The 72,089-nt window shown below is 45.3% G+C and overlaps 1 protein-coding gene across 1 annotated transcript; it reads left to right on the top strand.

Annotated features, from left to right (window-relative positions):
* Positions 1-39,145: 39,145 nt before the first annotated feature.
* Maf (MAF bZIP transcription factor) lies at positions 39,146-63,720 on the top strand. Its single transcript, XM_032888028.1, is given in 5 exon segments — positions 39,146-40,721; positions 40,724-40,778; positions 40,781-41,213; positions 53,923-53,983; positions 62,250-63,720. Coding segments are annotated over 4 exon segments (1,137 nt in total). The 5' UTR covers positions 39,146-40,106; the 3' UTR covers positions 53,957-53,983; positions 62,250-63,720.
* Positions 63,721-72,089: the final 8,369 nt, after the last annotated feature.

The following is a 72,089-nucleotide window of genomic DNA, read 5'->3' as shown; positions in this document are numbered from 1 at the left end:
CCATAGTAATAAAAACAGCATGGCACTGGCTCCTTTGCTCAGTTACATTCTAGTCCTCCAACTGTCTTTGCCTAAACTATTGAAATACCTAGTTAACTAAGGTTTCTGCTCCCACATTGATTATCTACTGCCAATTTCTTGAAGTATCCATCTAGATATGTTTCCCCTGCCTAAATGCTTTCATGCCTTCCCTGGATTCCAAATTCTAGCTGACTTCTAAAACCTTTCAGAGGGAGCCTTCATCCTAACTGTGCAGAGGCTTTCTGTGCCCACCATTGGTTTCATTTATGCTTTATTGGTGCTGCAACAGTGAAAGTCACTTTGACCTATTACTCCGCCATCATTCTCACCCTGCATCACTGTGTAGCTTCCTTTACCCGGAATGCCTTCTTCATAGTGAAACTTTCTAGAAACTTCTACTCTCCTTGGTCCATGTCCCCATCCCTGTTAGGCATGAGCCAACAGTCACAGATATATGTTGGTGTGGGCATGGGGCATTTGTCAGTGCCCCATGCCCACACCGACAGATATACTCTTTGTTCTGTGGCGTATGATCAGAAGGTCCCCTTGGCGCTACACTGAGCCCATCTACTGAGGAGTGGGCTCATGCTGGGTTGACCATCACAGAGTTTCATTGCAAAGCATCAGCTGTAGTATGTGATTTAGAGCCTCCTTATCTAAAGTCACAAAGTAGTGTTTTTCACCAAAGTGCTTGTGGGAACTGGAAGATGAGGTCCTGGACCCCTGGTGTCCTCATATGATGTCTTTTTACATTGGTTTCTTTAGCTGGTAGATTTTGTATCAGCTCACAATGGCTTTGCATCTGGTCTATGCTTCATCAGAAGAAGCAATTCACAACCAGCTGTGGCATTTAGCTCTCCTTCATGGCTGGGACAAGTCTGAGACAATATTAATTTCTTGTTGTACCCAGGCTTGCTACCTGGTACAAGGCAGTCTGTCAATAAATGGTTGTTAGTGGGTTGAATGGAATGAATCAGAGACTAGGTAAGGCATTCATTCTCAGGTTTGTCTCTTAATAATTAAACCACCTTGGTCCACAATTTAAAACTCTGTGTCTCTTTTCTCCAAATTCAGAATCAAGATAATAAGCATGCCCTATTCCTGGGCTCATAAGACATTGTTTACCAACAATGGGTGGGTGGATGGATGGATGGATGCATGGATGCATGGATGCATGGATTCATGGATGCATGGATAGATGGCTGGGTGAGTGGATGGATGGATAGATGGATGGAATAATGAGTAGGTGGGAAGATAAATATTCATGTTGGTGAATTATCAGACTAAGTTGTTTGCTGAAATAATTTTACAACATAACTAAGAGAAATGTACATTGCTACCCCAAACCATCATCCATTCACACACTATATAAAATGGTCTGAGCTCAAAGCTATCCCTCAGGCCAAAACCACAGTCACTTCCAGCCCCAGGCCTGCTCTCAAGACTCCCCTAGGCCACCACATACTCTTCCTCAGAAAGAAAAAGGAAAGAAAAAGAAAGGAGTCAGAAAAGGGGGAAGGAGATTGGAGGGCTGAAAACAGTACAAACACATACAAAATTGACTTAAAGCCCAGTCTGGCACAGGACTTTTGCAAAAGCTGTCATTTCACTTTAACCCATTCCTCTCCTCCGCCTCCCCAGAAGTAGCCTGCAGGCCTGAGGTTTTGCTGTGCTGAAGGTGGCACAGACAAGATCTCCAACTCCCTCCCCATCACTCAGCTTTGAAGGTAATCTGTTATCTCGGTAGCTCAAAGGCAGGTAGCTTGAGAAGCATTCTGCAGAAAGAGCTCATTCCAAGTTTCCTTCCTCTTCCCCACCAGCATCACTCACCTGTGGCTAAAAGGCTCAACCTGCCCCCTGACAACCCTGTTCCTCTTTTTCAGGAGGTTCTCTGTGAACCCCTGAGACTTCAGCCCCTCCCGGGCACCTCATATCAGCTGAGTAATCTCCCCCCACCCCGCCCCGCATTCTGACACACAGCTGCGAGAGATGAGGCCTGCAGTGTTGATAGATGAAACTTTGGATAAGATTGCATGGTTTTGAATATCTTGATGACATATTTGTATGAAAAGTCTTTTAGAGGAGGGCCTAATATAAATGCACGGAAACGCTTCTAATGATGAGCATTTGTCTGCAGACTTGTTGGAGAAATTAGCATTCATGCATCTCGGATGTCATTTGCATTTGTATGTAGGGACCAACTTTTGAATAATCATTTCTTCCAGCCCAGAAGAGTTAACCATTTATTCTGAACACTATGCTGCATGCTTTCCTTCCCAAGCAATCTGGCAGGCTCTGTGATGTCCAGAAATGAGCAACAACATTCCCCCTTTACTGCCTCAGCTCTGCTTGGGCCTCCTCAATGGTCCTCAGAAGAAGCCAGCTGCTGTGACAACCACTCACTGGTGCTCCTCGTCCTGGGCCTCATCTATCTCGTGAGAGAATCTCTTTTGGTCCTGTCAACTTCAGTTCTTTCTGCAAGCACCAGCCCACTCAGGATGAAGTCTGAGACGTCTCTGGTTAAAAATATAGCCAGAATTCTCTGCATAAAGGCACGAAGTTCACCAAAATAACACTCATGGGGAGCACTGGCATGTAGGGGCAGTATAGACCTTTGTCCTGCCAAAGTCTCCAAAAGGTCCTAAATTTTCTAAAGGTTGAATTCTAGTGCACCTACCCTAGACCAAGCTCAAGTTACATAGAAAAAGAATAAAGTCCTGATACAGAACCACAGTCCTGATACAGTTAAGCTCTAGCACAACTGAGTCCTGTAAAATTCAGGGCATAAGTTTTCCTCTCCAAGCAGCCATGCTTCGTCTATAATTTGAGAAAGAGGTAATTTCTCCAAACGAAGAGTAACCCCAGTGTTATCCCCAGATGGACCAGCATCTTCTACCACATCCCCCAAACTTACTGAAACTCCTTGGAAATGTGTCTGTGGGCAGTGAAGGCTGATGGTCTGCCTGCTCTCAGGGTCTGAGACTTCTGGGGGTTTGTGGTGAAAGGAGGGCAGTTGGGTAGTTCTGAAATTTTTTCACTTCTGGTCACCAAGACCTACACATCTCATCTGAGATGGTTCTACATCCAATGTTAGGCCAAACTTGATTGCTCTGATCTGGCCAAAAGGTTTAAGGCCAAGAGAGGACCACAGCTTGGCTCTGCTCTGGGACCAAACAACATGAATGATTACAGACATGTGACTAATACCCAAGGGATGAATTGGGGTGCCGAGGTTGAGTTGTGATAGTATCATGCTGCTCCTAGAAAGGGAAAGAGAAGCATAGACAGTCTGTGTATAAAAATGTAAACACCAACAGCAATAAGGGAAAAACAAATGCCAACAGGACAAGGGTTGAACCCTGACTCTCAGCTGAGTGCCACGTGGTTCCATTTAACATCAGTGAACAGTGACTCACTACCATAAGCTCCCATCCTCACATGAACTTACGTGTGGAGAGAAAAGAGAACCTTTACTAGCATCCTGGGTAGCTCAGTTAAGTCATTACTTCCTAGAAGGCCCTTCGGCACACACCCACGTTTAGAGAAGGGGGATTGTGTGCTCGTGTACGAATCTAAACGGATTCAACCTTTTAGTATCCTTAAGTCCTGGAGGACCAGAGATGAGGGTGGCCTGATTTGTAATGAAAAAATGGAAACTGAAGACGGGGAGAGAAGTACAATGGAAACATGAGAAGTAAAAGAAGTCCAGGCTAGTTGGGCTTTTCCCAGGATGCTGGCTTTGACCTGTGCTTCCATTTGCTGTCGACAGGGATACCCTCTGGAGGGGACGCAGATGCTCTGCTCATATCTTCAGTCCGTATCTCTCTGGTTGTGATGCAACTTGGCACTGGTCCAGGGGCATCGTGTACTTTTTCCTGCCACCGGACCTCTGGTTTTACACTGCAACCCCAGCTATACATGTGTAGCTGAGTTCAGAGCTTGGAATTCAGGGCACGGTCAGACACAAAGCAGTGACCCAGCTAGCGTGTGTGGGATGGATGGATGTGCCACTATAGAATGCTTGTTTCCCAGAGTCTACTCACAGTCAACTGGTTATATCTATGCTCTCTGTCTCTCCTTTCTCTCTGTCTCTCTCTGTCCTGTCTTTCTTTTTCTCTCCTTTCTCTCTCACTGTCTCTGTCTCTCTCTCTCTCTGTGTGTCTCTCTGTGTGTCTCTCTGTGTGTCTGTCTGTCTGTCTGTCTCTCTCTCTCTGTCTTTCTGTCTCTCTCTCTGTCTCTCTCTGTCTCTGTCTCTGTCTTTCTCTGTCTGTCTCTCTCTCTCTCTCTCTGTGTCTCTGTCTCTGTCTCTCTGTCTCTCTCTGTCTCTCTCTGTCTCTCTCTCTCTCTCTCTCTCTCTCTCTCTCTCACTGACAAGCAATAAGGGAGGGAATACTATGACCCAATTTCCCAGAAACCCTTTGATTCGCTTCCATCTTTCTGTGAGCAGCAAGCCCTTCAAGCTCTCTGCCGCCATGTTAATATCTCCAATGATGCTATCTGGTGCCTCCGTCTCCTGCCAGAGACAACGCCTGCTCCCAGAGAGTTCCAGAACTGTCCCACCCTCTTTATGTCTGTTAAGGCAGGTTGGGAAAGGCAAAATCTGATCCTCCTTAAAGTTTTGAAAGTTTTTTTTTTCCCCCTAATCAGTCCACCTTGAGAAAGAAAATGTATAAGTCTTTTGCCAAGCCTAGAAGTCACTGTTAGGATTTCTGGTGAGACGCTGCAGAGCAGAGCCTGGAGCACCACAGGAGCGGGACCCATGCCTGATAACCTGGTTATGAAGTAGTAAAGAAGATGGTGTCTAGTCCTTAGGATAGGGTAGGTCTGGGTGCAGAATCTTCTGGAACCAATCTACTGCTATTGTGATCTGGTGCTGCTTTGGTCTCTTAGTTTGGTGGAATTGGTTTGTTGATCAGGGCAAACAAGTCATTAAATGAACATGCCCAAGTAGGTACACAGAATATATGCATGTATAATTTATGCCTGGTTATAATTTCCCTCCCCCTTGACACTCACCATTTGTTTTAAGCATTACCAGCCCTTTGAAAACTCAGCATACTGTGATTTCAGGCCTGGGTTTTAAGTGAAGAAAAAGTGTGTGAGTATGCTTCCTCATTGAACCCACCTGCAAGATCTATGTCCTTACAGTTTGGATCATGTGACTTACCGGTGTGAAGAAGACATGGATAAAGTTGGCTGTGTGGCAGTCGCTCAGATCAACATCTCTGAAGGGCCCTAAAAAGAGACACATCAGAGAGTCAGTCTAATCTTCTCTTCTGATGTTACGGATTAAAGCTGATTAGGAAGACTGTAGGAGAGCAGTTAGCTGCTATGCACAAGGTCAGAGCTCCCCCATGCAAAAGGAAATAGGTCCTGTGGGTGAGCCCGGCTTACAAGAGCTATTGAAAGGCTTCTGGAACAATCTCTTTTGGAGGTGATTGCTAACCATGTCAAAGACTGGAGGCAAGTCAACAACTTTAGTTCATTTTGATTTTGTGTTGTTGTGTGTGTGTGTGTATGACACGTGTGTGTGTGTGTGTGTGTGTGTGTGTGTGTGTGTGTGTGTGTGTGTGTGTGTGTGTTGTGGGGGGCATGTTCTTGCATTTTGAAAGCTAGAGGTCAATATTGGGTATTCTACTCAATTATCTCTTGAGGCAGGGTACCATACTCATTTTGGAGCTTTCTGTTCCCCTAGGCCAGTTGGTCAGCAAATCTAGGGACTCACTGGTCTCTGCCTCCCAGTTCTGGGATTATGGGAATCCTTCAAAGAACTAGACTTGTTTGTGGGCTTTTTTTTTTTTCATTTAACATGGTGCTTCTCAAACCCAGGCCCTGGACGTAAGCATCCAGAGCTTATTGACTAAGCCTGCTCACCAGCCTTTGTCTGGTATCTTTTTCTTCTTCTCTCCTTAGACTCATCCTACTCCCTTCTCTCCCTTTGACACTGCACTCTTGGAGGCAGAGCTAGGCAGACATGTTACTGTGGTTTGACTACATCCCCAGGAATTTTTTTTAGAGGTTATGAGGTCATAGAATTATGCCCCCAGGGGTGGAATAATACTTTTCCTTTGTGGCTGCTTGAGATCTCACCCAGTAAGTTCCACCTATCTTGGCATAGGATGAGTGACCACAAGAGAAGCTTGTCCTGCAGCAAATTTGTCCTTGCGTCCCATCCCTTCCACACCCTTCCACACCTTCCTGACATTTCAGCACAACAGCAGCACATCGCTAGGCCCTCATCCCATCCTGATCCAACTGCTGAATTGAGTAGGCCTGCCTTTAGATCCCAGTTACCTATGTAAAAAAAATATTTAAAACATGAATAGATCCTGTGCTGTATGCATGCAATCCTATTGCTGGGAGAGTGGAAAGACGATGCCTGGGGCTTATTAGACTTGCAGAATGACTGAGTTCCAGGCAAAAACAAAAACAAAACAAAAAAACAAACAAACAAACAAACAAAAAAACCATGGTTGAAAGATAGAGAGCAGTAGAGGAAGATAATATCAATCTCTGGCCTCCACATATACCTGCACATATGAACACACACACACACACACACACACACACACACACACACACACACACAAAAGCAAGGAAGGAAAGAAAGGAAGAATGAAAAACAAGGACCGAAGGAAATAGGCTTAGGGCGCTACAGAGGGGAGACCAGAGCAGTTTCCATTTATCAAGAGACTAATATGTGCCAAAGATGTCCTGAGCTGCAGATCCTCTGGGTTCCTGCTGAGCTCCAAATTCACCTTTTGATTGACAAAAATTGTGCATGTTGGTCTACCGTGTTTGATATAGACCTGAAGGCTCCTGAATAACACATAGAAAAGCATGACACCACCCCTCACCACTATTCCCCAGCTCCATTTTGGAATTTCTTCTCTACTCAACATGGAATCTAGCGTGGGGAAGCCACTTCCTCTGGTTCCACTTATCTCACGGTAGCATCTGAAGGTTCCAGCCGATCAGGGCCAGGTGTGATGCACAGTTGGGCTGACTTCGTGACAGCTTCAAAGAGTCTGGGATCCAATCCACGTAGGGCTCAGAAGGTGTCAGTTGGTCTGGGGTTGTTGAAAACTATACCTTTTCCACTCTCCTAATTTGCATGCTGGGTATCTACTGAAAGTTGCTATGGTGATCCATTTCAGCCAGAGTTTCCGCTGAATCATCCTTTACATTGAGACCAAAGCCCAAGTATGGTTAGAGGACTCAAAGTCTCAAAGCTCCAGCGTTCACTCGTGACTCAATCATGGCCATGTGTGGGCTCAGCTGGGAGGAAGCGGAAATCTGTATGGCAGGAGTTACTCTCAGCTGGGGAAACTTCACTCAGCAAGATGCGCTGATATGACCTCGGGAGAATCTGAAGACCCAAGAAGGAAGTGGACAAGCTCCTTCCGGGAAGTGTTCTGATTACCAGGTCTTCCCAGTTGTCAAGTCCCAAAGGGAGTGTCACAGTTCAGAGATCCAAAGAAGAGTCTGTGACAAGACAGATTACTCCTTATCTCAACAAGGACACCAAGGGAACTGGAAAGATTCCTAAGTCACAGGGAAGAAGCCAATAGAAGGGGTACTGTCTGCAGAGGACAAAGGCAGGGCTCTACTTAGAAGACGACCTGAGCACAAGGCAGTGTGACATTGCAGTGCTGGCTGGAGGTTGTGACGCCTCTTAACCTTAGCACTGACTTCCTTAGGCCAAGCATTGGAAAATCCTGTGAGAGGAAGAGGGAGAATCCATGCTGTGCCATAGCCTCAGAGACTCTAGACTTCTGTCTCTCCACTCAACAAACTAATGGCTGCTCATCCTGGCTGTGAATCATATGTTAGAGCTGAAGGCCAAGTTGTTCATTTATGCCACTGAAGATTTAAAACAAGTTGTTAAAAGAGTCTTTTAAAGCCAACTTAATATTGGGGACCTGCATATATCCTCATTTGGCATGCTTCAGTGAAGGCATACACTTCCCTTTGTAAACATAACCACCTATGTACACCGAGTAGCCTAGTTGGGGTTTTGTTGGCCTTTGTTGGAGATCTTTAAGGGATGTCACTGGGTTTGGTGTCGAAGATGAGTCACTTGAAACAAAAATGGGAGTCTCCAAAGGGAATAAAGCCAGTGCTGATTGTGAAGGTATTACTAAAAGAGAGATGTTGCTTTCCAAATTGATAATGATCTTTAAAAGCTGCATAACGATATCCCCAAGAGTATAGAGAGATGCTAATCTTCTAGAAAATTCTTTGTTCAGAGAAACATTAAACTATTTGCAACTTTTAACCTAGAAATAGTTTTTGTTTTTTTTTTTTTGTCATGCTAAACCCTACAGGCTCATTCTGGACTCTGTGTGTACTAAACATTGGACCAATGCACTGTGATCCCTAGTTTTGATATAGTCCATAGGGAAACAATCAAATCTCCAGCAATTATATTCAGTAATACACACACACACACACACACACACACACACACACAACACACACACACACACACCAAACACAACACACACAAAACACACACACAAAACACACACACACACACACACACACAACACAACACATACACACAATACACACACCAAAACTACAAGCAATTTTATTTGAAAATCTGAAGGGAAATTTACTGTTTTCAAATAAGCAAAATAAATGAATTACTTCAAAACCACACAGTTAAATTCTATATAACCAATGAAAATATGCTGCCAGAATATTTGATGGCCCAAGGAATATTTACATATTCAGAAGAAAAAAACAGGAAGTATAAAGGGCTATTAGGCCTGATATCAATCACTGTGGTATTATATGGTATTAATTATATTTTGTATAATTGTCTATGTGTTTGTAAGTTCACTATAATAAATACCTTGAAGAAAACACAACTATGTTAATAAGGCAGTATCTTTATTCTTTAGCTGTTGAAAATGTTTGAGGATGAAAGACTACCATAGACTTCTTCTAGCTCTTAAACTGAATAAAAGTCTTTGGCTTCTGTTCATTTGATTGGTGTTTGTTTGTTTGTTTGTTTGTTTGTTTGTGTTGTTAGTGTTGCTTTTAATAATCGAGAGTACCACTGAGTTCTTAGGGAGCTTGATAGACTCAGAATGGACTCGGTAGTCCATAGGTAAACACCTGCCAGGATCTGAAACAGCTCAGCTATCAACCTGAGAACCCTCAGGCTTTAGATTCAAGTGTCATTCAATAGTCTGATGGGTGATGGGTCAGCCAGGCTTCACAAAGCCATCTTCAGATGGGAACAAATACTCTAGAGCATGCACATCAGCAGCTACGAATGTGTAGACAAGCAGGTAACCCAGCCAAGAAACCCATGCATTCACAAATCAAAACACAACCCTCTATGAGTATGACTTGGCCCAATCTTAAAAGTAGGCATCATCCTAGGAAGCCACCCTGTTATCTGCCTCCCTTCCCCACTGGAAAGATAAGCTGGATTCTAACTACAGAGCTGTGCTGGTCTCCAGAGGATCTAGCTGCAAACATTAAATCAGGAGGCATCTGCATGAGGGCACATGGCCAGGGCTGAGCAGGGCTGGAGCTCCTCTGAACTCAGTATTCACTCAGGGTCCGCGGCTGCTTCCAGTCATACTGAGGTTCTAGAGGAGAGAGGTCTCTGCTTTCTCTCCTAGGGCTCTCATTCACAATCCCAAAGGGTCCAAAACATTAGATGTAAGAGCCCCCCCCCAGGAGCTTGCTAAAGCACATTACACTGAAGCATATGGCCTAGTTAACACACACACACACACACACACACACACACACACACACACACACACACACCACCACCACCACCACCACCATTACCATCAGGTAACACAGACTGGGTGCTGGGGAAACTGCTCAGTTGGTAATGTGCTTGACCTGTAAGCAGGCGTTTGAGTCCTAGAACCCAACATAAATGAACTGTGACTGCAACGTGCATTTTTAATCCTAACACTGGGGAAGTGGGGGACAGGAGGAACCCTGAGCTCACTGGTCAGCCAACCTAGAGTGAGCTCCCGGCCAATGAGAAATCCCCCTTCAAAGAAGAAAAAAAGTGGGGTGAGCCTGAGGAATGTTAAGTGACAGTAGAGGTTGTCTTCTGACATTCACACAAACATAGGTACACTTCTTCCACACATGCACCTGCACACAAGAATGGTACACACACACACACACACACACACACACACACACACACACACACACACACACACACACACACACACACACACACACAGAGGAAGACTCAGGCAGGAGTGTCTACGTGTGCCTCCGTAGAAGCTGTGTGGGCTTGAATAGGAATCTTATCGTCTCCGAGTTTCAGTTTCCATACCTACAACCAAAAGAGAAAAACAAATGTCCCGTGCAGCGCTTTGCTGTGGGGATGAAATGAGTGTCCGCAGCAATAACGAAAACTTTCTATTGCTGACATGGCAGCTTAAATGACACCCACCTGTTACCCTGTTGCTCTGCCATTCTAGAGATTAGAAACCAAGGAGGGCTCAGTAGAGTTCCCCAGGTAGGGACTTCAAAGGTCAAGATTAAGGTGTCGGCTGGGCTGAGCTCTAAAGTGAAGACCCTGGGGAAATCTTTCAAGCTCATTCAGACTGGTGACAGAGTTAATTTTATGGTCTTTGTACAAAGGACCTTGCCAGCTCTTTTCCTTCTGATAAGCACCTATGTCTCCTACGGTGTGTTGGGAGTGTCATATGTGCATATATATGGTGTGTGAGTGTGGCATATGTGTGCGGCATACGTCCATTTGTAACAGCGGGATGCCTGCACTAAGGCACTGGCCTGGGTGCCTTACCACTCTCCACCTTATTCCCTTAAAGCAGTGTCTCTCCCTGAACCTGGAGCTAGCCTGGAAGATAGTAAGCCCCAGGGATTCTCCTCTCTCTGGCCTCTAAACTGCTGGAGTTAGAGATACACGTGTCTACAAGGAACTTTTCTTGTCGCCAATAATTTTCTTTATTTATTTTACATCCTGATCACACACCCCCTCTCCTCCCAGCCCAACCCTTACAATTCCTTCCCATTGCCCCCTCCCCCTCTCCTAAGAGAAGGGGGGCTCCCCTCCTTGAGTACCACCCCACTTTGAGACAGTGCTGAGGATTCAAGCCGGAGTCCTTATAATTACACAGCAATTGTTCTTGTCCCCTGAACTAGCTCCCTAAACCCACCTATATCTTAACCCAAAATCCTATTCATACATCTAACTCCCCTTTCTACCACTAAGTGGAGAACCCTCTATCTTCAAAAGGCTCATGGATTCTATTAGACTCTTTTACATAAACTTATCATAAAGTCAACTGATTTGTAACTTTACAAAGTCCCTTTGGCATCACCCTAGAAGTAGCATTCATGAATAGCAGTTACCTAAATACATGGGTCAGCAATCCTCGTGGTCTTAGAATTCTACATAATGCAGCCTGGTGTTTGCTATGTGCCAGGCTGTGCTCTACCTAAAGAACACATTATCTCATAAAATATTTGCAACAAAATGTGTCTTAGACAAGAGGTCCAAGGTCTTAGGGAGATTGGAACATTTACTCAGAATAACAGTTTGTTCCGCACAGACTGAGCTTGAACGTGTATGTAACTCCATTTAGTAACATGTAATCTTGCTTGGCACCCGCCTGAAGCAGGCACCTGTTCCCCAGACCTCGTCTTCCATAGGTGTCCAAAAAGTACTCACTGATGTCTATTAACAACTTCTCAGACACCAGCTTGAAAAAAAAAATATAATTGAACAACTGATTTCCAATCCAGGAATGCAACAAGAAACACTTCCAACTGAGCAATCTTCAATTTTCTTCCTTGGCCAAACAACACTATGATAATAGATCCAGAAATTAAAATAGAAAATAAGTGGATAGAGAGGGCCTGGTGCTTGAATTACCCTAGGTGGAATAAATCAGCGAGTGATCCTTGTTGGTGGCCCCAGTGTCCTTGATGAAGACTTTAAAATCTCAGCCAGCCTGGCTTCCATCCCTGCCTCCCATCATGCTTTGGGATGAGTCAAAAGAAACCTGAGGGCCTCCAGAAGTCACCGTTGTGGTGGTTACCTAAGTGTCTGCTACTGCCTCCCAAGTAGCATTGCCTCGAGTGGAAATCAAGGGAGGTTTCTGTGAAATATCCCTTCTCTGCACTAGCAATGAGGGGAGAGAGAGATGGCTCAACTCTTAAGAGCCTTCGCTGCTCCCACAGAGGACCCAGATTCAGCTTCCACCACCCACACCAGACAATTCACAACCACTTGTAACTCCAGTTTCAGGGGATCTTCTGGCCTTCACAGGTACCACACACACATTCGCAGATGCATGTGCAAGCCCAATTTTTAAAAAAGATCTTCAAAATTAGCAGTGGGTCATCAAGGAAGCTGCCAACCTTGCCATGATGTAGGGGAGGCCAAAGGAAAAAGGTTCCAGGTATTTCCAAAAGCAGAATTCTGTGATTTTTACCCATTATTGTTAGTGTCAAGTGAATTTTGTCATCCTTCATTTGTCTATCAAATCTGCACTCTCACAAAATTTATGAGACCTTGATACAGAGTACAGGACATCAAAGGATAAGAATACAAGATATAGCTAGGCCTTGACCCTGACCTCAGACACTCAGATGAGCAACTAGAAGGCAAGGTTGTCAGCATTTAGATGTGAACAGTCTAAGGAGGTCGGGGGACAAGAATGAACTTGTCTAAGGTAGTCTGGATGACAAGGAAGAGTCATATAAATTCCCCCAAGGACATGAGAGTTGATCAGAGTTTTGAGGGCCAAGGAGATCTAGCAGAAGGGCAAAGAGGAAGACTACATGCGTGAATATCCAGATGTTGAGCAAAGTAAGGTACATTCTGGAACCTGTAAGTATGGGTGGGTAGCCCTGAGAGTCACGTGATACAGAGTAGAGGTGAGGTATGCAGAGACCACAGTTGAGTTGGGATTACCTGGGCCAACAGATGATCATCTGCCCACATGAGTGACAGAGACTTTTACACTGAGGATGAAGGGAAACTGCAGGCTTTAAGATGGGTTGAATCGTGATCAGACTTCTATTTTGTAGGTTGCTATATACTGGTTTACTTTATTCTGTGTATGATGTAGGGATGGCGCACACATTCAGAGGCATGGGTATAGAGGTCACAGCCTTTATCTGGGTGTTGGCGAGGTGCCTCAGGTTGCCAGGCCTGCACAGCAAGTGCTTTTCTATGCCCAGCCACATCACCGGTCACTGTATGTTTTAATTTTTTTAAATAACACCAAGAAACACGGGTAAGGGGGAAATTGGAAGAACAGGATATGAACAAAGGCAACACCGTTATATCAGAGACTCAAGGGAAGTGGAAGTGGGGTAAAGATCTAGACTAAACCTCAAAACAGAGCATCAGAAGACTCCAAGGCAGGGCAACAAGGGCCCTTCAGTCCAGGTTTCACTCTCTGTCTGAACAAGTTATGCAGTGCTTGCTGTGCTCCTAAATATTGTGCCAGGCACTTGGGAAGGAAAGAGGGGGTGAGAAAGATAAAGTGTCCTTCCTTTCCTAGCTACCATTCTCACAACAAAACACCAAGCCTCTTCTGCAGAGAACCATGGTATACTGTCTGCTACTGTTCCTGTTATTTTTTTCTTCCTTCTTTCTTCTTCTTCTTCTTCTTCTTCTTCTTCTTCTTCTTCTTCTTCTTCTTCTTCTTCTTCTTCTTCTTCTTCTTCTTCTTCTTCTTCCTTCTTCTTCTTCTTCTTCTTCTTCTTCTTCTTCTTCCTCCTCCTCCTCCTCCTCCTCCTCCTCCTCCTCCTCCTCCTCCTCCTCCCCCTCCTCCTCCTCCTTCCTTCCTTCCTTCCCCTTCCTTCCTTTTATCCTCTCCTTTTTTTTCATTAAAACATCCCTTCAAAAAAAAAACAAGTTGTGACACCTAGCCTATAGGTTATACACAAACACTCACGATGTTGTTTGGCCAAGTAGGACTTGAGAAAACACACTGAGAAAAGGCAGAGAACACATAGGGAAGAACATGGAGAGGCATCAAAAGAGACAATGAGAAAGCTGAGCTGTGGCTGGAGCCCAGACAGCAACACTAAGGGTTAAATTAGAATGGGCATGAGGGACCAGGTTGGCAAGGTAAGGAGCAAATTTCAGAATGTTCAGTCTTCATATATACATATATATAATTGTCAAAGGGCAAATATGATTAAATTAACAAAATTAAACGATGTTTATAGGGGCCAGTGGGACAGCTCAGCTACTAAAGATGCCTGCTACAGAGCTGAGGACTATAGCATCATCCTCCAGGCCAATATGGTGGAGGAGAGACTCAAATTCCTGCAAGCTGTCCTCTGAACCTCTGAAGTGTTGCATATGTGCATGACAAATTAAATAAGATGCGACTCAAAATTATATTGTATATAATATCCACCCGGTTAAAGCAGGGTCTGTTAAAGGTAGTGGGGAAGGAAGGAAGTGGCAGGAGGTTAAAAAAAAAAGAAAGAAAGAAAGAAAGAAAGAGAAGACAGAAACCCTAACCATTCTAACTTATTCTGAATCCCCTCAGAGACTTAAAATGATGGTGTATTTGGTGCCTAGAGCACTCAGAATCACACTGGACAATTAGAGGCTGTTCAGTTAAGGTCAATCCATAGCATAAATGCACGCATCCTGTGGAGATGATTCTAAAAGAACTGTGGAACAAACAGAGTGCTTGTAAATGCAAGAAGAAAAGGAGGGAGGGAAGAAGGGAGGAAAAAAGGGAGGGAGAGAGGGAGGGACGGAAAAAGAAAAGGAGGGGCGTACTTTGAGTTTGGCGGACACAGAAAATCACCCAGGAACGTCTCAAACAGCATGAAGACATTCTGCCATGAATCCCCTCCAGCCCCACAGTGTGAAGTTTTAATTAATACAGCTATTAAATAAGGTTTTGTCCCACAGTGTGAGAGCGCCTAGGGTGAGCCTGGCTGCTCAGCTCTGGAAGGCAGCCAGCGCCACAACCCCAGGAACTCTTACTGCCAGCGAGACCCAAAGTTGTCCAAAAATCTCTGTCTCTAAGCACTTTCACCTGGAAACTTCAGCTTGCTCTTGGGATCTTTATGGTTCCCACATGTGGGCTTCCTCTGGCAAAGCCCTCAGCTTCCGGTCCCCAATGGTTTCGGGAGGTAGAGAGATGCTGGCCGGTGGCTCCATTTTTTTTCAAACGCTGCTGTGTTTATGATCTTAGCACTTACCTGAACACCATCAGACCATTAGAATCGCAGCTCTGGAACCTGTGGTGTAACCCAGGAAGAGGGCCCCTGGGGTCTGATGGATGTAGAAATGGCGGACTAAATCACAGGCTGCCTCTAAAGGGTTTTGTAAGTTTCTTTGAGTTTTAATTAAAATTTTAATATGCGTCGTGGAAATTTATTGATTCTGTGATGGTGGGGTTTTGCATTTTTTGAATGTTTTTAGCCAACTGTATTTTCATGGGAGTTCCTGATGGGAGCTCTATTCTCACCTCCCAAGTAGGAACAGATCTATAGGAGTCGCCACAGCACTCCCGATCAGGAGGGGACCTGCCTTAGAGCAACTGGGTTTTATTTCTACTTCTCAGAATTGGTCCTAAGGCTGACCACAGAGGAAGATACAAACTGTTGAAATTTTTGCACAGAATTCTTAAAATCAGAGCCCATTTGTCATCTCTCTCTCTATATGAAAACCCTTTCTTCTTTCTGTTACCATGGCTACCGAAGGGTCTAACTCTGAGGAAGGTTGTGCTAAACAACTGGAAATTTCTGTTAGGACAAATACCCTACAAGGGCTGAGATTATATAACTGAATTGAGATACTGGGGATTGCATTGGGCTGGTGCTTGGGGAAGAAAGTTCTAGAAAAATGAAGAATTCCAGTCAACTAAGTACTCTTGTTAACTTAGTCATAAAACCCTTTGGATTCCAAATCCATTGTTAAGTAAGATTCCTCCCAATAGTGTATAGGCCATTCCCTGTCCTGTTAAAAGGGAATTGAAGGAAAGTCTTTTTCTGGTGAACAGGGGCTGGAAAATGTCCTTGGCTCCCTTGAGCACTAATGTCCATTAATCAGGACAATAGCTATAGGTCTGTAGTTCTCACCGAGGACATCTGGACACATCTGGACACAATTTGGTTGGTTATAGCCTGGGGGTAAGGGAGGATGCTGTGGGGTGGGGAGCAGAGGTGTTGCTCAGTGCCCTTCAGGGAACAAATGGTCATTTAACCTAAACGCCAATACTGCTCTAGGGATCCCAGAGGTGGAAGTGGTCTGCAGCAAACAGTCAGGTATTAGATTGCCAGTTGTATCCATTACTGTCCTCAATGGGAGTAAAATGGCCTACAAAAGCAACTTAAGAAAGGAAGAACCCTTGTGCTCATGGTATTTAAGGGTATGTACTCCACACAGTGGAAAGATATGGGACATAAGGCAGCTGGCCATGTTGCATCCACAGTAAGGAAGCAAAGAGAGACAAATATTCATCCCATGGGATAGTGGTGCCCAGGCTCCTAATGAGTAGTTCACTCTTCAGTTGAGCCCTTCCAGAAGCTGCCTCATAGATACCATCCTGTCACGCTGAGATCGCCATGAACTGTCGCACCAACCGAAAGGATGGAGTAAAACAAGAAAGTCTCTGCTGTGGAAATCTGGTAAGGGCTCTGCCACCAACCAATTCTGTGACCCTGAGGCACGAGCTTGAATGCTCCTGCAATGGCGTTGCCTCACACATCCATTCATTCCTTTGTCCAGCTTCTGGAAAATGGCACCCTCCAACCTTGGCAGAGTGTGTGAAGGCCTGCACCGGGAAAGAGGTGGTGTTGCAGGGAGACCAGAAGAACTGGGAGGTCACCCACGAGCAGGGGACTTCTGCATCCTCACAAAGAGCTAGGCTTTTACTCCAGGAAATTAATGGCTCACATCGTGAAAAATGTGGACCAGTTTAGGCTTCAGTGCCAGCTTTCTCAGTGCACTATCCTCCTCCTCCTCGCCCAACAGTTTCTCTGTGTATTGGTTGGATGAGAAACTTTGCTTCTTTCCGTTGAGCTGAGAAGACCCAGCCAGAAGAGAGTAAGAGTAGAGAGGAAAGCAATTAAGGGGCATTATGTGGCTCTAGGTGAATATAGCGACCATATGTCATCTCTTTAGTGACTGGACGGCACCTTATGCTATGACCTAGTGATTCTACTAAGATATATATATCCAAGAGAAAGGAAAACACAGGTACCCAAAAGTTCGTGCACGAATGCTTTCAGCAGCATGAGAGGAATAAACAAGTGGAGATGTATATTAACTAGTTTTTGGTTGCTATGATAAAATGCCATGGCTGAAGCAACTTAGACAAAAAAGTAAAATCATTTATTCAGTCTTATGGTTCTCAGTCTGTAATGACAGAGACAACGTGGCAGAAAGCATCAAGTACGGTGGCTGGAACTGGTGGCTGACAGCTCACAGCTTCAACTGCAAACACCAAGCAGAGAGGGTTAACTGGACATGACTTGAGGGTTTAAACGCTTAAAGCTCACCCCAAGTGACACACTTCCCCCAGCAAAGCCACACTTCCTAAACCTCGCCCAGAGAGTATCACCATCTGGAGACCAAGGTTTCAAATGCCCCAAAGTAATGGGGGACATTAAAAGCACCACATTTCAACTGTTATTCCCTTTCCCAGTTTCCTGGACATAAGCCCTCTATCTCATCCCCCTCCCCTTTTTCTATAATGGTATTCCCTTCCCAAACCATCCCCCCTTCTTGCCACCCCCCAACATTCCCCTATACTGGGGGGTCCAGCCTTGGCAGGACCAAGGGCTTCTCCTTCCATTGGTGCCCAACAAGGCCATCCTCTGCTACATATGCAGCTGGAGCCATGGGTTAGTCCATGTATATATAGTCTTTGGGTAGTGGTTTAGTCCCTGGGAGCTCTGGTTGGTTGACACTGTTGTTCTTATGGGGTTGCAAGTCTCTTCAGCTCTTTTAATCCTTTCTCTAACTCCTCCAATGGGGATCCTGTTCTCAGTTCAATGGTTTGCTGCTAGCATTCGCCTCTGTATTTGACATGGTCTGGCTGTGCCTCTCAGAAGACAGCTATATCAGGCTCCTGTCAGCAATGAACCACAGAATTATACCTTTCAAATGGGTATGTCCTATTACTGGTATCTGAACTACATGTCAATAAGGATGTCTTTTTCATGTGGTCTGTACATGAATGTGTGCGATAAATTGTGTGTGTGTGTGTGTGTGTGTGTGTGTGTGTGTGTGTACTCCCTCTTGTACTTGTGCAAAGGCCAGCAAATACCAGGTATCCTGCTGTATTACTCTCCACCATATTCCTTAAGATGGGGGTCTCTCACTGGCAGCCAGAAAGCTCGAGTGAGTCCTGTATCCATCCCCAAGTGGTTTGTACCACCACACTTGGTTTCTCATGTGAGTGCTGGGGATTTGAACTCAGGACTTCCTACTTGTGTCACAAGCATTTTTAGCCATAGAGCCATCTTCTAGCCTCAAAGCTATCTTTTAACGAAACATAGAGGGGGAAATGATAAAAGCATCTGACTTGACTTCACTTTGACAGCTGTCTTCTTGAGTCATTTTCCTCCATGACAGTTTGCTTGCAGTTGAAGGAAAAATAAAATTTGGGAGACAATATTGCTTTGTAAAATATTTTTAAGCCTGTTTCCTTTTGGTCAGACTTTCCAGTCCTCTTGGCTATGAAACTGTTACCTTTGACCCCCAAAGATACTGACAAACAGGCAGGCTTGTGTCCACGAAGTCCTGAAAGTTTGGTGTCTTGTAGAAAGGGCGTGGTGTGTCTTGTGGCAGCTAGGTTCCACAGGCAGTCCTCAGTGTACACAAAGAGAAGTGCTCTGCTTCCTTTACTTAGAAACTTATCTAACCTCTTCATCCACACAAGTGTGACTTCTGGTAAAATCTAAAATGAAGAGAACATTCTTTTGAGATGATGAAAAATGAAAATAGAAAAAGAAATGAAGAAAGACCCAGGGACACGTAATTCATCATAAGGAGATGTCAAGTTTTCCTGTGTCATCCTTTGGGGTGGGGGAGAAGAGAGTTTAATCTGGTTTACATTATACTGAGGGAGGGTGAAAACACTTTCCTCATAAGAGACTTCAACGCTGGAGCAGGATTGATCAACCTTCCTCCATGGACCAGGAAACAAAGAAGGTTCCCTGAAACTCAGAAACTCTCTATAACCTCCATGCCCTCATAACCTCTGCAAGGTCTTGTTTTCCAAATTATTGACTTCATTCATTCATCCAATCATATGCTCATGTATTTATCCATCCACCTATCCATTTATCCACCCATTCATCCATATATTCACCCATCCGTCCATTCATCCATCTGTCCATCCACATATACTCACCAATCCATTCATTCATTCACTTAGTACACTCTTTGCTATTGCACCCTTTTGGGAAATGAAGTTAAGACAAGGTTCATGTCCTCAAAGAACTCAGGGATCTACAGAGAGGCAGATAATTGTTATTAATTAACTCTAAAGGAAAGATGAGAAGTGACAGGGGGCACAGGTTAGGAGGAAAGGGCTGAGAGACTTAGGGAGACTGGTAAATTAGACCGTTCTTTGCTTCAAGTAAGAGATGGTCCATGGAGCTGACACAAGGAAGTTTTGATCTCATTCAGTGGACAGCTGTGGATGAGGATGAAGGGGTGACTCCAGATTCGAGGCCCTAATTAGGTTCTGTCTTCAGTTGCCAGTTGCTTCTATTAACCCACCTTGTTTATTTTTATGTGGTGGGTGTGTGTTTGTGTGTGTAAGGTGTATCTGTGTGTGTGTGTGTGTGTGTGTGTGTGTGTGAACAACTTTTTGTATTTGGTTCACTCCTTCCATCACATGGAGCCTGAAAACTGAACTCAGGTTATTTGGTTTGGCCATGAGCACCTTTACTTGCTGAACCATCTCACCAGCCCCTTCATTCCCTCCTTCCATATCCATTGACTTATTTTCCTTCTCTTGATTTATGGTGAAAGGTTACAAGGTAGTTGCATGACAGCAATACATGCTGCAAACTGCAATCACCAGGCTGCAGGGCTAGAACAGTACATAAGGGAGAAACAGGAGGAGAGGGCAGGGAAGAAAATGGCATGGACCAGGATTCCTTCATCTTCCAACATCATCAGGCCTGCACAAGCCAGATGTGATGGCGCTTTGGCAGGCAGAGACAGGTGATCTCTGCAACTTAGAGGCCACCCTGTTCTATGTGTGTTTCAGGCTGGGTCTACACAGTGAGACCCTATTTCAACAACAGCACAAAGGCTACACAAGAGTTAACTGGAGTTACTCTCTTGGAGTTTTTACAGTGTTGAAGTTAGATCCCACCATATCCCCACCCCCCAAAAAAAGTAGTAAAGTGGTTTTGGACAGATCTGGGCTCCCAACCAGAATAGTCATTGACCTTGGCTTCCTAGCAGGCTTGCCACTGAGGAGGCAGGCTTTGTTTTTGAAACCTGTACTACCACCCTCACACAGCACAGTCATTTTGAATCCTTGGTGTGGGTGGATGCTCACCGCAAGCTGGTCTGAGCCCCAGATACGTCACCAGGTAGTACGCCTTTGCATATCCCTTAGAGATCAGCATGTGTACACCCTTCCATGGGATCTTTGTGTCCTCTATCTAAGGAGGTAGCTCATTATGGTTCCCAATTGTGGCTTTCTTCTTTCTTTCTTTCTTTCTTTCTTTCTTTCTTTCTTTCTTTCTTTCTTTCTTTCTTCCTAGTGTGATATTTTTGCCTTCCAGCTCAGGAAAATGCACAGTGGGTGCCACCAGAGCAGAACTCAAAACTATGGTGACCTTTATCATCCCAGGCCACCACACAACTTCCTGGCTGCTGGCTAGAGATCACGGAAGGAGCTGGCTGTCGAGACATCTCATGTGAAAACTGAACAAATTTAATACTGAAGTTACTGAGAGGAACTAAAGTGTGACACCCTATGGAGACTACAGGGTAGACTGTCACATTCTCACTGAGTAAGTTTCCCCTTTAAGCTCCAGCTTCCACCCAATTAGGGTCTGGCTAATTAGTTTTGTGCACTGAACAACACTTGAGGGGAAAGGTCATTCTGGTATATAATTTTCTCTCGCTTTCTAAGCCACAAAACTGCCTCATTGGGACAGGTTTCAACTTCCTGTTCTCAGAAGCAAAATAAGCTATGTCACATGTTTCTATGAATTCCCCCCTAAAAGCTCCAGATTAATAATAACAGCACCATCATGCACTTGTCTATGGGGCACAGGTGCTGGGCTCGGCACTGTATCTCACCTGTCATGAAATCTCCACAAGATGTAAGTAGCCAATGTCAGACCAAAGCAAGCCATGCCTCACAGTGGCTAAGAATGAGGGTGGTAGAGAATTTAGGAGACCATGCAGATAGTAGGAAAAGGCATAGGTGACCATGGAGATTGTTGGAAAGGACTATAAGAGGCCATGAAGATAGCAGGAGAAAACATGGGAGACCATGCAGGTGGTTGGGAGAGAATATAGACCTATCATTAGGAGACCTTGGATATTGACTCTTAACTGGCTTTGGACATGAATTTTTCTTTTCTAGAAGTTTCAAGCAACTAGGCAAGAGTCAATATCTATAAGAGCAAACTGCAGGTGAATATGTGACTCCACTTTAATGGAGAGCTTCCGCTACGGCGATGTTAGTCCTACAAGTACATTGGAGTTTCTCAACATGGAAGCAGGGAGAAAGTCAGCATTGCTGGTTTTGAAGGCTACGCTGTGCCAGAAATTATAGGAGGCATTGCCATGCTTTCTCATAAAAACAGTTTTGGGGGAAAAATATGAATGGACAGGCAGATGGTAGACTTCTAGTTGAGAATGTTTTGTGCCTGTTCAACAAAAAGTTGGCAATTTTGTGATGAGTAAGAAAAGCCTAGAGAGCTGGAAGGGTTCTTTCTGAAAGTCCCTTGAGTGTTATTTTTGTTCTTTTTGGTTTGGGAGGTTTGGTTTTTTGAGTCCCTGGCTAACCTCAAACTCACTGTATAGCCAAAGCTATCCTTGACCTCCTTCCTAATCCTCCTACCCTCACTTCCCATGTGCTAGGATTCTAGGTGGGCATCATCATTCCTGGCCTGTCTGAGCATTGGATACATCACATAGATTGGTGGAGAAATCTACAGTATTGGAAGATCAGTTAAAACAAGATAGAAACGCTGCTTTTCCCAAGCTGTGCGGAGCCTGAGGGCTGAATGTGTGTTGGGGAATATTTCATCCCATAACTTACATAGGGATACATGCCCTTAGCCAAAACCTACCATGGTTCATCCAGTAAATTATGAAGCATGGTGCAGCACAGAGACCCAGCTGTGTCAGTGCCTCATGTACTCATCCCAATGACTCCATCTCCACTCCCTGTCACAGCAAAGTACCAGTGCGAGCATGGGGTTTATCCCTGGCTTCATTCTTGCCTGTCTCTACATCCTCTTTCCCTTTCCTATAACGTTATGTCCTGTAGCATAAGAATTTTGTGTTAAACCTCTACAGGCAAAAACTCAGCAACAAAGACACTTACAGTTAAAACATGTCATTCATTGAAAGGGTTCAGGTGACTGGCGGGCAGGATTGCATTCCTAGTAGCTGCAGGAAATCAGAGATGTGAAAAGGATAGGGTGTTTATCAAGAACTCATCTGACAACTGTCTCAGGGGAGCATGCTGTGCTCCTGGGCTGGGTTTGGAACACATCTTTACACCTTTATGGGAATGTTAGGTTCCACTCAAACTGGCTGGTTATCATGGAAAGACAAGAAGCTCATGGAGATGAGAGCCACTAGACTTCCATCACTGAGATGTGGGCATCACAGTTAAGCCTTAGAGATGCTCAGAAGGGTTCCCAAGAGACTCTGCAGTCTTTCCTAGGTGAAGATGGGTCATGACAGTGCAATCAGTGTGTGGACAATTTGAGAAGGTACAGGGAAATGCTATACATATACACATACACATATGTGCTTGTATATGGGTGTATGTAAGTAAATGTGTATATAGATAGATAGGTAGGTATGTAGATAGATAGATAGATAGATAGATAGATAGATAGATAGATAGATAGATAGATACATAGATGTACTACATATCCTATGAGAGTTTCACTTCTGGAAAACATCAACATGAAATGTAAAGTAAACTTGGGCATGAGGGAACATATCTACAATAACTTGACTTTCTGTTCAAAATGTAAAGGTAATATATAGCTTAACAAGGGAAGAAAATAACACTGTGGGGGGGTCACTAAGAAGCCACTCCACATATATTCTAAAGTGTTAGTTCTCGTAATCCTAAGTGGTAAAGAGCTGTGTCTGGACGGTGTTTCAAAGACGTTCAAAATCCAATCTGGCCCTAAGGTAATTTTTGCATTCCAGTGGAGCTGTGCAACATGCTGCTGCTTTCTGCACATAGTAATGAGTGGCTGGCTGTATGGGCAGGTAGATAGAAGACATGACATAAAGACAAAGGACCTGAGGGATAGGTGGGTGGATGGGTGGATGAATGTAGAAATGAAGAGAAAGATAGACAAAATACCAGATGGATGGGTAAATGGATGGATGGATGATCAGATGAAATGGTATCGAGATGAAAGGCTTCTAACCCTTTCTCCTTGAGACTATTACAAAGCCTTACATGCAACACACTGCCAGTCAGCGACGATGTGACCTGTGATCTCAGCAACATGCCCAAGTCACTCCTTTGCCTGTCGGAGACTTGGAATGAACTCAGCATCACCAGACGCACTCGACTGTTGTCTGTTCTTCAAAGTGCTTAGTAGCCTCCCGTGTGGTTTTGTGCATAGAGCAGACACGTGAGAGTGCATCTGAGGAACACTGTCATTCTAGACAGTCTCTGAAAAGTCTGCTATCCGTAGGTTGGAACCCAAGAGCTGAGCCGGGAAACTCCATGAGAACTTCATTCAAGGTCCATCATGAAATCTGGAGAAGAGAAAACATGGGTCTTGCATTGACTGACTCCAATTCCACCTGCACTTCAGACCTGATGTGTCATTGTCCAAGAGGAGCTAACTTCTATGAGAGTGGCCTGCTGCTGAGGAAGCCTGTGACAGGCCCATGACTGACAGTTAACCTGAGGCCCATCCTATAGGTAAATAACACAGACACAGTCAGATCTAGACGAGGTAGTGCTCCCACCAGATCTCAGACACAATCTATGCCTCCCTGAAGCAGGTCTGAGTCATGCAGACCAGTGGAATTTTAAGATGACGCAGAGCCTTCCTCCCCAGCAGGGTCTTTACAATCTTCTACGGTGAGAAAGACACTATGGTCTGCATCCGCTTAGTGTTCGGGCTTTCGATGGTTTTCTTTCTATAAAGAGTTCTGGATTTCCAACTCCCTTCCTCTGAGAGAATTCCAACCGATTCATATCCTGGGGAATTGGAGATGACTTAACTGGAACCAGGACATAGACCTCAAACCTGAGATCCTGTCCCAATCACTTACAGAGTGCAGAAATAAGGAGTCATGGGACAAATATGGAGAGAATTAGCAGGAACTAAGGTACAGGAATAATCTGTGTCTTGACTGTGATAGACACAATTTGGAGAAATCACAAAAGGTGAAAGGCACACAAACACACATACATGCACACATACATGCATACATACATACATACATGCATACATACATACATGCATACAGACAGAGAGACAGAGACAGAGACAGAGAGAGAGAGAGAGAGAGAGAGAACATGGAACTCATGTGAGATGAGTGGGTTAACAATGCCAGATTCCTGACTTGTACTATTTTACAGTTGTGATGGAACACACTGGCCTAGGAGAGGCTTGGTAAAGGATGCAGATCTGTCTACATTATTCCTTATAACTGCATGGGAATCTTCACTCCAGCATTGTAAATATTGAGACACATTTGTGTATGTTTAGTCACAAATACCAATTCACAGGGCTCACTGAGCACTGGAGGTATTACACAGACAAAGAAGATCTCTCAAGGAGGGACTTCTCCCAGAAGTAAATATGAGTCCATCATCCACCAAAGAGGAGGATGGGGTAAGATTTGCAGGCAGTACCTGGGATCTGTGGGTATCACTGCTAGAGCAACAGTACAGATGTTGATAACAGATGAGAATCAGAGTACAGTATATATATGTGTGTGTGTGTGTGTGTGTGTGTGTGTGTTTATATATATGTATACACACATATATATGTATATATATGCATATATATACATATATGTATATATATATATATACATATATATATATATATGAAACACTTTTCGTGTTTTCCACTTGGCATTTACAGATGTTGAATGACTATGAAGGACGTAAAACCAAAGACAAGGAAAGGCTAATGCACGCGCCTCATCTCCCTCAACAAGCCACTGCCGCGACCACTCCCTGCTTACAGTACTCCTTCAGACCCAAAGGAACATCTGCTTTAGTCTGGGACAGCTCCCCCGTTACCCATCATCCCCCCTTTCTTCTATTGATCATGTATTTGTTGAAAGGCCCAGAGCTTATATTTTTGACCGTTTCCCAGATTCTCGGCTTGTATTATTACAGACTTGTTTCTCCATCACCTGCATCTTCTCCAAACAGAGGCTTCAGTTTTGCTTTGTGTCATCCTCTTCCTCACAACCAAATGCCTCTGGTGCTACTGGACAGGAGGTACCAATGCTATCACTGGAGTGAAAATATTTTCGGAGGTCAGTTATTCTTTCAAGTGACTTGGTATCAAACTTGACTTCCCTGAGATTCGGAAAATGAAACGCATGCAGGTGTGCACGTTCGGGATGGAATTCCAAAGCAAACAAAATGCACAGACTTGTGCAATGGCCAAGAAGGACCGGCACTGCAGCTCCTTGCAGCTCGGTCTTGGGGAACAGACATTTCTCCGACAGTAAATTCCAATAAAGTAGGTGGGTGTAGCACTAATGACTCCACTCTGAGTCACCCCTAGGGACCTGAAATCACGCAAGGATTACCCAGCAGGATGGTGGAGGGAGGGAGAGGTCAGCAGTTCTGATTCCATGGGAACCCGATTTCAGAAGCAGTCCTCTAATGACTTTGATGCTCTGGTTAAGGGCTTCCCAATAGCACTGGACTCCAAGAGGAGAGCCAGGAGGGAAGTGGAGAAATGTAGGGGTGTTTATTGTCTTGATGTTTGTACCTGAGACAGCAGAAGAAAGCAGTGGATCCATCAGTAGGCAAAACAACAAAGCGTGTGTGCTTGTGTGTGTGTGTGTGTGTGTGTGTGTGTACATGTGTGTATGCATGTGTGGGGGTGTGTCTGTGTTGGTGTGTTCATCTGTGTGTCTGTGTATCTGTGTATGTGTGCACATGCATGCTCAGTTTGCCATATCAATGGGTATGAGCACACATGCGTATAGCTTCTTATGGAGGCCAGAGGTCAACCCTGGGTATCACCCCTCGGGCATCATTCATCTTTTTTCCTATGATGTAGTCTCTTACGTAGCTAGAATTGGTTAAGTTGCCTACCCTGGCTGGCCAGCAAGCTGTAGGGCTCTGCCTGTCTCGGCTGCTCCAGTGATGGGATCCCAAGAGCAAAGAACCAGGTCCAGATTTCGACATGGGTTCTCGATATTGAACTCTGGTCCTCACATTTGCATAGCTAATGTGTTACGGACTGAACTACCTCCTCTTCCTCTTTTCTCTTTGCTTCTAGATGCTCAACCAAACCCTATAGGCAATGAAACACATTTGTGTTCCCCAAAAGGCGAAAAATATTTTTACAATGATGGAAAGGAACTAAAATCTCTCACATTTCCTCCACTCCCCTGCTCCCTGTCCGTAAAGTGGGCTTCTCCACACCTCTCCCACCAAGAGCATCCAGGAAGACCATGGCAGTGGTACAGGGCCAGCATCGCATCCTTACCTATGTTCCGCCAGCAAATGAAATGCCAGGATCTGCCTCTTCCTTCCGGTGCTCTCCTTGAGTCCTTTGCTTTTCTTTGGAGGCAGAAAGGAATACGGAAACATTACAATAATGTGTTGTCATTATTGTACAACACAGGCTCTCAGATGAAAGGACTCATGCTGTGTACATAAAACAAGTCATTTGGTCAGCTGGCCAACAATCACCAGGCACCTCTCTGAGCCCCATACTGAGATGGCCTGCTTACCACTCACCTGTCATGCATGGTAAAGCCATGACCTCTTACTGAATTAGCTCATAAACTATTACACTATTTACATGAGTCTACACTACGAACCGTCCTGTCAGGTCATGTCTGACTCTGCATTTACTATATGCTCTCCTGGCTGTCTTCTTACAGTAGATTGCAAAGGATTTTAAGAGTATGTACTTTGTAGCCATGTCTAGAATCATAACTGCTATGGTTTGCTCACCACATGTCAGAAGAGCCCTCTGACTACAAAAAAAAAATAAATAAAATAAAATAAAATAAAGTAGCGCCTTAGCTTCATTCTCACTCAAATGGTGATAAAAGAGCAGTATTAACATGACAGCCAATGAGTTCAATCCAAGGACAAGGTCTGTGTGAGTGTCAGATACCTGTTGGCTGTCAGTAATGTTTTAATTTGGTAGCGGGTTTCATGGGTTCATTTAGGGTACAGTTCCTCTGGCTCCTTGACAAAAATCTCAGAGCTCTCCCTGGGACACTGTTCCTCCCACTTTCTGAGTCCGAGTCGGAACCAATCTGATTAGTCATCGTTTTGCCACGAGGTCAAGCTTGGCGGTGTCCACATGACCCAACAAGTGAGCCAACCCATTGCCACCCAAACCACAGCTTTGAGGACCCTCACTGTGGGCTTCAGATCCCTTACTGGACCCAGCCTTGGAGGACTTAGGGCTAGAGAGGCCCTATCTATGCTGGTTACATGGAGTCCAGTTCTGGAGCTCATAGAGATGGAGAAAAGCCAGTTCCAACCATAGCACACGACACCCTTCTGCAGCCAGGCCCAAGTCCAGCTCTGTCGCTAGAGCTTTGGAACACGTGAGCCTTTGGGTTCCCCCTTTGACTTGAGACCATGCAATCTGAAGGTTACGTGACGTCGCTTTTACAGAGGGAGACCCTGAAATTGGAAAGGCACACAGGACACACCTTCAAGGTCACACACCAAATACCGAAGTCACGACTGACCATCCTTCTGTGCTGCTTTGCAGAGCTGTGCCAGGTGGCTCCCAAGAGTGTCAGAGCTAGTCTCCTCAAGACCTTTGGGATCTGAGGTGGTAGTTACAGGGTTCACCTTTATTAAATGTATGGCAGACGCTGAGAGCTTTGGGTGCAACGCTACCCGTGAGCCATGCCCGGAGGAATGGGCAGAATCTGAGCATGTTGAAATGAGGACAGGCCTGGTATTACTAAATAAGGATTACAAAATGATGTCTGTGCCTTGAAGCCCCAGGGTAGCAGCTGTGACCCAAAGCTGGGCCCTTGCAGCATCAGACAGCTTGCTTACACCCAGATGCCTCCTTACATCCTTCCCTCACTGCATCCAGCCATGCATCCCAGCGAGATGGATCACATTCTGTCTTAGCTTCTGGACCTACACATCTCTACCACACTTTCCACCTCATTCCACCATACAAAGATATAAGCTATGCAAGGAACAAGATAAGTACCCTGCTGACGGAGGCACTGGCTAGGTAGACCAGTGAGAGGTGAATGTGAACACCGACTTGTAGCCGAGTGTCTGGCTTTATCTAAGTATCTATATTTATCTAAGTTGTCTATTCTGGAACATTCCAGTTGCGTTTTTTGTTGTTTTTGTTTGTTTGTTTGTTTCTTTTGTAGGTTATTTTGTTTTGTTTGCAAGATCAGAGCAGTCATTTAGCGACTCTCTTTTGTCAAACACGTCTTGAGGTGTTTACTGTACGACAAGAGCTCATAGTGGGTCTATGGAGAGGAAGGAAAAGAAATGCCCTGCTTGTTAGACTTTTGGGTGCTCCATGAGGGTAAGGAGCTAACAAGACATCCTGAAGACTCAAAGTCAAGGTATTCCCTGCATACCTGGCCTGTGTTGGGAGGGATTATTCAAAAGGACTTGGTAAGGCTTCCTTCATACAGAAACCCTAAGCTACAAGGAAGGATCTACAGGAGCCAGTAATTAGGACAGCAGGCAGGAAATACAGAGGGCAGGGAGTTGCAGGTGAGTCAGGTCCTGCAACTCTGGAGAGGAGAGGGAGGGAGGGAGACAGAGGAGGAGAGAGAGACGGAGGAGAGGGAGAGGGAGAGGGAGGGGGAGAGGGAGAGGGAGGGAGGAGGGAGGGAGAGGGAGGGGAGGAGGGAGAGGGAGGGGGAGGGAGGGAGACTTTTCCAAGTTCTAGTGTGCTCTAAACCCCACTAAGAACCCATGTAGCAGAATGCATTCTCCATCCAGGCAGGCACTGAGCGAGCATGTTCTCCTATGCACCCCCACACAAGTGTCAAACAAGCACTTGGTACCTTTCTATACCGTGCTCATAAGGCCCTCTCTACCTCTGATCAAGGACAAGACTGATGTTCAAATAGGACACTTATCCTAGGATTCTCAGGATCCCTAAGTAAGACACTAAGCTCTAAGAAAAGCAGGATTCTTACCCGTGTTTGTGTGATGCCAAATGAAAGCAATCCCCCAGGTCTGGCTAGTAATCCTCGGGGGTCTGTGAGGTTTTTGGTTGTCCTGGTACGGTACCACAGAGGTTCAGAATGATACCTGCTTACATCAGCTGCTTCTCAGCTTAGAGATGGAGGAGGTATGGCTTCACCCTTCAGACCCCGTGTAGATGGTGAACTCGAAGAGAGTGTCTGACTTAGCTGTTCTGACCTATGCATGCCCCTCAGTGGTTTGTCCTGTCTATGGGTGTCCACTTTAGTTACCTGTCTCACATGGAGGTTTGAAGTGTTAGAGTGGGAACATACTTCAGTGTTGCCTAGCAGAATTCTTAGCCAACCTAGTCATTTTTGCACCCTGAAAGAGAACTTGAAGGACACCATCAATGGGCCCTGCTTGGGGAAGGCATGGGACAGGAGCACTGACCTTGGAGACAGTCCCCAGGTCAGGCTCCCTTTCTGTACCCTAGCCTGCCAGAGTACTGTCTCATGACCAGAGGCACCAATCCAGCCTTGTCCCTGCTTCACAGCTCCTCGGGATCCAAGGTACTAGGACTTCTCTGAAGAGTCTCCTCCATTCTCCAGAGCCCGGAGGTCTGCTGCCCAGCTTCCGCCAAACTCCCTTGGGCACGAACCAGACATAGGTCATAAATAACTCACAAGCTGTTTGCTGCTCTCTCTGAAAGGAGGGGAGGCATGAGCCTCAGAGGGAAGGTTTTGCAAAAACTGCACATTTAGGTCCCTTTAAGAGACCAGTGGAGAGACAAGCTGTATTCAAAGGCAGACACATGGCACTCGGAGCTCTTCTGTTCCAGAAAATGCCTTGGAGCCTCCTGCCCTCAAAATTGGCATCAGGAGGAGGCAGGAAAGTTGGTGATCTAAGCAAAAGCAAAACCAGAGAGAGAGAGAGAGAGAGAGAGAGAGAAAGAGAGAGAGAGAGAGAGAGAGAGAGAGAGGAACTGATCTCCAGTAAGCATTGTTACCCACACAGAGTTCTTCCAAGGTTTTTGCTGTTTCTTATTACTCTCGGAGGTCCTGATCTCAGACAACTGCTGTGGGTTGTGACTATGAAGGCACAGGCTGGTGGGAACTGTGGAGATAACCTAGTGATCTGGTCCCATGGGAAGCTTTACATCATCAAAAATAGAAGTTGTTTCGGAATCTACCAGCAAGATACGCGCCGGACGTCCAGATGGGACAGTTGACTGAAATCACCACAATAGGGCTGGGGTGACAGCCTGCCATGCAAGTGCAGGGACCTGAGTTTGAGTCCCCCAAACCCACATTTTAAAAGGGCCCATCCACAGTAGTGCATGTTTGCTAGGGAGACACAGAGATTTCTAAGGCCCGCTGGCCAGTCGGCCTAGCCCACTTGGCAAGTTCCAAGCTCATAATAAACCCTATAGGCAATTGGTGGGGCTAAGAGAGGGAGAAGCGGTCTTCTCCAGGTATGTGTCCCCTGTTCGGTTATCCAGTCCTGTGCAATGAGTCCTAAATATATATATACACGCAGGAACAAAAATGTGTGTGTGTAGGGGGGTGTACATATGTATGTGTGTGGGTGTACATGTGTGTGTGTGTGCATGTGTGCGTGTATGCATGCACATGTGTAAAACAGCAATAATTAAAGAGTAAACAGCCATGCACTCAATAAGGGAGGCATGGGGAGAGGGGAGAGGCAGAGAGAGGGAAGAAATAATATAGATACGGTATCCATGTATAAAATTCTCCAAAAATATTTTTAAAAAAAGAAACTCTGCCCCAAACAGCAAAGAAACTCAGCTGATAGCACTTGAGGACTAAGAGATAAAGTTGTGCCATTGGCTCCACATGCACAATTACACACTCACACAGAGGCATCTGACAAGGTGCATATGTACACACACACACACACACACACACACACACACACACACACTTATCCAACAGGCTGTGTTTGTTTGAAATGTCCACTGAGGGATATGAATGACCCAATGAATCACTTCTGCAGTTACTGATGGATTGTGGAGGGACAGTCTCTCCCGGGAAGCCCAGGACTTTGGTCCTTCAAGTGTTAACAAGTCAGCAGAGTTAGAAGAACTTTAAAGAATCAACCATTTGCGCAGCTCTCTAGCTCTCCAGCAGCCCCAGGCTACACCAGACATTTCCTAGTCACAATCTCCAGCACTCCAGCACAGTATACAAATCTGGTTCAGGCAGGTTAGCAAATAAATGAACATGGATTTCATTTGCCTCAAAACTGGGAAGCAAATTAAAACTGGTCAACAGCACGGTTTTTATGCAAAGAGATGAGGAAATGCAAGAAAAGGGCTAGAGTGAAGAAGAGAGAGCCTCCTGGGGACTGCTGTTCATTTCTGTTGGAGGGCTGTTCAAGGCTCTGAGCACAAGAAGGTTAAGTAGAATACAGGAGCTATGAGAGGCAGCCTGGGGCCCGGTGATAGCCTGGACCCATCACCATACATGTGATACCAGTTCCTGGAGTTATGTGTCTGATGGAGAAGCTTGTGAAATGCTGGTCTGTAGAAGGAGCAGATATGCTGTGAGCCTGGAGGATGAGTGTCCCATTTGCTGTATGATGGGAAGGTTGCCTGGGCAATTGAGCTTAGGTCAGGGGCTTAAACCCTTAGAGGGCAGCAGCAGTGATTGGGATCCTACCCAAGAGTCAGCATCCAGGCAGCGGGGCTCTTGAAACCAAAGCAGATGAACAAATGCTAGCAGTCTGTTTAGAGGAAGCAGAAAGCAGGGATAGGGTATTGATCCCCCCCCTATCCCCCTGCAGCACGCTAGAACTTTCTCAGTGCACATAAACATATACATAGACTCATATACATGAGCACACAATCAAGACTAATGTACAGGAACAGGGGTTCGACCCTAGTGCTCAAAGAGAAGACACAAAGCATTTTTAAACTTTTTATTTATTTAATATCTGTGTGTGTGTGTGTGTGTGTGTGTGTAGGAGCATGCACATGTCACAACTTACCCATAGAGGCCAGAGGACAATCTTTAGGCATCAGTTCTTTCTTTCCACAGTGGGTTCTGAGGATTGAACTGAGTCACCAGGCTTGCACAGAAGCGCCCTTACCCACTGAGCCATCTTGCTGGCCCAACAATGAGCATTTTGATGACCTCAGTAACTCTTGAAAAAAAAAGGATGGGCAGGATCCACGACAAAATTGACAGGAAGTGAACCCCTCATCACACCCAGGTAAACACAGACCTGTTAGAATTACATGTAGACTCTTGTAGGTCCTCGGCACTTTGACTTTCATGGATCCTTCTCCATTAAAAAATGTAAAATAATTTATACCTACATCAGTTTGGTTACAACCCAAAGGAAATCAATATTCCTTTCTTCTCTTCTGGCTTGAAAAGAAACTACCATGTGCTCTACACAGTGGAGAACTGTTAGATTGGACATCTCCAAGCACCTTGGCCCCAAATCGGATTTCTTTCAGAAAATTCTTCTTTCAAACAGAGAGGCACTTAGGGTCTGTTTTTTGTTTTGCTTTGTTTTGTTTTAATTAGCATGGATATATTCTAAAGAGAATACAAAGAGGGACCAATGTCCGTGCTATGATTCCATTCTGCAAAACTCAGACTCCTGTACCCTAAATATGACAGAGGCTGACACCCTAGAACAGGATCCAGGGCCTGGGGTGAAGCCTGGGACCTCTTTTATTCAATATCTTATTTCTACTTAAATGCCTAGTCAACAAAAATGCACACCAGAGCTAGAAAGTTGCAGAATAAAATGTGATCCAGTCTACCAATCTTAATTTAGTTATTATTTGCACAGGGATGAGGAAGCCTCTTTCATAATAGGTGCTACAGGGCGATAGCACAGAGTGACATTCACAGAACAGTACAAGAGAAACCTCCCGGTACCCATGATACACCCAGAAACAGCAACACGAAACAGGACTGTAAAAGCCCCCTTGCAGCACAGCACCACCAAACACAATCAGAAACAAGTTGTGTGCATCTAAGTGCAATGGATTTACTCTAGGACTGCATTCTCTTCCCTAGGTCGGATGGCTGTTCAATGTTCTGAAACAAGTGTATCAGCATCCTGTGACCAGGTGAACAGCCCTTCACATGGCCGACCCCATCACCAAGGTGTCCTGAATAACCCACCAGGAAAGGCACGGCCTACATAAGGATTCTTCTTTTCAGTGTACGGATTCAATATACCACCCCCGGGCCCCTGTCTCTCATCTGTCAGGCAATTTTTTTTAAGAAAAAAAAAATCATGTTTAACCCGAAGACAATAAAAATCTTTAAAGGACTGAATGCTTTGGAGACCAATTCCTCCCTTCCCCATAGAAGTGAGAATGGGATCAAATGTAAAAATGGAGACCAAGCAGTCTCTAATTGAAGGAAGAGGGGAAAAAAAATCTGAAGAGATGGCTATTCCTCAACAAAAGAAAGGGCAACAAGAGTCAAGTGTGGAAATCTGTTAATTTGGAATGTCCGAGCACAGAGCCGAGCTCCCGCATTGTACATCCCTGCCTACTGCCGAAACCCAAAGAAACCCTTTTATTCCAGTGGCCATGCGTCCCCAAAGCAATTTATTAAATTAAAGCCTCTGCCAGCCAGGCCACGCCTGAGGTCCGCTGGGTACAGAAAAGGAAGAGAGATGAGCAAAAACCTGGGGTGTCGTCTCACAGAACGGCAGAGTTCTCCACACCCCTTGAGAACCCCGAAAGGCCACGTGGATGATATTCTAAGAAAGAATCCTGAAGGGCCAAAAAATAAATAAATAAAATAGCAATAAATTAAACCAAACTCCCAAACTCTGCCGAGACTGCTGATCTGCCTTCCCAGTCCTCCACCCTCCCAGGTAGAAGTCGTGAATATATTTGGTGGTGGTGATGAGAAGCCAGACTTTCTGTGTGTATTCTTCAAATACCTTAAATAGCCTTAGGGTTGTTTGAGGAGCCCAGAGCCTTCTGCCATTCTCCCACCCTGCTCCCTACAGTCCCCCATCCTAATGCTACCCTTGGAAGTAAGCTCGCCTGCGAGTCTCATTTGTCTAGCCTTTGCTTTCTCTAACTGCACTAGGAGAAAAGAATCTGGATTTATTGTACATATGTTTGTGTTCAGCTTAATAAAAGGAAACCTATATTTTAAGATAAACTTTGTTAGTAATTCATGAAGTGACTATTTATGCTAATCGGGCAGAAATATATTCCCGGGCATAATGCATTACATAAATTTGAATGCAAAATGTTCAATTATGAGGTAAATACAGGTAACGCAAATAATAAATTACCTCTAATAAAAATTATGAAATACGTGTCTTCAAAGAGAATGGCTCTAGCTTGCAACTGCGAATTGCTTAAAGAGAGAAAAATTAATAAAGACTGAATTGCCCTGATGATTATTTTGCCCATAACTCACCTATTCATAACGACTTTTTTTTTTTGTAATCAGACTGTTGTTTCTCGCTCTCCGATGCAAGCAAGCCAAGGCTGTTTCCTCAGCAATTTTACTGTTATCAGATTATCTTGTCTGATTCTATTAATTTTCTCCCATGAATCTGCTAACAGCAGTCTGTGATTTACTTACCCTGCTAAGTGAAGACAGCCAAAAGGATTTATCTAACACTAGACCTAGGAACTGAGCATGTCTTATCACTCCAGTCCTCTCCGGAACTCTCCCTCAGATCAATGGAGTCGGTTTCCTACTGAAATTTAGTGGACACCGGTTAGTTCGGCACCGTAAAAATCAGCTCGCACATAAACAAAGCCCTCAGAAGCTTCCAGCTACATCGGGCTCACTTCAGAGTCTGTATGACTGATTTAAACAGGCTGCATTTGAGCAGTAGTAACTCACGATCAGGAAAAATATGTTCCTCTTAGCTCCTGATCTTTGCCATTTAGACACAAAGGGCCTGCTACACCCTCAGATTCCCATGAAGCTATGTGCATATCAACTCAGAGTTACGATTGTGGTTTCTGATGTTTTCAAGCCTCCTTACATGGCCAGCCCGATGCCCTCCTTCCCATCCAAGCCGTTTTATAAATATTCATCGCTTGCAGGAACTTTAATGTTACCGGTTTGACTTGGTCAATAATGACAAACGCATGGTTTTCTAAATCACTGCTACGTAGCCAGCTGAGATGAGTAACGTATCTACGAGAGCCCGGGTTCATATTGTATTTGGATTCGATTGGCTTGGCTAGAGTCGAAGCAAACAGTGTAAGCAAAGAAGTCACAAGCCCTGTAGCCTGCTGTAATTGTGGGGAAATCAGAAACCTGAATGGGACTAAATTAAAATGAGAGCTTGCAATTGTTATCGAAGAAACGCCGCTAACGGCGAACTGTAAATGTTTAGACACCTCCTGTGCATCGCTAAACAATGGAGCGAGGGGGACAACCATGGGACCTCGGTGCTAAGCCTGAAAGCGCTCCAGCTACATGTCCTTAGAAAATATTTCTGACCTCCTCTCTCTCATTTTCCTTCAAACAAAGGTGAGAGACTGTAAACAGCTCTCCAAACAAAAAGGGGGGTGGTCAGAGAAAAAGACAATGTATAGCTAATGACAGTCAACTAGCCACACACGGTCCCTGAATGTCCAGAAAGGGTACATATGTGTGATAATTGGTTGTGTGGCCGTGTAGCTATAGGAACTGGTCTCTTTCATCAGCAACTTTTGTTTATGAGATGATGTCTATTTATAAATATAGCCATCTCCGTGTTCCTGGCTCAAAACATATATTTTTGAAAGGTGGGGAGTATGCTTTATAGCATTTGACAAAACCTTAGTGCCTAAACACTATCATAAAAACAAACCTTTCTAAAGATGCATATTCACATACACAAAAACATAAACTGTAGGCATCTGTGTCTAATAATTTTTAGAAAGACCTAGAAATGTCTAACCAGCATGGCACTTAGGTGATCTTAAACAGTGCCTTTTCCTTTGAATGAACACTATAATCCCTTAACTTCACTACTAGGTGAAACATCGTTTAAAAGGAGGAAAGAAAAGACAGAAGTCTCTCAGGTTGCCTAGGATTGACATGGTCTTCACCATTTCTTCCCCAAACTGAAACTAAAGACAGTTCATGCTGCCCCAGCAAAACATTCCTATAAAACCCAAATCCCCCCTTATAAAGAGCTCTGCAATTAACAGTGTAAGGATAGCTTGTCTAGAAAATACCAACAGGCTCTTTAGAATGAGGACTTCTCTGCACCTCTCTGAGGGTGTCTACCAATAGGGGTGCCAGAATTTGCAGATGGGAAATGTACACACTTGGTGTCCCAAGCCAGGGAGTGAGTGACACCTAAGGCCTCGTTATAAACAGCCAAGAATGCTCTGGGCGGGTTTGAGACCACACTTAGGTGCAATGTTCACGAAGCTGGCTTAATATATGACTTAAGTGTCTGAAGTCAGGATTTTCTGAGAATTACTCTTCAGATAAACAATCTTAAACCACAGCAGTAACTTTACTTAGGAAAGGTGTCTCCTATACTCTATATCCTATATCCTATCTCCTAAATAACTTTTAACTTTGTGGGTTTTGCCACAAAACGGGTTGGAAATTCTTCCCAGAACTTTGAAAGAGCCTGGGCCCTTGTTACACGGCATCTACAGGCACAGGTCTCTCAGCCAGAAAAACATCCTCTAAAGACTGTCGTCTATGGACCTCTTCCCAAGCAACGAAAGGAAGCATTAGAGGAAAAGGGATTGCGGCACCTGCTCGCAGTTTCTGGAGCCCCTTCTCTACAAGGTTGGCTTTTCCCATTGTGGTCCAACTAGCTTTCTTGTGCCTCTTGCCCCCTTCCACACCGGGAAATCAGCGTCTTTACGCTTTCCTTAAACCCAGAAAGAGATCAATTTTCAACTAACCTTTGCCGAAAGGTGGCGCTGTTGAGGTAAAAACCAACTCTCTCCAACAATAGTTTTTAATCTGAATTCTTTTGCAGTCTTTTCGGCTTTTTTTTTTTTTTTAAGCATACCCTCGTAGACATCCCCCCCAGTCGAGTTAAAATAAATACGATCAACACCATATGCATTTCATTATTCGAAGGAATCAATAGTCCCAATTTCCAAGCAGGTGAGCCATTCTTCCAAACATAAGGCAGTTTCAGTCAACCTTGCTTTCCCCCATTCAGTCTCCGCTCTTCTGACTTGCCTATCGCTTTAAAATCTTAGAAGAAGAGTTGTTAATTTCTTTCGTTTTGTTTTTTTTTTCTATGCCCCCCCCAAATATTTTTGCATAGCTTTGGAAAAATCAAACTAGATAACCGAACCGGTTATTAGCATTTGCAACGGGAAGGGGGCAATCCTACCCCGCCCCCACTCTGGGTTTCCGGACTTGTCCCGAGGGGGAAAATATGGGTTTAAAATTTAACCCTTGGAGAGGAGCTGGGAGGGCTCTGGGGTATTGCCCCCTCCCTTCACCACCAAGTTCTAAATGCCAAATGATTAAGCGAGGTGGGAGTGCAAAGGGCGCTCCGGACCCTGATAAACAGGGTTCAAATTTCATATGAGGATGGTATGGTCTGGGTGTATGTTGGGGGCATCTTAAGCGGGATTCCGGCTTCACAAGTGGAAAGTGTGGTGGATTGGAAAGGGGAAAGAAGAGAGACACCGAGGGCAGAGAGAGAGAAGGAAGGAGAGAGGAGAAAATGATTTGAATGTGACTCTCAGAAGCCAGACTCCAGGCTAGAGTCCTGAGCCTGAAGGCTGAGCCTGAGCTCAGCCAGCTTTAACCAGGCTCAGGCTTAAAGCATCCCAGAATCAAGTTGCTGGCACCATCGCTCTGTCTGTCCCTCCAAGGATAGAGGATGCTAGGGGGCAGCTAGTTCCTACACACTTTAGGCCCCCTGGTTTTTTAAGAGTTATACAGGCTTTCTTCCCCGCGCGAAATCCAAAAAAATAACACTGCAGGCGCACCGCTCAGGGAGCCCCGCGCGCATTCTGGGTCCCCGCACCCTTGGCGCCCCCATCTGATCACCTCACTTGCGGAGGGACAAAGAGTTGAGTCAAGTTGGCCCCCGGAGCGTCCGATTCAGGGAAGGAAGGCACTCGGCTCCCCCCCTCAACGGCCACGAAGGATGCAGAGGGTGAATCGAAGATCGAAAACTGCAAGACGAATGAATACACCTTGTTAGGGTGCGGGACCAGCAGGGGACCAGGGAGTTCTTGGCGGATCGCTCGCTGCAGCGTGAGAGCAGAGGTTCAGCCCCGCAGGCCTCTCTCAAACTCTGAAGAAAGCAAACCTTCCTCCCGGGTCCTGCCTGATTCCAGCCGCCCTTTTAGTAAACTCTGTCCCTTGGTGCATTAAACTTCGCACGGGGCGGTGGTGGGGGATGTTGCTCCCTGGCTGCGCCCCAGCAGCGGCGCCGCAAGGGTTAAGCCAGCCTGTCCCAGCTGACAGTCAGCTGATTGGGCTGTGATTGACAGCTCCGAAAAGTTTCCTTGTTTCTATACTATTATGCTAATCGCTGCCGCTCTCGCCGCCTCCCATTGGCGGAGAGTGCCAGTCAATTTCCCATTTGAGCCTGACGTCACGGGTGCTATAAAACTCAGCAATTGCTTTAAACTCTTCTCGCTGGATCAGAGGCTTTAAAATCTTTTTTCATCTCGGAGCTGTAGCTCGAGCTGCTTGTCCGCTCGGCCTCTCCCCCCACCCTTTTGCTCTCGGCCTTGCCTTGGTCCAGGACTTTGCCATTTTGCTTTAAAGCAAAAAAAGAAAGAAAGAAAAGAAAAGAAAAACCAAAACCAAAAGAAAAAAAAAAGGGCAAGAAAGAACTAAACTCCCCCCTCCCTTGCCTCCAGCCGGCCTGCACCTCGGTCTTGCACTTTGCACGGAGGGAGAGGGTGAGGAGAGAGAGAGAGAGAGAGCGCGCGCGCACGCGAGGGATCCGGAGAGAGAAAAGAAAATAATAATAGTAACCATAAGAGCCAGGCAGAAGAGGAGAGAAGCGTGAAGTGTTAACCACCCCGGTGTGGAGGCCCGCGCCTCCGGGACAGCCACCCGCCGCGCCACACAGCCCCGGAGCAGCCGCCGCGCGCGCCCCGCCTGCAGCCCGGCCGGCTTAGGCGAGCCCTCCTTATGCAAAGCGCGCAGCGGAGCGGCGAGCCGGGGACGCCGCGCACCGGGCCGGGCTCCTCCGGCATCCTCTCTGCCGCTGTCATCACCACCGCCACCGCCAGCCGCGGAGGACCTTCCCGAGCCTGAAGCGCCCGGGATCGGAGCTCAGAGAGGCGAGCAGGCGAGGAGGGGGCCCGGGGCGAGCGGGAGAGAGAGAGAGAGCAAGAGAGAAAGAGAGAGAGCACATTGGCGTGAGCAGGGGGGAGGGAGGGCGGGCGCGGGGGGCTGCGGGCAGGGCGGGGGGTGTGTGCACGCTCGAGCTTTCGGGCCACAGCCACCGCCGCGCGAGCTAGAAGCGCCCTAGCCCGGCAAGCTGGCTCACCCGCTGGCCACCCAGCACAGCCCGCTGGCCCCTCTCCTGCAGCCCATCTGGCGGAGCGGCGGCGGCGGTGGCGGAGGCAGGAGGATGGCTTCAGAACTGGCAATGAACAATTCCGACCTGCCCACCAGTCCCCTGGCCATGGAATATGTTAATGACTTCGATCTGATGAAGTTTGAAGTGAAAAAGGAACCGGTGGAGACCGACCGCATCATCAGCCAGTGCGGCCGTCTCATCGCCGGGGGCTCGCTGTCCTCCACCCCCATGAGCACGCCCTGCAGCTCGGTGCCCCCGTCCCCCAGCTTCTCGGCGCCCAGCCCGGGCTCGGGCAGCGAACAGAAGGCGCACCTGGAAGACTACTACTGGATGACCGGCTACCCGCAGCAGCTCAACCCGGAGGCGCTGGGCTTCAGCCCGGAGGACGCAGTCGAGGCGCTCATCAGCAATAGCCACCAGCTCCAGGGTGGCTTCGATGGCTATGCGCGGGGAGCGCAGCAGCTGGCCGCGGCAGCGGGGGCCGGCGCCGGCGCCTCCCTGGGCGGCAGCGGCGAGGAGATGGGCCCCGCCGCCGCCGTGGTGTCCGCCGTGATCGCCGCAGCCGCCGCGCAGAGCGGCGGGGCACCTCACTACCATCACCACCACCACCACGCCGCGGGGCACCACCACCACCCGACGGCCGGCGCCCCGGGAGCCGCGGGGAGCGCGCGTCCGCCTCTGCGAGCGGCGCAGGTGGCGCAGGCGGCAGTGGCCCGGCCAGCGCCGGGGCGGCGGCGGCGGCGGCGGCGGGGGGGCACGGCGGGGGCGGGGCGCCCTGCACCCGCACCATGCCGCGGGAGGCCTGCACTTCGACGACCGCTTCTCGGACGAGCAGTTGGTGACCATGTCGGTGCGTGAGCTGAACCGGCAGCTGCGCGGGGTCAGCAAGGAGGAGGTGATCCGACTGAAGCAGAAGAGGCGGACCCTGAAAAACCGCGGCTATGCCCAGTCCTGCCGCTTCAAGAGGGTGCAGCAGAGACACGTCCTGGAGTCGGAGAAGAACCAGCTGCTGCAGCAGGTCGACCACCTCAAGCAGGAGATCTCCAGGCTGGTGCGCGAAAGGGACGCCTACAAGGAGAAATACGAGAAGTTGGTGAGCAGCGGGTTCCGAGAAAATGGCTCGAGCAGCGACAACCCTTCCTCTCCCGAATTTTTCATGTGAGTGTGACACGCGATCCCAGCTAGCCACCTTGTTAAATGCTCCGTGGGGGTCCGGCTCCTGAGTGGGCTTGCCAGTTTGCAGGGCCACGCTCGCCACCACCTCGCCCCCTCCCCTGGCGAGTTTGCTCCCCTTGGCCCTGCACACACACACACACACACACACACACACACACACAGCAAGCTTGTGGTGGTGGTGGTGGCTCTTTTGAGTTGGGGAGGGAAAGGGTATCTGGCTCATGGATTGCCAACCTGAATTCCCCTGTAACTTGCTAGCTTGGTTGTTTTGGTCTTTTTTTATTATTATTATTACTCTTTTTACACCGCCTACCCCACACATACCCTGGACTTGCACAAGGGTCAAAGATCTGAGCAGAATACTTCATGTAGGACATAACTCACCTTTGAACCCGGCCATCAAGCGCCTGTATATTTTTTTTCTTCTTCTTTAGTTCATGAGCTGGTGTTCATTCTCTGTGTGTGTGTGTGTTTTTATTTTGTTTGGATTTTCTTTTTTTCTTCTTTGTTTTTGTTTATTATTACTAATTTTTTGGAGCTTGCTGTGTTTCCCAGCCTCTGCCCTCCCTCCCTCTGCACCATGTTCTTGAGATAAAAGAAAAAAGAAAAAAAAAGTAGCAGGGTTTTTTCTTCTCCTCCTGAGTTCTTCTGATTGAGCTTGCAAAGGAAAAAAAAATGTGAAATGCTATAGACCTTGCAGCGAGCTGAGTTCCACCGGTTTTTTTTTTTTTTTTTTTTTTTTTTTTTTTGGGCATTGTTATGCTAAAACTGAATGAATTAAAGCCTCTCCTGAACCTGCCACAATCAAGGCTGCATCAACCTTCTGGGTGTGACTTGGGAGCTTTGGCCTTATGATGCCAAATCTGAAAGTTTAGCCTGCCATTAAAAAACAAACAAAAACACAAAAACAAACTTCCTCTCATCTCATGCATTACGATGCTTGCTACTTTGTCTTAGCGACAACGAACTATTAACAGTTTCAAAGACATTATGGAAAAGAGACATTATATTAATAAAAAAAAAAAGCCTGCATGCTGGACATGTATGGTATAATTATTTTTTTTTCCTTTTCTGTCCCCTTTTGGCTTGGAAATGGACTTTTGAAGACTTAGCGCATGACATCCATACTTTTGATTTACAGCCTCATGACTTTTTTGAGTTCAGAACAACAACAGAAAAAGTGCTACCCCAGAGCCTTCTTCCCTTGAAAGTTTGCTTCCACTCTGACTGCTCTGAGTTACTATGAACTTCAGCCTCCCTTTGTAAATGCACTGAAGCCATTCCTTGTCAAAGATAGCAGAATGGGCTATAACTTTATATGGCAAATATTACAGAGCATAAATTAAATGTTTTCTTTTTAGAAACAATTATGCCTGCTTTGGGGCACTTTAAATCACGCTGTTGCCAAAAGCAGTCTAAATTTTCTTCGAAAAGAAAGAAAGAAAGAAATCTGCCCCAATTATTTTTGGTTCTGTTTTATTTTATTATTATTTTTTTTTCTTTTTTGGCTTTTGGTCATTGTCAAATGTGGAATGCTATGGGTTTCTAGCATATAATTTAATTCTAGTTTTTATAATCTGTTAGCCCAGTTAAAATGTATGCTACAGATAAAGGAATGTTATAGATAAAATTTGAAAGAGTTAGGTCTGTGTAGCTGTAGATTTTTTTTTAAAGACCGATGCACTAAATCGTTTACTGTTGTGATGTTAAGGGGGGTAGAGTTTGCAAGGGGACTGTTTTAAAAGTAGCTTCTGAAGCATGTGCTTGCAACTTAAATATAAGTTGGGTATGTGTAGTTCTTGCTATACCGTGGACTGTATTGAAAACCAAAGTATTAAAAGGGGGAAACGCCCCTGCTTATATCTGTAGGGGTATTTTACATTCAAACTGTATGTTTTTTTCCAAAATTAAAGTATTTGGGACTGAATTGCACTAAGATATAACCTGCAAGCATATAATACAAAAAAAATCGCAAAACTGTTTAGAACGCTAATAAAATTTATGCAGTTATAAAATGGCATTACTGCACAGTTTTAAGGTGATGCAGATTTTTTACAGTTGTATTGTGGTGCAGAACTGGATTTTCTGTAACTTAAAAAAAAATCCACAGTTTTAAAGGCAATAACCAGTAAATGTTATTTTCAGGGACTGACATCCTGTCTTAAAAAAAAAAAAGAAAGAAAGAAAGAAAGAAAGAAAGAAAGAAAGAAAAGTAAATCTTACCACAATAAATATAAAAAATCTTGTCAGTTACTTTTCTTTTACATATTTTGCTGTGCAAAATTGTTTTATAACTTGAGTTACTAACTAACCACGCGTGACGTTCTACATGCTTCTCTTTCATTTTCAATTTCTGGTTATATCAAGAGAAAGAATAATCTACAATAATAAACTGCATTGTTTTTTGATTCTGTTCCGTTTCTTAGTGTACAGATTAACTGGGTCCCATGTCTTGGAGCTTGGATATGAAATACAAAATGCATTCTCTTTGATTTCTAAATAGGGGAATCGGAGGCAGGAATTCCAGGCAAAATTCTAGGCTCTTCTGAGAGTTGAGGAGATTGACATCATGTAGTCATTATGTATTTAATATAAATACAAATTATGACGTCTCACTTTTTCTCCCCACAGACTTTAGTTCCCCAATAAGCCAGTAAAAAAGGGAGAAAGAGGAACAATGAGATAGACAGACAGACAGACACAGACAGACACACATGTACACACATACACACGGGGAATAGATCTGAGCTTTCTGAACCGGACTCTAAGCTTCTAACTAAGGGGTATGACCGAGGGTTGGGGACCAGCAAGTCTGACTCAACAGAGGTTCATGGGAACATATGCATTTAATGGTAAAGATAAATAATTCTTGCCGTTTGGTCAAAAGTGATTATTTTTTCTTCTTCCCTTACATGTTGTGATTTTCTTGTTAGCACAGCCCTGACAAGACTAAACATAAACACTCTGCACAAATCAAAGTTGTTTGATTTTGCTTTTTTAAAAAAAAAAAATTTTTTTAACTTTGCAAGTCATTTGTCTTAAATGGGGGAAATAAAATCTACTGTTTGCACACAGACTTTCTAATTCATACCAGGTTCGATCTGTGTTATCTAACTAGCTTTCGAATATTCAAAGAGCTGTTTCCAAGCATATAAGCTAGGAATAATTACATATTACATGAGTCCCCATAATATAAATATAAACATATGGAGAAAATAGTGTTTGCATGGGGTGAAGGCTGTGCTCTGGTATATTGCTGTTTGCCCCCAAAGCAGGTTATGAATGGGGTCTAATTGAATGATCAGTTGGAAAAAAAAAAAAAAAAACCTCAATTACCTTCAGTTGAATTCCTAAATCCTGACCCATTTAAGACTGACACAAATTCCTGCAACCATGTTACAAATACAGGGCATTTTCTCTTTTGGTAGGCCTCCCTGGGAGTTAATCCCATAGAAGACAAAGCCAACACTGTTTTGAAAATATTGCTAAGCACAAATGACTTTTGTCTTATTTTGCTTTCAATTCTTTTTCTTAAAAACAAAACAAAACAAAAACAAAAACAAAAAAACAAGATAATATTGCAACCCACATTGCAGGCCTGATTTCTAAGGAGACAGGTAGTCCTTCAAGCTGGTGAATTCTGGCTGCTTTCTCGTGGACCTTGACTCTTTTGCACAGAACACAAGACACTGTTTACATTTCCGATGTTGGCTTCACTTGGTGAGCTGGAATGTGAGTCCCCAAAACACTTAGCTTTGCTTGACAGAAATCTTAATTGCAAAACTTCTTTCCTATGCTGTAAGGTAGCTGTCCTCAGCTTTGGAGATTTTCATCCTCTAATTATAGCCTAGAAAATGGACACACATCACCAGTCTGGAGAGGAGGAAATGGGTATACCATTTGGACCCAAAGCTCGGCCCCGGAAGGAAGAGTTTAGGCAAATACATTCTTAGACTCAGTAACATGTGTAGCACAAATACAGTTGTTTATCGAAGAGTAGGACATGGGTTGGGGCGGGGGAGATGCAATTATATAATAATTAAATTGTCTTAATAGAGTTCTATAAAGCAGTTCAATATTAGAAGCCAGTTTGGGCCCCAGACAAGAAAACAAGACAGTGGCATCAGAATAAAAAGGAGGTGGGGTGACTGGCTGGAAGGAAAAGTTAACTCTGCTGAAAAGCACTTTCAGACGTGACAAGACTTCAGAAGACAATACTAGACAGGACTAAACACAAAAAGACATATCTTGTCCAAATGTCCATTATTACAAATGTAGATTCCTAAGCTTAAAAACAAAGGAAGGAAAGAAAGAAATCGAGTAAGAGAGTCCCGCTCTCCCCTGTCCCCTGGATTTGTCTAAATAGTGTTAAAATTCCTTTCATTCCAATAATAGAACAGCCCACTGACAAGTTAGAGTCATCAGTGGGATAAGCCACATTTGAGAAGCCCAGCCGAACGGGCCCCGCGTGTTCTTAAAATATGGGCTGCGCAGAAGATGAATGCAAGCTGTCTGTTGAGAAAGGTTGTTTGCGATTCTGGAGGATGATTTCCATTTCGTGTCCTTTCTAGAGAAAAAAAATACGTTGGAGAAGAAGGCTAACGGATATGTAGCCACCATAGTAAACAGTTAAGTAACTCCACTTCTTGTCTGAAGGACTGACAGACTTACAGAAAAGGACCTGTGCACACTTGAGTCATGTATTGGGCACACAACCAAACAGGTGTGATAGCTTTCAAGCTATAACAACAGTTTCTAGAACTCTACTGGAATTAGAACTTCCGAGTGTGCGTGCACGCGCGTGTGTACTTGTGTAGGTACGTGTTAGGCAAACATATCTATAAAGAAAACTTTCCCAAAAGCAAACAGCTAGCATTTTTAAAAGCGAATTCAGGCACGCGCATTCTTGACAGAATATCATCATTTTTCACTGTCTTCCTGGCAGAGAACTGAACGAAGAAAAAGGAAAAATTTTTTAATTTAAAAAAAATAAAAAGTCAGAATTTGACTTCTCTCCCCAAACCCATGTTAGGGGCAGCAGCTTTCTGTGAATGGGACAACTTCGATTTTCAGGGTCCTGGTGACACTCGTATTGGCTGGTGTCAAACGTGTCATTTGTCAGACATAGCTGTAAATGAAACCAATGTGTGGTAAAATACAGTTAGTTAGTTACACACACACCTTCTGGGTGTTTTTCCTACACACTCCCCATATACAGTGTTTTGTTCTCAAAGACCCTCAACAAAAATCACTTCCTTTTAATTTCCTGGCTTATCTATTTCCCCTTTCTAAAGAAATATTTTTCGAAAAATATCCAATATATTAACATATTGACATCAAATAGGTCCGACCTCTCCCTGACTGATAAATCTACCATGTAGACATTTACAGCTTCGAGTCTGAACCACTGAGACCCTTTTCCACACAGACACTACAGTGGGAGCTGCTGCTTTTGCTGAATGTGTCTGATGCTCACACCCATTCTTTCCTCCCCTTTACCTTTCACCCTAGTCCTTTTTATGTGGTAACATCACTTCTAGAGTTTGGGGCTTTTAAATAGGACTTCCTCTGGCCAAACCACCAATGTGACTGTTAAAAGCACTCGGAGGGAAGAATGGTGGTCACCTTCACACAGCTTGGCTCTTTAGCCTGGCTCCCTGCATTTCCTTGTCTAAGTCACAGAAGTTGCTTAACGACACATCCCAAAGCTTAGGAGCCTTGACAGAGCATCCGAGGGCTTTCTTGTCTTACCCTGTTCTGACTGAGGAAACGTACCCACTTGCTTACACGTTCTCAGCTTGATAAAATACTCCTGATGTACATCGGACCGATTGATATTTTTAAAAAGTCCGATTGTGACTCTGGCATTGTTTGCTTGTCTGCTTGCTTGTTTGTTTGTTTTTTTATCGTGAGTGACAGAATTCAGACATCTGATCACTGCATCCAAAACCCTCACACTACCGCTCTGAGGCCTTAATGCTCCTCCACACTGTCCATGAGCAAGCCGTCGGAAGTCAGCCCCCTTCGCAGCCCACGTTGGAGGACTGATTTGCAGGACTTCCCTCTGCGTTCAACTTATATTTGATTAGAAAAACAATAATTTGCACCCTTTGTCAGAACAGGCTCTATCAGTTATGTTGTTTGAGGGGTTTAGGGAAGTTTTCTCTGCAGTCGAAGGCTGTGGTGTCTACCACTTCAATTCATTCCTCAAGGTACTAAATGAATTATATGGAGTCTGTGCTTACCTTCAAAACTCTGAAATTTATTTGTATTCTTAGCTGATCTTCAAGCTCAGAGATGTCCCAAGTCCCGGGTAGAGCAGGGGACAGGGACAGAGTCCAGGGTCCTGTTATTGAAACCAGGATTTGTTTTTGAATTTGCCTAAAACAGGAAAAGCCTTATCCCATCTTCTCAAGAAATAGCCTTTATCACTTTTAATACAAATCTTTAAAATGCCAACGTGAAAGGTCCCAGAAAAGGGGAAGTCTCTCCAGCCATGTCTCCATCCACACCCCTGAACGATTGGTCTCTCTCTCTCTCTCTCTCTCTCTCTCTCTCTCTCTCTCTCTCTCTCTCTCTCTCTCTCTGGCATTTTAACTCTAGCCAGAAGTTGGGGACGTGGTGAGGGAACCTTAGCTGTTAGAGTTGGCCCCTGGTTGCTGGGGACAAAAAGCAACACAGTCTTGAGACAAACTGGGGGCCCTGTTGCTCTCTAGAGGGGAGTGACAGGAAGAAGAAAGCAGGATTAGACTGCTCAAAAGCCAGGTCCCTACAGCTGCTGTAGAAAGTGAGAAAGAGGGAGACTCTGAAGGCACGGATCCCGGGAATAAATAGTTTGAGAAGCTTTCACCTGCTCAGCGGCCAAAATCAGTGCCAGTGTGCAGGAAGGCAGGACTCTGTCCCGCTCTGCTTCTCGAACAGCGTGTGCACACGGGTGTTTTGGTTGGTCTCTTTGTCTTTGTTTTGTTTTTTAAATAGGGATCCGAAGGGAAAGAGAGGAAGTCATTAGTGTCTTAGTCTCAATTGGACAGAGCATTTATGAACGTATTTAGTTGTTCATTTGAAAGTGGCTAACGTTTCGAACCAGCCAGACACGCTATCACAGCATTTGTACAGACACTGCACGAGGTTTTAGGACACCGTTACAGCTTTCGATCAGTTAAATTTGAGAGCCCTTGTGTGTGTGTGTGTGTGTGTGTGTGTGTGTGTGTGTGTGAGAGAGAGAGAGAGAGAGAGAGAGAGAGAGAGAGAGAGAGAGAGAGAGAGAGAGAGAATAAAAGACTGAGAGAAAGGTCTGCCCAACAGAACAAGATTTCTGAGACAGAAAGCTCGCAGAAATCAGATGTTTATATGAGCATACATGAGTTGGACAGGTTTAAGAAACTCCCCAAACACATTTTCCAGAGGGAGTCGGTGAGAGGAATGTGGAGGTTCCTCCCTGAAATCAGAGGGGGCATCTGCTGAGTGCCTCCTCCTGCATCTAGCACAACTCAACTTCTTTTTTTTCTTCTTCTTCTTCTCCCGTTTGGTTAAATCACAAATGCCCCCCTAGTAGACTTTAGATTACAACATAACATTCCTCCCCTCTGCACAAATCCATCTTGAATTTTTAGTAGCGCATGAGAAAGGGACATTAATTCAGGAAAGGGGACTGGGGTGGGGTGCTTCCCTGCTTTGGACCGAAAAGAGCAGGAGGGAAGGAAATAGTTCTCAGAGTACAGCTCTCACCCACCCTCGCTCCAAGCCAGGCCTGGCTGATTCTGTCCCTAGATTTCCCGTTGGAATCCATGCTGACTCCCAGGCTTGCCTGCTTCCAAACTGAGTTCTCTGAAGGTATTTCCTCCTCGTAGTTGGTCTAGGGAAGCTACTATACCTTGCAGAAATAGGCCAGGAAGAAGGGAAGAATAAACTGTTCTGGTCAGCTGTCGAGAACCGTTGTGCCCTGTGAGTCAGGACAAGGGTTTGCATGCCCTTTTTACAACCAGTGCAGGTTCTGTGTGACAGCATCTACTTGTGGAAACCTTGAGAAATGGTGCGGACCTCCCTCCCGTGGGAACTTTAGCAGAAGAACCATGAACCCCCTGATGGCCACAAGACAATGGGACATTTTAATCAAGGCTTAAAATGCAAAGGGAAGGAAGAGACATTGGCCCGCTATGGGAAGGAATTACTGACAAAGGCCAACCTTGACCTGTGACCTCCAATTGCCTAGGGTCATCTCAGATCATCCTTAGGGACCCTCCCAAGAAGTATCTGTTTGTAAGGAGTACTGATAAGGGCCAGGCAGACCCCTTAGCCCCTCCCCCTTCCCCAGATTGCTAAAAGCTTCAAGGCCCTTAGCACCAAGGTTTGGGCCCCTTACCACATGACTCATGTCCCATCCAGTGTTTGCCTCTTAATTGTAGGCATCCTCCCCTGTCATGTCAGTCACACAAGGCCATGAGAGAGAGAGAGAAAGAGAGAGAGAGAGAGAGAGAGAGAGAGAGAGAGAGAGAGTCTCCCACACCACAAGGGGCTCCCACACCACAGGGGGCTGGGGTTGGGGGGGTGTGGATTTTCCAGCCAGGAAGCATTAACTTCACCACAAGCCATCCCGGGTGAAGTGCTCATGCAGACAAAGGCAGAGAGTGAAGGAGTCCAGTTGTCCGTAGAGAACTGAACCCAGAGGTGCTTGGTTGCCCCAAGTATAAAGTTCTCTGTAGCTTGGAGTGAACAGAGAAGCAGGCAGGGGAGAGACTGAGAGTGACCCCTCTCCCAGAGTCCACACACTCCTCAGCCTACCACAGAGAACATCCCTCAGCCTCTGCCCAGGGATACAGCCATAGCTAGGCTCACTTCCTAGCCTTCAGCTCCCCCTCCCCCTGACTGACAGCAGGTTGAAATCTGCTGGAACTACAGGACTGCCCTGGAATCCAGAATGGCTGTCTGTGGCTGGTGATTTCCTCAGGCCACCACACAGTCCCTTGCTGCCTTGTCTGTAGCCACAGGCCTACATGAAGCTGGGGTGTGTTTAGGGACCAGGCACCAGCATCACCTCTGAGATACTCAGAAGGCAGCCTGCTGCTAGGAGAGTCAGTGGTAGCCACAGCCACCTTGTCCCTGGGACCCCTGCTAGGCCCAATGCCAGCATTCCTGCAGAGAGTTCTAATGTGCTTTGGGGTCCGGTTAAAGTTGTCTGAGAAGATGACTCTGTGGGGACCAGGCCTTCTAGGCTGCCACAACTACCGGTGGACTGGCACTGCTGGACCTGGCAGGGAAAGGCAAGGTACCAGAGCCTTTTCATTTTACCTCAGGACTCCACTCTATCTCCCAGCTCCCTGAAACTCTCTGTACACAACCTGAGCTTCTCTGGAGCTCCAGAGCATCTGTGTCTCTTACTCTATTGACTTTGTCGATTTTTTTTTCTTTTTTCTACTTGGATTAGACAGAAAAAGAAGGAGAAAAGGGACTCCAGATAGCCTGTTTAAAAGTCTTTTAAAGTCTCTCCTTAGGCTTCGACTTCTCTTGGTCTCTAGCTGGGTGCCCCCTTACAGAACACAGCCTCCTGAACATGTTCTCCGGCAGTTGTTTTTGCATTTCTGGTTTTAACACGGGGACAGGCAAACGGCAAAGCACCTAGAAACTGCCTCCATAGGACAGAGTTTGTAAAGAAACATTTGGGAATGGTTTTGGCTCAGGTAGCCTCTTTTCTGATAGGTTCTGCCCTCCGGGATCCGTGAAGCTAGACAACCCCCTCGTCTCCCTGAATAGATATTCTATATTTTAGCTCTCTGGCTTTCAGAGGAGGGATTAGCCGTGAAGGTGAATATTTTGAAACCAAAACAATAATTATGCATCATAAGCACTCTTAATACCCTTAGATTATTTTAAAAATCCTTTTTGACAGGGAAGAAAAATCGAAAGAAAGAGGGAAAAAAGGCCCCGTGGTAACTATGTCATACCAAATGGTTACCCGGTGGTAACCGTACCTTACCAAATCTGTTTTAAAACTTGTATTTGTGTCAGTCTGTTTTGAAGACAATGAACTGCAAATGTCCTGGCCTCTGCCATTTCCCTATGTGTTTGGCCCCTTTAGAGGAGCCCATGGAAGTGCAGGAAGCCGTTTAAAGATGTCTGCCGTTCCTACTCTATGGAATCAACATGGTCACAGGGCAGAGCTCATCCCTCTGTTTGGCCCTGCATGAGCAGAACTGGGCAGGCTTCAGCTTGTCTTAGAAAAATCCTCACCTCTGAAAGACAAATGACACCCTTCCCCACGCCTGGCTAGGGCCATTGTGAGACACCACAGACAACCTGTGACATGTTGTCAAGGTACACTTCCCACCACTCACTATGGTGTGAAGAACGCATCGGGCCCCTTTGGAATATTAACTTGAATATTCGTGTTCCCTCTCATGCTATTAAAACAACAACCACCACCTCTGGGTAAGGTAAGAGGTTCTACGTTATCAGCCATCTGGCCAAGGTCACGGTCCAGCTCAAAACTGTCCTCTCGCGCTTTTATTGGAGACTCCCTGGCCCTCACTCCTCCCCAGTGACTGGTTTAGGCAAAAGGAGCCCAAAACAAAACAAATAAAACAAACAAAACAAAACAACAAACACACTGGCTTTCGTACTCAGTTCAGGTGTGCAAACATCAGAGCCCTCCTCCTACCAGTTTTGGAAAGAAAGCGCCTGGATGATCCAATAGGTTCCCCCAGGTAGCCAGAGCATAGAGGTCATCTTGAGGAAAATGACACCAACCATCTAAAAAGGACAGATTCTTTATGAGATGTCAGGCAAGGTGCCAAATATTGCATTTAATGAAGCCGATGCTTTTCCTCCCAAAATAACAGATACTATCAATTGACAGGGCCAGGAAGGACAGTGGGTGGCGGTCGCAGTTGGGGGAGCGGGGAGTGCTTTTGCAAAGCCCACATCAAATTACTGCTTTGTAATATTTTTCTAAAATTGTAAACTGCCCTGCAAGTATTTGAGCTCATGTAAATCCTCCTTTTCAAATCTTAACATGTTTGTTCTATCCCCAAAGGGTTGACGCCAATGTTCCTTCTGTGGTCTCCTCGGCTTCAATCTCCTTCCATTCACTTGCATTTCCATAAGAATCTATTGTTCCTAAAGTATATATATATATATATATATATATATATATATATATATATATATAAATTATTTTCTTTTGTTTTGAGATTAACTATCTGAACTTCCAGTAAGGAACAGTTTATCTTAATGGCCCACTTCCAGGTTTTGTGACAATTTTAGTGTGTTTCTTGTTTCTTTGTTTTCACCCCCCTCTTCCTTGTAAAACACACACATACATATATATTTGGGAGGATATATATATATATATATATATATATATATATATATATCCTATATACACACTAGACAAGTGTGATATATATACACACTAGACAAGTGTATCTGAAGGTTTTTGACGCATCACATTGGAAAATACGAATGAAAACACATCATCGGCTTCTGATGGTGTTGGCAGGTACAAGGAGCAGCATCGGCTTCTCCAAGCACAGTCTTACACTTCAGAGAAAACATGTCTGAAAGAATCAGAGTTAGGAAGCCCAGTGACAATTTAAGTGAAGAGTATCTGTCCGGCTACAGCAGCCTATGGGGTCGAGCACTAAGCTGGCATTTTCTCTATTTCTCCTGGCCAATTATAAAGCAGTCCAAATAGAAGTGTGGCAAGATTGGGGGAAAATAATGAAATATTCCTGTTTCAGGGGAGTGGGGAGGGAGGTGGGGGACACAGAACGACTCACTAGTCTGTTGCAGTTACCGTACACGGATTTCCCCCTAAACCAAGTTGAATCTTTTAAATTAGATTTTAAATATATTTTGACAACCTGGACCGGTACAATGTGACTCTCCGTGGGAGGAAATGACAGGTCTGTTTTGTTATTAAGCTGCTATCTGGAAAATATTAGGCTGTGCACAGCAAATGAACAGTTTTGTCACCCGCATTAGTAAAGCTAATAGCAATAGCATGTTTTTATTTTTTTTTAACCATAGAAAGGTTTAATATTGAACCATTGTGCTTAGTCAGTGTAAAACAAAAATTCCTCCCCCATTCTTTTTATTTAAGTATTTTTTTTGTAGGTAACCTCATTTGCATTTCAACATTCTGAGTACCACAGGCTACTTAATTTAAACAGAAGAAAATATTAATAAACAAAGGGATGACATTGACATGTTAGTATTTGTTAAGAGAACATTTGGAGTGATTGTCAGGAGCACTAGCAAAACAAACCACAGAGATGGGGGTGAGGGCAGAGTCTGGACTAGCAGACGCCCAGTAAGTGCCTGCAGAGCTGTTCCAACGGGTCCTCGGAGGAATTAGCAATGGCAGACACAGAGCCCGTCAGAAATTGTTCATATCCCCTTTCTATGAACCCAGGACCACTTGGTTCCCTGTGAATTAAGAACAGTTCCAAAGCTGATACAGATTGCCAGGCCAGTGGCATCCCCCTTCAGAGCCATAATCAAGAGGAGGTTTCCATCTTCTGACTTGGTAGGGTTGAGACCACCATGCAAGATCAACTACACTGAGTTCTTTTAGTTCGGTTCGTCTGGGTCCTTGCCGTAGATCGTTAAGCTACCATGCACATGCTGTCCTTTGAAGGCTCTTCCTGGAAATTAATCACCTTTTGTGTTTATTTTAATATATTTACCGAATCAGGTACCCAAGGGACTCTTCTACATCTGTGATGTGAGAAAAGCAGTTGCCCGAAGCTGAACAGGTAACGCCGGGACCTTCGATATGCATGTGCTTGTTTGAATGGATTTGCCATGCGAGGGAGGGGATGCAGGCAAGCCAGCAATGCCGCAGCAAGCTCCACGGACACGAGAAGTTCCCGTGGTCGGTCATTTTAGCATCAGTATCTCACGGGCAACGGGAAGCGTGATACCCGCTGTGGCAGGAACGGCTCAAGCTGTCTGGGTGAGGGCCCGCATGCGCTGCTGTTCTGTACCGATCCCTTCCTGTTATTACCTGTCTCGTACAGAACAACCACTCCAGTCTGAGCAGATCTCAACCCTTCATCCTGGTGCTACAGACTTCCCCCTACTCTGGAGAAGGTGGTCCTTCTCTCCCTGAATGCCGGATCCTTGGATGAATTTGAGCAAAACTGGCATCCATTGTCTTGATCCGTTCTACCTGGCTTGGTGAACATTCCCAACTTAACAATGGTTTATAATGTTTGTACTCGCACCTGGAGATGTTTAGCATAATTCTGAAGCGCAGAACGTTGTCCTTCTGAATCCATAGGCTGCACTCGAGCTAGCGGACTTTCCACATCAACCAGAGGCAGGAGGGGAGGGGAAGGAGACACGTGGAAGGCCATGGTCTGATTTTTTTCATCTACTAAGAAAAGAAAACGGAGCTGTTTAAATGTGTTCTCAACTCCAAGTATCCCAGTGCGAGTTTAATTATGAACCCTCTCCGTGTGGAGAGCCAGCGCCACACTCTCACACCCACCATGGCATACGGTCATGGCTATACGAGTTCCTTTCACCTCTCAAAAGCTGGCAAAATTGGGGTTGGGGATTTAGCTCAGCGGTAGAGCACTTGCCTAGCAAGCGCAAGGCCCTGGGTTCGGTCCTCAGCTCCTGAAAAAAAAAAAAAAAAAAAGCTGGCAAAACAACTTATAATTCTCTTTTTCCTCCCTTCATTAAAAAGTTTGCTTGCTGAAATTTGCATGAAATATTCTTATTTTAATTTTTTCCCCTCTCTGAGAGAGAGAGTAAAAGTCACACCGTCAAACTGTGGTCCTTTGCAAAGAAGGCTCTTGAGGTATGCAGAGAATGAGAGCACTGGGTTAAAGCAACACAAGGACAGCATCGGCAGCAACCAAAGCACACATTCCCCCCTCTATTCACCAATAATGTCTTATTATTTACATCTCTTTGTTGTAATAAGGAGAGTCTCATTTTTAATAACTACTCTGTAACTATGCAATATGGTTTCTCTGCAAACCTTATAAAAATTAAGGTTTTTTTTTAAAACAAAACAGGAATTTCTGTCTCTAGATTTGATCTCAGTATATTCTTTGGTTTGATGTGCATGTCTATATATGCATGCAGCTGCAACACTTATTCCTTACTTGCGTGGGTCTTTATAATTCTCATTTGAAAGCCACCTGTTCGATACAATGATCTAGACTGACTGGCAGGTTTTGTGACATTGAAACCATCCATTTTGAGCAAAAAGTTAATGAACATTAAAAGCAAGGTTCGCACTGGTTCCTGACCCGACTGGTAATATTTCATCTAAGGTTACCAGTGGGAGAGATATCAAATTTCATCTGTGAACATGATTGACAGGCAAGAGCAAAGGGAGAGAAAGACATTTGGCCTGGAAGGGAATTTGGGGAGGAGGACAATGCTTCCAAGTTCTTTATGGCATTAGGTATCAGAGGACGATGTTTGGAAAGCTCACTGCCGGGTGCTTTGGGAGAGCTGTTTTTTAGAAAGTCACTTTGGATATGAGATTTCACTCTGACAAGTGCAGTTACGGTGGACCAGTAGGCTCTCTGCCTCTCGCTAATTTCAATCAGGTATTGCTTAGTGGTTCGTGTCTGCTAAGGTGAGTTTTGAAAATGGAACCACAAGATTTGGAGGGAGCTACCTAGTTGTCTTTTATTTACTGTCAGAAATGTAGTCTGGATTATACAATGGTTTATGGTCATACCACAAATTATTCATCTAAGGGCTGGAGAGATGGCTCAGCTCTTAAGAGCTCATATTGCTCTCTGTTTAGATCTTAGCACCCACTTGGTGCCTCTCAACCACCTATAACTCTAACTCCAAGGATCTGACACCTTCTACTGCCTGCAAGGACATCTAATGGATATAGACAGAAAGACAGACAACACACACACACACACACACACACACACACACACTTTAAAATCTTCACCTCGTTGATATTACAGAAAGATTAAATTCTCTACTTCAGTAGCATCCCTTGACTTTGACGAACATCCTCTATTATATGTCATAGACCCAAATCTGCTAATCAATCAAAACGCCTTTAGGCCTTTCTTCTCAAGAAAGTTTTAGCACTCAAGTACAATACCTAGGCATGGCTTGTCTGCCTTTCTGTCCAGTCTTGCTTCTTGATTGACTTGTCCTACAGCTTCACTGGCTAAGGTATGACTGTTGCCGTGGAAACACGGGATGCTCTTGCCCGACCCTCTGGCTCAGTGTGGCTTTTGAACGAGCCTTTGAAGCCCTCTCTTGACTTGCAGTGTACTAAGGTGTGGGTGGCTTTAACTACCTGTGATTTGCATCAGATTAGAAAGTAAACCTTCCTGCTCCAGTGTCTTAAGGTCCTGACACAGGACTTGGAGGTGTCGAGGAGTCCCAGCCAGCTTATGTGTCTGTTCCAACCATCTCAGATGTTCCTGGTATTGCCTTAGACCCACCTGGATGCAACCGAGTCTTGCAGCGCTGTCTTGGGGCATGGCAGGCAAGACAGGTGCATAAGGGAGAGGCTGGTGGTGACTATCCTGTCCTCTACAAGAGATAAAACGTACAGGCATAATTTTCTCTAGCCTTCCCTGTACCCATGGAATGACTTCAGAAAGCTACTAAATATTAGGAAGGCTACCCACCACCACCACCCATTTTACAAACAGAATAACATGAAACCACAAGACAGAAACAAAGTCTTCAAAGCCTTGTCCCTGCCTACCTGTCTCTAGCGAGGTATTGCTTATAAGCCTCTGGGGAAATATAATGTAAATGCAAGTTTATAGTTCTCATTGGATGTGTGTGCTTCAGCCATGTCCCTCACAGAATCTATGAGAATATTTGATCAGCATTGATAAATCTGAACCTACCTTCCCACAAAGGAAACATCCCACCCCGACACTGTAAATGCTGATTGGCACCTCTGGAAAGACCAAATGTTTGGTCTTGACCCTGCCCTCCAATAAAAGCTGATTGGAGCATCTAGACAGTAAGTCTTTAGAATAAGTCCTGAGAGGAAGAAGGCGTTCTCTCTCACTTGAGCATTTGCGGTGGGGACCAATCTGGTAAAAGTCTCCTTGAGTGTATTTCACGCTTATTGGATTTTTATATCTCTTGGCTCCGAGACAATTAGGGAAAAGGATTTTTGCTTAAAGTGTTTCGTGATCCCGACTCACCCTAATTGTTTTCTGCTGCTGCTCTTTGTTGATTTAGTTTAGGCTCCTCCCCAACCAGCTGATTCAATCAATTGCTCTCAGGAGGCGAGCTAGCCTAACCCTACTGTGTGAAGGTGTAGTTTTCCCTCAACCCTGACGTACTATTGAAGTGGCAAACTTAAAGAAAGAAGCATTCTACCTATAGGTGAGGAGCGTGGGAGGAGGAATTTTCGAAAATCCTGTGGCCCTCAGTGACTTAAAACAAAAAAACGATCCTTTTGTAAGGGCACATGTTATAAAGGCACGGGTGTGTTCAGTCACCTGTCGAGAGCTCAGACCTACAGCTGGGCTCCCACACTGACATTTAAGCTCCTTCTCCTCTCACTGGCAGACTCTGTCATTTCCTTCCTCTGAAAAGGAGCGTCAAGCTTTGGGTCTGCGTTTCTTTTTCTCTTCCTGGTGCACTTAATGGACTTACCAGTAACACGTGAGCTAAGCACTAGGGTTGAGGAGTTCTGCTTGTTTGTATTTATTTTCCACTTTACATATTTGGAAAACATCGGGACAAAAGGAAAGCCAGTCGAATTATTGTGTCCCCTTCCCAGCACCTACTGAGAATAAAGTAAAGCTATTAATTACCACTGCAGTAATGTCACCCAGAAAGACAGAGGACAGTGTGGATTCAGAGCTGCGTGGGAAAAAAAAAATTCAAACCGGCCGGGAGATTTACAGATATTGTCAAGGGAATCTTGGCTGCCGAGTGGTGATAGTAGGTGTAAGCCCCGGCAGATATTAATACCTAATTATCGATTAGGGTGCATCTTATGGTGGAATCAACAGGAAGTCAAGAAAGATAATCCAGAGACGATAGGAAGGGAGACCTTGCTGGTAGGATTTGGGTTTTCTGCTTTTTGCTCTGCAAGCATCATCTAACGCGGTTCCTTGCACGCAGCCTCCGATGGCTTCCTCTTGTCGTTCCTGTCTATTGGAAAGCTCACTAAGTTCATTTGCTGGCAGGTAGGCAGTAGAGGTGAGAATTGAATTGATCGCAAATGCTCCGAGAAATTGACCCCGAGGTCGTCTTCCCTTAAATTGGGTTCCACACACAAAGTTCCTTTTCTTCCCTGGCTCCTGCAGCAGAATTGAGTTGGGGGCTGTCATTATTTAAAGGAATTCTTAGGCACCGGAGTTGACTCTCCCTCTGTACCCTTAATCAAAATAGAGACCTTTTGTTACTGACGGTAGTTAATTAAAGGGCTGGCGTCTCTACTGCTGGGGTGTGCCTCTGGCTTGTTTAGATTTAAAAATGAGGTTCATGCCTGATGTACATGAAGAAAAGGGGCCAAAGCTACTGTGGGGTTATCAGCTGTCCTGAACTGTTAAAGCAGAGTAGAGTGGGATAGGGTAGACTAGAATAGAACAGAATGGAATAACAGAGTTCTCTGTTTACCATTGTTATTTCTCTCTGCCTCTTTCTGTTTTCCCTGTGTCTCCTATTCCGTCCTCCTTGTTTCCCCTTCCACTCTCCTCCTCTTCTTCTCCCTCCTCTTCCCTCAACCCCTTCCCACACCCTGCAATGGAAAACATAGGTCCCTTTCAAACCTCTCAGGGCATACAGTACGGTTTTACAATGTTGGAGTCCGCTGCTGCCTTTTACGAGCGAACGTGCCTGTAGATGGCACATTCAGGGCCTCTCTTTTTCTGCTCACGGAGGGCTGCAGAGAGACCAGAAATTCCTGTACCAACGCTGACCTTGGTGACGCGCGCTAAGAGCTGCGTTCTCATCCTGTGCTTCCGTGGCTAGCCTCACACTTGAAGTTCTGAGCTGATGTTCAAGGCTCTTGTGCTATTTCATGTTGGCTAATGCCTCACTCTCCTTAACTCCTGCGCCTGCCCCCCCACCTCCTCTTGCCTTCTTCCCTTTTTTTTTTAAACCTCTCACAGTGTCTGGTCATTACCTAGTAGAACGAAAAAAGCAAACTGCACAGGGCTGCCACCAATTTTCTTCTGTGCTCTTGGAGACCATCGCTGAGAAGAGAGGGGGGAAACCAGGTTTCCCTGAGTTGCAAAGTGGAGCTCACTGCACTGCCTGAGTCTGAGGACCCCCAGCTGTTCTTCTCTCCAGATGTTATGCTATCAGGAACCTCTCCCTAAAGACCCCTGGCTCTGTACTATCTTGTTCTTGACCCAGACTTCCTGCTTCTCTGCCTGCTCAGTGTCCTGTTGGTGCAGTAAAACCAAGCCTGAATGTTTATCTAGATGTACTCGAAGCCAGGACTACCTAAACTGTGTGCCACAAAGCTATTGATGAAAGTGTAGTGTTTTCCAAACATCATCATTTTGGACAGCCATTTGAGATATATATATATATATATAGATAGATAGATAGATATAGATATAGATAGATATAGATATAGATATAGAGATAGATAGATAGATAGATAGATATAGATATAGATATAGATATAGATATAGATATAGATATATTCTTTGCTTGTTAACATTGTATAAAATTCTAGTCTAACAGCAAAAACACTGCAGTCAGGGATGAAGTGTGGCCCAGTCCCCAGCCATCCCTGCAGATCTGCTGGGGAAGAATACACACTGCTCTTCAAAAGCAGGCTTGTAGGATTTGAGCTAGGGAATGTAGGCCTTGGCCCTGGAAGGAGATCCAGAGAATCTTCTGCAATGTCCCTATTGTGGGGCTTGGGGTCGGGTAGGGGGCGTGGCGAATAAGGAAGAGTTTGCTTGAGTTACTGACTCTATTCCTTTCGAGCGGTCCATCCCTTTGAAACTACCTGCCAGTGTCCTACTGAGGTGAAGGGGCAGGGTCATGGGGACACTCCTGCAAGGTAGTTGTGCCTGTCTCTGCCGGACATTTCATTTAGTTTGTTATGCTTTTTCTTAGGTTTGATTCTATGTTATGTGCACACATATGGGTGGGGGGGTGCAGGTGCCAAAGTGGGGTCGGGATGGGCAGTCAGTCAGGTCCCCTGGAGCTGGAGTTGTAAGTGGCCATGAGCTGCCCAGCATGGATACCGGGAACTCCAGTCCTCTGAAAGAGCAGTACATGCTCTTAAACACTGACATATCTCCCCAAGCCCTTTTCTCAGCAATTTACAGTATCATGCCCATCTTCACCAGGCCCGTTTTCTTCGACAATAAAATGAAAAAGGCATCTTGCCACCGTTCTCAGAGATAATGGGTAAGGATTTCACTTTTGGAAGGAGAAGAGACGGGGAGGGTCTTCTGTCAATTCATCAGGAGGTCTCTGCAGAGTGGTTGAGGACACGGTAATTCTGGGAAGGCAACTTTTACCATTTCTCTAAAGTTTAATTGGGATCAGGTCATCATGTGCTTTGGGAAGGCTTCTCTCCTCACCTCTTCTTCTCGTCTTTCTTTTTATTCCCACCACCACCACCCCCCTTTCTTCTACCGCAAGCTACAGCAGATGATGCTCCTGGTTTATAATCAGAGTTCGATGTCGTTAAGTTAAACTGTACGAAACAGACTTTGGGGTTTTGCTTAGGAAATAAACATTTGGAAATTAGTGTACGGCTAGGAGGCTCGCGCGGTGGGTGCAATGCCGGACTGATATTTATACATTTATATATCTGCGTGCACGGATATGTATGGATGTTAGTCTCTCTCAAAGCCTGTTAAAGCTGGCCCCCCAAAAAGTGTCTTTACAAACTAAGCTGCTTCTATCTGCTCACCCACAAGGCTAGCACAATCGGGGCGTAAGTTCTCTGGAATTAATGACCTTATAATTGGTGACTTGCGTGCCACCTGTAATTCATATTGCTCTATTATATTCCTTGTCAATTATGTTACTTGTGTATTTAATAGAGTACATAGCTAGAGTTTTCTGTCTGGGAGCTATGGCACGCCTTAGCTTAGAAGACTCTTTTTCCCCTTCTCCCTAACAAGGAAGCTCATTTAGAAAGAAATGTTTATGGGAAGTGCTTGTCAGCTGGCATTTTTACTGGTTTGCTAACCCAAAGGTAAAATATAAAGCGGTGTCTTTTCCTCGCTGGCTTGTTGTGAGTAGAAGGGTCCCTCCCTTGTTAGCTTGATAAATAATTTCACTAGGGGGACTCGGCTGTGTTTTTATGCTTGCTGTCTATTTTCTGCTTCCTGCAAATAAATTTCTGTACTCAGAGAGTACTAAAACTCTGAACGCATGGGATTTCCCCCATTTTACTGCTGGCCTCCTGAAATATTTATTCGATCTAGTGTTTTTAATTAATTTTTTAGAGGAAAAAAATACGCTGTGATTAACATCAAACCAGGAGAAAAAAAAAGTCTTCATCCATTTTGGGCTGCTGCGGGGTTTATACCTGGAAAGGCAATTCTTTTTAAAGGTTTCATGTGTTAAACTCTCCGTCTGATTTGTCAAACGGAAAACAAGTGTTACTACTTGGGAGAGCCTTGGAGTTTTCTCATTCCATTTTCTTTTGCCCGTGTCTCCAGATTTAATTATTAAGCTGTTAATAGGAGAGATGAATAGGGGCATAGGATTCCATCTACAAACGGGACAATGTATGATAATATCTGTACATTTGAAAAATGAAGCTAGGGTGAGAGTCGAAATAAATTGATGTAACCGTTGTGCCGCCAACGTCCTGGGTATTTAATCTTTGGGTTCATTAGTATCATGGAGAGCTGGGTGCAGCATAAACCTCAACAAATATACCCCCAAAACGTTGCAATAAAGAACAAATCAATACATGCTCTAAATGACCAGAACGCTAAACACAGAGCATTATAGGCTCCCAGTGCTGAATGAATGCCGAAATGATACTTCTGTTTGTTAGCAAAGCAATCATTTGACGTTAATGCCAGATGACTTCATTCATGCATCTTTTCTTGTTTTCAGAGAAGAGAGTCTGCTTACTCGCTCCTTGTTGCGTGCACACAAGCAAGGTTTTATTTTCTGAAATTGGAAACTATTTTTTACAAAGGTACCTTGGACAAACTTGCACCCAGGATGTCAGTGCATGTGACCAGCATCTTGGATACTGGAGCACCTATGAGTAGGGGTTTTTCTGAAGCACACCCTTTTCAAAGAAGAAGAAACTGTACAGAATGGGGCCCTCAAAGAGTACCCTGGCATGCGTGGAGACGGACCGTCATGCTCTAGGACATTATTCCTTCGAGCAGACATTGTAGGATGCAACTTAAGACATTTCGCTTTGAACCACTTTAGCTACAGAGATTATGAGACTTTTTAAAAATATATACTTCAAGGACGATTGGTATTTAACGTTTGTTATGGCCACACGGAGGCCATACCGTGTTGGTTGGAGTTAGAACTGACATCCATGCACTCGGACCTCCCTCTCAGGCGCTTACAGAGTTGATGGGTGTGATGGGAAGTTACTGAGGAGCAAGGAGTCTCCCAGGAGACAGAACCTGTCATCTTCAGTCCTTGAAACAAGTCTAGGGGTAGATACTTTAATCCACTATAACAATGTGGAGGGTACTGGGCACAAAGGAATTTAGGTGCCCTGTAACCCTTCACTACCATCTTGCTTAGCTACCTACCACGCCACTTCCTCCCTGTCAGTCAGTCTATCTGCAGCCTTCCTGGGTCACACACTCTAGCTTTTAGCCTCAATTTGTACTGTAAGTGTCCAGGTGCCCTCCCCTTGGCCTCATTTCCTGAGCAGGGATGAGTGTGGCTCAGAAGAAAGGACACATAATGTGATTAGTATCTGGAGGTCTAGAGCCATGGCTTCTCGTGGTCTTGACCCCCCAAGGACCCCTGTGAGTCTCCGAACAAACGATCCTGTACTGTTGATTTCAGAAGGCGATGGGAAAGGAGCTCCAGTCGAAAGATAATGATTGCCATCCCAGCCGCAGTTTAACAGTAATTGATGACACATCTCCTCAAAACTCCATAATGTGTGAAGAGTCACTCAGCACGTTGCTGGATAGTGGAGATCCACATCGCTGTTGGTAAATCTCTCCAACGGAAGCCCTGTTGAATAAAAGTTGTCCGCGAAATCGGCACCGCTACTACAAAAACAATCCAATTTCCACATCTCCAGGATGGGAACTGTCCCTCCAAGGGGAACAGAAAGGATTAAATATGGTAATATATGTAAAGCACTTGGATTAAATATGTTAATATATGTAAAACACCTGCCCTGGGTAAACACCCTCCCCGCCATGTTCAGCCATGGACAGTGTTACAGGGGATGAAATTCTGACCTTGACACTTAACAAGCCTTGGTTTACATTAGAATAACGTTGTGATTACAGTATTGAGCTTCCCCCACCCCACCCCACCCCCACCCCCCCCCCAGCCCACCGTTTTAAAATAAACGTTTTCAAAAATCAGAAAACTGAGGTTGGTAACGCTTATGGCTATTCCTTTATTAAAAAAAAAAAAATCTCATCACCCCTAAAAATAAAATAAAATAAAATCATCATACTTTGAGGAGCTCTCTGCTCAAATAGTTTAGGGAAACGTGTGTTAAACATTTAATATTGCTGTCATCCATCTCAGAGCCTTTATATGCTAATACGTATGCCCTGTATACATATTATACTAACGCAGATGGCAGTCAGTATTTTCTAAGCTTGTGTGAACATGGACCGTGGTTGTTTCTAAACACCCAGTTTCCTGTAACTAGCATTGTTCTAGGCAATTTTGAGAGAGAGAGAGAGAGAGAGAAATATGGTTGCCTGAAGATATATTAAAGCCCTGGCATTTCTTTCTTTTTGAACCAAAGAGCCCTTTTATTAACTTTCCCTGGTGGAAATCTTGTCCTCAGTGACTCCTTTTGCATTCTTCCTGTTCGTTTCCCTCATCAGCCCAGAAGGACTGTATAGGATTCTGTCTGTGATGTGTACTTCAGGAGAGAGAACTAGGAGCTGGAGGCAAATTCTACAGGGCCGGTGTAAGAATGAGCTCCCGGAGTTGCCCAGCCTTCCTGAGCTCCACAGGAGATCTCAGGAGTTCAGCTGGGGACCCAGAGGCATTGTTTAACATGCCTAGCCTTTTTTGACTAGATGGGCCATCCAAAGGGTCAAAGCTTCTGCAAGGAATACTCAATTTCCTAGGGTTCAGACCAGGGAGTCTGCAGCTCTGAAAGCAGCCTTCAGTTTGGGGTTCCTTTTTAAAAGGAGGAGAATCCAAGATGGCTTGGGTGAGAACCGAGTATACAAGTTCATCCTCTCGGACCCTCTTTCTAGTGCCTCTGCCTTGGGGTATATGTGGAAGCCACCTTCACTCCCAAGTCCCACCCCAAACATGTCCTTTGATCTTAAGGCTCCATCAGAGGTTATCTGGACATTCTGGGTTCCCCAACTCAGAAGAGAACTGATTGGCTCACCCAATATCCACTGAGCAGGAGCTAGGGGAGGGTCCTTGGGTCAGTTTCTTGCTTAGTCCTATTTTCTGAGACAAGGGTTGGATGAGACTACCACAGTGGTCTGGCACCAATGTATGAGGTGAAAATTAGTGCTCAAGACTCATGGTTTGGAGGCAGGGATGTGAGGGGTTGGGCACAAGCACATCTCTGAACCTAGAAGATGGGTTGTCTGTCTATCCTGGCTAGATAGTGCTTCCAAAATCATTAATGCCCTACCTCAAGTCAATTAAATCAGGACCTCAAGGGGTGGGTGAGCTCACACACCAGTGTTTTTATTTTAAACAATCCCAAGACATTCCAGTGTGTAAGGAGGAATGAGGAGTTCTGGAGAAGAATGCAGGGGGCACCAGCATCTATAGAAAACCCAGAGAGCCAAGGAGCCCCTGGCAGAGCTCCCACATTCTTGTCCTTCTGATAACTCAGCATCTCCCAGGTCCAGTCTCAGATGAGAAGGGCAGAACAATCGCTTTGTGTTTCCCACTCCATCTGGCCTCCTCAGTCCTTTAGAAACATCAACTCTATTCATGATGAGCAAGGCCAAGGCAGTCAGAGAAGGTCCCTGGGGGAAAGGAGACCAGAGCTCCGAAGCCTCCAATTTAAACCTGACTTGGCCACAACATAGCTCCAGGATGTGGGTGGGTCCCATTCCCCCAACTGCCTTGCAGGATCACATGTCACAAACTTCTTTTTTTTTTTTTTCTTTAAGAGGGGGATGAGGGGGTGTGATTGACCTAGAAGCCAAGGAGGGTTATACAATCAGCTGTGCACCTAGCATCTCACAGACTTATGGGTGAACCAGAGGAGATACGGATTTGAGCTGGTGGAATGGTAAATTTTTACACTATGGTGCCTTTAAAAATTAATCCACACAGAAAAGAGAATAATTATTCAGTGATCAAATTACAAAGATAGATGCATCCTCAAATTATTTGCACAGACTTTTGCAGACACCAATGATTTTACACACACACACACACACACACACACACACACACACACACACACCTGTGTTGAAGACTCTACCTTGTAAGAAGATGGCCTTGCGAGCTTCACCTCCCCTCTTGGATGCTGAGACCATGTGACAGTGGCGTCCACGCCTTAAGTGTTCTTGTGTTTGACCCTGAGCTGTCTGATGGTGAGTGGCTCACCATGGGCTCAGTGCTTTTCGAGCAAAGCGCAGGTCTCCCTGAATAAGTAGTTGACTGGCCAAACATGTACTCCCATGTGATAACAGCCTTAGAAGGCTGTGAAACATCCAAGAAGACATCTTTACAGCCTGCTAAGACTTAAAAATTATTTCAACTCTCTTCTAGCTTTTCAAAAATCCCCCTGACAACTGCTGTGTCTTTTATGGGTGAAGTTTTCTTACTTGGATAACAAATTAAGTGTCACCTGAACATTGTGTTTCATTTCATTTATTTTTATTTTATTTTATTTTATTTAGCTAGTTAGCCTGGGCTCTTCCTCTCCAGAACTGAGGTACAAGTCTATACCATTATACCTGTTTTCTAGGGGGTTTGTTTGATTTTGGTTTGTTTGTTTTTGCTTTTGTTTTCCTTGTATTTTAGGGATTGAACTTGGGTCTCCATGCTCAAGGCAAGCATTACAGGCTGGGCCTTGAGCCACAGTTCTACCGGGTGATTTATGTTTTAGATCTATTGACACTTTTTTTCATTCTGACTGTTTTGCCATTAAACACACACACACACACACACACACACACACACACTCGAAGTACTTTTAGTATTTAATTAGACAATCACAGGGTGCTATTTGCACACTGGAAAATGGGCGTACTGTTGGAGATGCGACTGGAACAAGCAGAGGACTTATGTGTAGAAGCTGAGAAGGAAGCATTGTCTCAAACACAGTCCAAGATGAGTAGGCAGTGCTGGGCTCAAGGAAGGGATTGGAAGGTCAGCCAGAGAATAAAAGTGAACAACAGGAGGGAGGGAGGGAGGGAGGGAGGAAAGAGAGGGAGGGAGGCAGAAAGGAAATGAGGGGCCTGGAAGTCTGAAGTATTGCATGCTGCCCTCATCTCTGTTTGCAACTGGAATTCATGACTCAGTGGCAGCCCGTCCAGGCAACGCATCCTCTCCCCCTCCTAGGTCATCTGTCCGTCTGTCCATCTCTCTGTCATCCATCTGCCTGTCTGCAAACTTTGCTCCACACTTTTCTCTGGGTAAAGGGGCCTCACGTGCATCCGCTGAATCAAGGCGGGCACTGCACGTGGAGCTGAAGCAGGGGGTTATCTATTGCTCTTTTCTGTATCAGCTGCCTCGTCACGATTCACGGTATTGGGGAGAAGAAAAGGAGGGGGCGCTTCTTCAAAGAACTACATGGGGGATTTGGTCACGTGTCTGCCACTAACATCAATCGCAGATGCCTGGGCAAAAAATGCCTAGCACGTTTTTACACATGCCTCTTTGAATAACGTCCCCTCTGGGGTTGCTACCAGACTCCCCTCCACTGATACAGGATTTGGGGGGCTTTGAAGTCAGTTGTGGGAATTTCACTGCTTTCTTTGACTCCAGCAAATTGCTCCAAAATGCTACAAATGTAAAAAGGACTAAGAAAGCTTGAACTGTAGCTTAGAGAAAGAATCCCCTTAAGCCATTGACACAAAAATGTGTTTCTTCGTTCAGTTTTTAATTTGTGAGTTATATCTTAAAACACAGCAGTGGACCCAGGGTATTCTGCTAGGTGGAGAGAAATGCCGAAAGAACCCAGCGGAGGGTGGCGAGCAAAGGTGCAGCTACAATTCTTCGACATCCTTGTCTTTAGGGGGAAATCTCTAAATGGAGGGGAGACAGCTTACAGAGAAATCTTACACAGTAGTAGCAAGGCAAGGTAGGAGCATTCTCACCATCAATAAGGGTGTGAGTGAGTGTTGAAACAGGTGGACAGTGCCCAGTTCACACAGTGTCCCCCAGTGGAGGACACAGAGGGAAAACTTATGTGCCTTGTGTCAGAGGGTCCTGTTTGTAGCAGGCTTCAAATTTTGTCTTAGCTCTTTCCCTCATGGGGTGGAGGCAACTAAGCTCTACTGAATGTTCTGAGAAATCCCTCCAAGTTATTTTAGTCTTGTAGTCTCTGAACACTCTGGCAAGTTAGAAGAGAAATATGGAGTGGTCAAAATGACCGCTAGCAGCTCCCCAGGCTTCAGTTACTGACTCCATAAATTTAAGGATTTGGCATGGCCCAGAGATTTTCAAACTCGTTTTATTTTGTTTGGTTCCAGCAGAGGAACCATTTGTAAAATGAGAGTTTATGTGAGATCACCATATAAAAGAGAGATGGGAGCTGCCATGTGGGGCTGTCCCTCCAGGATATTGAGCCTCCTCCTTCTCTGTCATCTCCAGTCACTGTGCAGTTCCGGGCTCTCTACAGACCAGAGAGTGGGTATCTTTGGGGAATTCTTCTCTCCTGGGTACTGTTAGCTCAGCCAATCTCTGATATGAAAAACAAGCACTTCATTTTCCTGTTGGGAACACTTGGGCATTCCTAAACAGAGAGCCAATGATGAGACAGGCACAGAGGCCAGATCTTCTCAAATCTTGTGACTTTGGCAAAGTCACTTCCCCTCTCCACATGCCTCCTTTCCTAATCTTTCAAATGGGGAAGAGGGATGCTACAAAGAGGCCTATGAGATTGTTATACAAGTTAAATGACCCAGCTGAGACTCCTAGGAAGTGCCCAATGTAACCTGGTTGCTGTCACTGGGGAGGGGATGACACAGGGCGGGGGTTGGGGGTGGGAGCAGAAGTGACCAGCAGCAACCTTGTCTTCTTTGGATCAGAAACACAGAATGACTTGCCTTGGGATTTAAGGTTGACCCTCCTGTAGTCAGTCTGTTTGACAGACAATAACTGTGCCTTCCTTTCGTACCACCTCATATCTGGTTCTTCGCCCTTCAACCTGAGAGGGAGTTCTCCTGTTACAGCATGCTGGGCTGTTTGGTTCCACAGACTACCCTTCCTGTCTCATGTGGATAGTGTGCATCTCTATTTTCTCAGTTCTACATCCAAGGACTAACATAGGTGGCACCAAACTGTCCATGACTGGAATATTTGCAAGAGGGACCAACACAACTCTAAAACGAAGGATCCTTTCCACACCTTTCCATACATTCGCAGCCAGTTTTTATACAGTTAACACAGCACCCCACTGTGTAAGGAGGCCCTGGAGATAAGACTGCTCAGCAGGCAAATAGCAAAGGTGTGGCTGATGTTGCAACATCAGCCAATCCGATGAGACACACAGAAGAGAAACACAAAGCAGGAGTGGTCTGTGGGTGTCAAAGAAAAATCTCAGAGGAAGAGTCAGGCCACCCATGGCTTGCCATGGGCCAGGAGGAACAGAAAAGCAGAAGGGCCAAGAATGGCTGGCCAGGGCTGCAGAGGGAATGGATTCATGAAATCTCTGAACTCTACTATCTTACCAATAAAAATTAGTATTTCCCCCGATGCTAGCCACTCTTTTACTGTGCAGATGCATCAGACTTAGTGAACACCCTTCATACTTATTTCAGTGACTGCCTTAACCTCTTGAGCCAATACAGAAACTAACAAGTGTTCTAGATCTCTTTCTTCTGTTGTATAGATGCAATGACCAAAAGCAACTTAGGGAAGAAAGGGGTAGCCCAATATCGATGGAGTCAGTAACTCAAGGCAGGAACCTGGAGGCAGAGACCATGGAGGACCACTGTTCATCAACTTCTTCCCAGGCTCAGGCTCAGTTCCCTTTCTTACTCTTCTGAGGCCCTTCTGCCTAAGGAGAGCACTGTCCACACACATGCCCACAGGCCAATCTGATGAAGGCAGTTCTTTAATTGAGCTTCTCTCTTCCCAAGTGTGTCAAGTTGGCAACCAAGAACATTGTAAAACAGTAGACATGTAGACACATCTAGACACATCATTGGAAGAGAACCATGACGTTCAGAAGCATACATGTGTGTGTGTGTGTGTGTGTGTGTGTGTGTGTGTGTGTGTGTGTGTGTGTGTGTGTGTGTGTGAGAGAGAGAGAGAGAGAGAGAGAGAGAGTTAGTATATGTATATGTACATGTCTATGAAGGTGAGAGGAAATACGATTTCCTCAGGAACTATCCCTATACCGTTGTTTTGAGAAAGAATCTGACCCGGAACTCATTAAGGAGGCAAGTAGGCTAGGCTATCTGTCCAGTGATCCCTAGGGATCCACCTGTCCCTACCTCTCCAACATTGGGGTTAGAAACACAAACATCATGTCGACTTCTTTGCTCATGTAGGCTTTTGGAATCAGACTTGGGTCCTTGTGCTTGCCAGGTAAACATTTAGCTGACTGAGCCAACTCCCCAGACCTCAAGCATGTACACTTCTAAGTACATCCCAGATGGTACTGGAAGAAGAACACATTGTGTTTTTGGAGACCTACAGTTTCCAAATATCTGAAGGGACACCTAGAGAATCATCTAATGTAGGAATCAGGCACAATTCTCCACTCTGGAGCTCTCCTCTACATGGCCTCAACAGTTTGCTTCAGACAATGAGGTTCAACTTCGGATGGTATTGCTTGTCAGGGACATTCAGCAACATCTAGTTTGCCATGATTGGCAGAGAGGATGCCTAGGTCCTACATGCCCAGGTCAGCACCACAAGCCATGGGCCATCCCTCACTACTAATCATGCTCAAGTAGAGAAATCCAGTTTAAATTCTGTGGTCAGGGTTTGACTCCGTGTATACAGTGGGAATAATCAAAACCAACTTTCTCGATGTCAATAAGAGTGAGTGGGGATCCACATTGCAGGGAGAGTTCTGAGGGGTCTGATCAATAGATGGTAGTTCTTTACTTCCCAGACAGTCACACAGTGGTGTGAAGAGTCCTCTCTAGTCAGTTCCAGGGCCATCCTCTGCAGACTGGTTGTAAGGATGAAGTGAGGAAATCTCTTAAAGTTCCAGGCAAACATTAAGTGTGATTACCTCCTCACGGAGACCTTGACGGTGAAGGCTGCATAGATGTTGGCTCCCTGCTGCTCACCCTGTGGGCCTGTTGAAGAGAAAGAAGGGCAGCTCCCTTCTAGTCACCAGGTTTCTGAGAGCAGGAAAAGGGTCATCTCTAAACACCAGACTCAAGATGGGAGCCAGTTCATTCCCTCCCTTATCCCCTGTGCCCAGCAGCAGTGACTAGGGAGAATACAACCTCCTGTCTCATTTTTCTAACACATGTGTATGGTTCATGATATGAGTTCCAATAGGCACCCAGCAATGGACAACAGGGACACCCAGGTCTCACCCACAGACATGTCCGTCCCATTTCCTCTACAAAATGACCAGATCCCAGTAGGAGTTCAGCGTCAGAGTCAAAACATCCTGGCTCTAATCTGAGCACAAAATGGATTTTAGCGACAGATTTTATTGAGTAACCGACTCCCTCTTCCCCCACCCCCACCATTGGAAAACATATTGTCTTCTTTACTGTAGTTCATTTTGCTTTCCGAGGTGATTAATGAATTAAAGGTGCAGTGTATTTATTCTTTTGCCTGATTACCATTCTGTAATAAATCTCAGCTCCCGAGTCTGTCGATAGGAGAAGGCCAACCTGACGCTTTGTAAAATATAGGTTTGTACATTAAGCTTAACTCCCAGCCTCATATATAGGAGAAAAGTCACCTTAGAGCCTTATAAAAATAAGTGGGAAGCTCCAGGGACATCAGCTGGTGTGTAGAGGACTCTTTCTGGGGACAGCCTCCTTGGACATGGGAAGGCCGGCTGCCTGACCAACAGTACCTGCTCACTGGGAATGCAGAACACTGAGTCTTTGAGGTACCGTGGAGGTAGTAAGGAGAAGCAGGAGTGTCTCAGATCTGAAGCATGGTCTCCTGCAACACAAGCTAGCCTGGACCTTGCTATGTAGTCAAACTTAAACCTCTAATCTTCCTGCCTTGACCTCTCTAATGCTGTGATAACAGGCTAAGCCACCATCCCCGATTATACAGTGCTGGGGACCAAATCCAAGGCTTCTCGCATGAGAGGCAAACCCTCTCCCAACTGGTTCAGTGTCATCTTAACCGTTAAGAATAGTGTTCTCTGCACAGTGGCCCCACGTCTAAGCAGTTAGTGTTTCTCGGGAGTCTAATTGGACCAGGCGCATAGGAGTGAGATCAGTGGCTTCACATTTGTGTCCCCAGCAGGAGAGGCAGTCCCTGGGAGATAAAAACCAGTTTGTCATGGAACAGAAAACTCGGCAAGGCAGACAGGAGCCTGCTGCTGGCCTAGAATGGACTCCGGTTCAGCCTTCACTATATCACTTCGTAGCTGTGTAATCTGGGGTATTCAGGAGGGTTTTATGAGCCTCATCT

This window comes from Rattus rattus, chromosome 17 (assembly GCF_011064425.1).
Source record: "Rattus rattus isolate New Zealand chromosome 17, Rrattus_CSIRO_v1, whole genome shotgun sequence".
NCBI lineage: Eukaryota > Metazoa > Chordata > Mammalia > Rodentia > Muridae > Rattus > Rattus rattus.
Note: the sequence above shows the minus strand (reverse complement) of the source record. Positions and strands in the feature narration are given on the sequence as shown.